Genomic DNA, 72,089 nt, shown 5'->3' on the forward strand with positions numbered 1-72,089 from the left:
TAATGGAAAATGTAAATTTTACTTTTTAAGTTTTTGGTTGAAATGTGTCTACCGTACTACAAAAAATCTAGGGGGGGGCTGAGGCCTGATTTGGGGGGGCTTCAGCTCCCCTGTAGCACCGTCCCTGGCCAGGTGGTAAATGGAAGTGCAGTGGGGAAAAATCAAGTAGGAGATCCAAACAATGAGAAACATGAATAAGCTGACAGGAGGTTGATTCTCCATGCCTCTGAAGCATTGGGTACAGGATATCAACTAATGTTCTGCCATGCTTCTTGTTTTGCACTTCATTGCCCCTGCAGCAATTGAACTCTGGATAATTTTGGGGGCTGCAAAGAATCAGAAGTGCATTCCCATTCTTTAGGAGCAAGAAATCTTCCTTCATTAGAATATATTTTTGTTCAAAAATATATATATTATGTAAGAGTAAAGGTTTTTTCTTGCATGGAATGTTATTAGCACTAATGCTGAGCTAATCGGTCACAAGCTGATGGAAATTCTAGGGTAAACTTTGACCGACATTTCCTACTTCTGAGATCAAATTTCTGGCCTAAAAATAGTACCAAATTGTTATTCTCTTCAATACCTTTCTTTTGATATATTACACTACTACCGTGCGTCCATTTCGATCTTCAGCCGAGAGATCGGGAGAAGCGTGGCGGGCGGCGCTGACGGAGATGCCGACATTTGCGGCCTGTAATGTCCGCTTATTTTTATGGATATATGCAGACATTTATATAAATATTGCAAAACGAGCACTAACCTGTGTTATAAGAGTTGTTCAAACTGATATCCACCAAGTGCCAAGTGTGTAGACTTTCGGGGAGAATACGTTGAATAGCCTGAAACTTTCGTGCCTGTAGCTAAAGTCCTTCTGGGTCGGACCGAGAACTTATCAGCCCCCCTCGTAACGTGAACCTTGCGGGTGGCATTACAATCCTCTCACTGACACAACACACATACACACTGCAATAACACAAACAAGAAACGGCAAGTAACCAATAATAACACTCTTGCGCACAGTACGAAATTAACACGCTCTTGGTTTACATCTGCTCGCCACTATATTCACAGCTCTGTCGCGAAGGAACAAAAAACTCGAGCTCGGAGATTTCGGATTGCAAGGAAGCTCAGGAACACCATTGACTTTTAACGTTTTCGTCTACAGCGTAATCTTGATACAGTGTTGCACATTCGAAACCTCCAAACGATCCCCATCGACACAACCACTTCCAAGGATATAAACTTAAGCAGGACGTTACTGGTCAAAACTATGATTAAAATGTTTTATTATTTGTGGCTCTCAACATCGTTTCTAAAGCGTATTTTTTTGGGTATATAAGGGCAGAACTTGGATGAATTACAGATGATAAATTATAACACAGGTTAGTGCTCGTTTTGCAATATTTATATAAATGTCTGCATATGTCCATAAAAATAAGCGGTCATTACAGGCCGCAAATGTCGGCATCTACGCCAGCGCCGCCCGCCACGCTTCTCCCGATCTCTCGGCTGAAGATCGAAATGGACGCACTGTATATTTGGATGACTTTGAGATTTGACCTTTTGGGGACAACAATACGACCTTGAAATGACCGAAACAAATTTGTAATCTGAAACTATTGATTTTTTCCACAAATGATGATAAATAGATGTACATAGTAATAAATTATTTCCATCACAACTTCATTTCTATTGCGGTTGTCTGTAGGAAAACGTCATATCATATCACTACATGTAAAACCTTGCAGCTTTATTTGCATTTGCGAGCTTAGAGCATTTTAATTATTTATTTCATAATGCACTATAGAATAGCATCTTTCGTGTTTTTTTTTTTTTTTTTTTTTTTTTTTTACTAAAAGTGCATTACAGATGTCTTTGATTTCCTCCAAGGCTTCCTTTTCATTTGGCACGCACCATCGTGATATTAGCTCTACAGTTCAGGTCAGGATTTGTACGAGAGTAGAGGGCCCGGGATAGCATCATCATGAGCCCTTCCCCTTTTCCTCCTTGACATTTGATATACGCGTATATTAAATATTCTCGTTTGACCAATTCAAGCCAGATGGTTATTGATTTATAATATTAACCACATTTAAAATATCTTGTTACGTTTCATTTCGTGACACTTTTTAAAGCCTCTTTGCAGTTGAAGGCCCGCGTTTAATTCAGGATTGAGAAAGGTCCAGGAACATAGAAATTCTAATGGGTTCTGTTGGGTTCCAGAACAGGGCCGAAACATTTTTCCTCGCACAATTTATATTCGGTGCAAGTTGCGTATTGTTTCATTTCAATATGGAACTTGGACCGTATTTAAACATCCAGAAAAATAGGTTCCTGGACCATAGGCGTAACTTGGCGGGGGTACTTGCCCCCCCTAATTTTCAGGTTTGTTAAAATTTACAAGTTAAGGATACTTTTGTTAGCATCCTAAGAACTGAGGAGCTAAGTAATATATAATAATATTTATGATTTCGCAAATATAACAGTTATTTAGCAAATAATCCTGAACACTATTTTTATGGGATGACATGGCTAGCCTCAAATTCATACCTGCTCCTCCTCCCCCCCCCCCCAAAGTTACGCCCATGTCCTGGACCGTATTTAAATTGATCTGGAGAAAATTAACCGAATTGAAATACTTTACAGATAAGAAGGTTCTTTACGGTCCAGAACCCATTTACGCTTGCTGATTTTCTCTCATGGATCGGAATTGAGTTTATTTTAACAACCCTGTTTAAGCCTGACCTCCACTATAAAAATGTCTGGCGATGCCAGTGCTGCCTCCGTCTAAAATTACGTCCACCTCACTAATTCGAAACTATCGACGCCTGTAGACTCACTTTTAAAAGCCATCTTGCATACATAAAGGTTAGAATATGCTTAATACGACAGCCAACATGGAAGCTCGTGAATTCGCGCTGTGAACTTTCTTTGTTGGTGACCTCGACTTTTCTTCCTGTTCCACAGACTTTTAGCAATGGCGCTTCCTGTTCCGATGTTACGAAGGGTGCCAAAACTCAGTCATGTTTTTCCGCGAAAGTTACGCGATTACGAAAGAACAAAGAAGTTTGACACTAGCAAGACCTTGCACATATTACAACATGCTAATCGATTGGTTAAAATTCGAAAGTTTCTTTTTTTTAATTCAGATTAAATTTAATTCATATTTATTTCCGAAGCAAAGGAAGCAGGAGCGTCCAGAATTTTTTTTTCAGGCTCTGCCCAAACTTCAACCGGCTGGCCACAATTAAATTTCCCCTATTCGAATACCTCTGGAGCCCTTTCTAAGGAATGGTTTGCGTTGAAACTTAATACAGGGGCTATGGAGAAAGAAAATCAAAGAAGAGAGGGAAAACGGGAAAAATAATGTAAAAAATGAAGTAATTGAGAAAGTAGAGGTAAAGGAGGTAAGCATGAACAAAGAGAGAATAAACCGGAGAATAGAAGATCGAAAGAAAATAATTACATAAAAAGAAATGGATAGAAAATTAGGCATTGTTTCTTTAATCCAGGGAGGTGGATCGTGAGGGCGGCAATGTCTCATGAAGGAGTATCATTTCGATTCTCGCCAGAGGTATACATAGCACATTGTTTGGATACCATTTTATACTTTAAGCTCGGTGCCAATTAGCATAAAGTGGACTTAAAAACAAGTTACTTGCTTTTAGATATATATAAAAAAAGGTTGATCATCTTTTGTGCTCCATTTACTGTCATCGTAATTGAAAGGTTAATTTGTTCCTAGTTTTACATTGACTGAAAGGCGACCGATCACCTTTTTAGATGTCAAATATAAGGCCGATTGCCATACATTTAATTGGTGACTAATTACGTTTGTTTGTCTTAAGGGGTGCAATCACCCCCTCGTGCTCCCTACTAATCCGCTTGCGTTCTCTAAATATCAATGCCAAAGAAAGTTCGAATGTACTAAATTGGCAAAATATTAATTTCGTTTTCTACACTAACCGAAATGGTGTCAATTAATTTTAATGTAAAAAAATAGAATAAGTGACTCTACAGTTATTGAAATGTATATTCATCCAGAATTCAAAATATTATATCTTTGTTATTTAAAAACTTATATCAAGAAATAATTCTAGTTTTGTTAAACATTTTATTGTATTCACAGTTTAAATTTTGTTCAACTTGTTCTTTTGTCAATGCATTGGCACTACTTATTGCCTTAAGAACGTAATACTGATGCCTTGGTGATTGAGTGCCTTGTGTACTGCACTCGCGATCTCGCCACGGATGGTTTCAATTTCGAATCCTGGTGCGGGTATTGTTACTTTCCGAGTGTCCCTTCACTAACTTCATCTAATCACCATTCATCCTCACCGCCGTGATTAGTCTAAATAGGCATACATGCGACTTACAATAACGAGAAGACAAATAAAAATGTGATACTTCACAAACAAGGCAAAACATTGAAAGTCATGTTTTCTTCCAATTTTGGTTTTCATGGATTTGGTAGCGAAGGAAATAGAAATCTACAGAACTAGATAAATGTTATTGTCGCTTGATACATTCTAACTGATAGTGTGAAGCAGTAGCATAACTAACACGTTCTGCTCCCCCCCCCCCTTGCAACTTTCAGTTGTGCGCCTCTACTCGTTCTTTTTTTATTGCTTTCCTTTCTAAAATATTAATTCACGCCTACGTTTATATTTCACATATACAAATATGAAAATATATACATGTAATTTGAATCAATGTAAAAACTTGCACGAAAGGTTAAGACAACAGATAAACTGTAGAAAAGTATACATTATAATTACATATGAAAATTTACCGTTACTACAAAAATTACGATATTGTTAATTGTCCATTACCAGTCCTCTGCGTTTTTTGATGGAAGTAAATTCTTTTGTTACTTTGGTCAAGTCCAGTTTTCGAGTCCGATCGCTTTTGATACTAAACAACGCCAGTCCACTCAATCTCACTCTTGTCATTCCTAAGTAATTTTTGATCAAGTTGAGCTCCGAAAACGACCTTTCAGTTGAAGACGTCGCAGGCATGGTCAAATACAGGATATATAAGCAGTGCATACTTCAGGAATACTAGCCAGAATTTTATTTTCTGTCAACAGGAATTCTGAAACTTCGCTGATGTTCGACATGTTTTTATTATTATTATTATTATTATTATTATTATTATTATTATTATTATTATTATTATTATTATTTCAGTTTTGACACTACATTCCGAAAACAAACAATGTGTGTAGCTACAGTGCATGATACATTTTCTTCATATTTCTCCCAGGAAATAGCAGATTCCACTAACTGTCTGTCTGTGTGTTCCGTTAGGGTGATGGTTGTGGGGCTTAAAAAGGTGAAGCTTTCTTTGATTTCATTTGATTTGTTTCATACACTGAAATCTATTGTTTACTTGATTTACTACAATCTCTAAAGCACGGTAGAAAAACGTCTTTCTTGCCTGTCGTCTACCCTTCGGTGACGTAATCGATGACTTGAACTATTCAGCTAATGAAGGTTTTCTTCTAATCTGGTAATTCAGTAATTTTCTAGTGATTAACATTTTCTGTTTGCAGTTGTAAGGACATAGAAATAAAATATGTTTGGTTGAAAATATATTTGAACGCCGAAAGGAAAACTTTTGTGAACTATAGGTCTTTTAGTGGGTAGTGTTGCCCACGAGACGAGACTTTGGCCTGTCTCGTCTCGTGGAAATGCTGTCTCGTCTCGAAAATATTCGTTTGTCTTATGACACATGGTCAATCTCGTCTCGTCTCGAATTTTTAAAAGCCTGTCCCGTCTCGTCCCGTGGGCAACACTATTAGTGGGGTCGGAAGACCAGAAAATATTTCACTTCCGGCAAAGAACGTGCCCTTTGGGGGGGGGGGGGGAGGATACTACATTAATTCCCGAACCTAAAACCCCCCAGACCCCAAGTTTTTAAGCCCTCGTTTGTCTGTAATGGCGACTTCAAAATGGCGGCCATGACCAAGATTCTATTCCTGTTCATTGCAGTTATTTATCATTCATGACATCTTAATTCCACCTAATTTGCGGTTTATAACTGTATTATGATAATAAGGAATTAAAAAGACCCACTTTATCAAATATTATTAGATATGGCGGCCAATATGGCCACGAAAAGTCTAAAAATAACCCTTTCAGCTATTTGATCATGTTTGGGATCAAACCTTATGACTTGGAAGTGCCAGAACTCAACGGTAGCATCCAAAATAGTGTCAAACTAAGCCATGAAATAATAATAGGTCAGTGTTTGACAATCTGTATATATACAGGGTGTTTCAAAAGTCTGACACCAAATGACAAACTGCGTTATTAGTGCAGATGGCGAAAAATGGATAGAGGGGAAAGTTGTTGGAAATATGAGATTTTAAATATAATGTGCTTGAATTTTCAATGTAGCATGCACCGTTGAGACTGTACTATACGCTGGTACGAGCCTCAATGAGAACTGACATTGCCTTGTTGCCACATGCTTCGTCCTTAAAGGGAGCATTTACGTTATCCCAACACCGTAATGTACTCGGTAAATTGAGAATGATGGCGCAAAATTAAAGGCAAAGTAAGAAGTGCATGTATATGCGTGTGTGTACAGAAACACATACGCACAAGCACACAACTACAAAACCTGTAATCGTGGCTAATATTTTCTGAAATAGAGGTTGTTAATTAGGGTATAGTGATATGAACAAAGGATAAAATTTCGAAACGAAAGGGATCTTAATTTTTTCCCTTCTAATCAGGGTAGATCACCACTAAAATATATTTGCGCTCAGACAACATCTTTTGTTGGCACATACCGGAAATGACAACAATAATGACGATTAAGAGGGTAAGGGTGGACGCAGACTTCGTCTTCGGTGCCCTAGGTTCGCCGTATCAAGTAAGTTGTGTGTCTCAATGAATAAGGAAAGACATCTGGTACCGTTCATCGAAAGGATTGAAACAGTGGACCAAAACCAGCAGAAAAAAATAATTAAAAAAATGTAATGATTCGTGTGTTACTGGTTGCTATCTTCCGTCATCACGCTGCTTCACCTCCAGACGCCTCTGGCACACAGCCAAAGGGCCAGTGGCATGCATACGGCGTCGATATCAATATCCAATCTTTAGTCCCATTTTGGCGATACTCTGGACAACTAGGGACCTTATAGTCCAGGGCCATTTGTAATCACATGGGTTTTTGAATGAAGGGAATATACGACTACCGATAAAACGTTGCTAGTGTGGTACACAATAACGTACTACCAGGTGTTTTGCCCGCAATTGTGGCGGAAGGCCTGTGTGACGTCATAAATCCAAGATGGCTACTGCTTCATGCACTAACTAAGAAAATCCATCATAACTCCTTTAATAGTGGTTTTGAAAATTTTTGTATAGATACATGTTTTGTTCAGAATTGAAAATGGAACAAAATTGATTCTTACAGTTTTTTTTCATATCTTGCACTGTTATGGAGATATATCCAGTGAAACTATTTCGTGCCCTTTTCTGCAAGGATTCTATGCATATTTTACACTTTACTTGACATTCTGACATATAAAGGGGGAAACTTACTGCTTGTGATATTTTGTTGGTGCCTACTATTGTGGCGTATTGCATGTGTGACATCATACATCCAAGATGGCTGCCTCTGCAGACATTAACAAACAAAAACGACCATATCTCTTTAACTCCTTTTTTGACCATTTGTAAGTTTGTTGGGTTTTTACACGAAGGGAAGAGGCATGCAATCATGTATTACTACAGGTGTTTTGCTGGATAATGTGTCAGAGACCATATATGACTTCCCAAATCCAAGATGGCCGCCTTGGAGGGTCTGCACATGAAATTTTCCAGAGGCATTTTCTGTTAATATATAACAAGTGAAAAATATTAATTATTATTATTATTATTATCATTACTATTATTATAAATATTACAGTAAAGGAGTAATAACATACTCTGTGAATTGCGGATTGTCTTTTGAAATTTAAGCAGCTCACCTGTCATGAAGATTGAGAGTGATTTAAATCATTTGGGAAATACCATGTCATCAATATAGTCACTTTATCCAAATTCCACGTCACTCTGATCTGAGTCTCTGTCCTGTAATTCATTGTTTTCACACTTTTCTTCATCTGCACTACAAAGACACAGTTCAGTACGTCGCAGGGACTGATCCCGGCATATGCATGAACATTTTCTCTTTCCGCAACCACATGTCAACTGTAATCTTCTCTCAAGTTCTAGGTAGTGTGAATATGACAAGAATAACCTTTTTGTCATCCTCATTTTCTTCTTTCTCCATTCAACAGCCTACTGGACTGGGTAGATTTAGATGTTTCTTTTCTGCTTTTATTTCACTCCAATACTTGGAAGTAACTCCTCCTGGTGAAAGGTGTGATGGTCACTTTGGCGGCAGCGTTCACACTATCTATTGATGGCATCCCAGTTTGTGTTTGTGTTTGGAAAGAAGGCAAAAAAAAGTGGTTGTTGAACGCATATGATGGCGCAGAAGATGATGTGCTTAAATCTCTTGCAAATGTTGGTTCTCCTGGATTCGATGAACAAAATGACAGAAAAGAATGAATTGATTTATTTTACTTCTCGTTTCTGCTACTTTTGGGTAATTTCAAAGATGAAAATGAATTATAAGATGAAATAGATCAAAGGACAATCACAAACACATATGGGCAGCATACAACTCAAGTCCCATGGGTCCAGACGCCAGAGCATTGATTGTTTGAGTTGGTGTTTTATTTAAGTCCACTTTATGCACAATAAGGCTAATTGGGACTGGAACTACAATTTAATGTGTGATCTGAACCGCTATATGTGCTTCCACAGGGTGACGAACTCGGGACCCCTCGATTATAAGGCGACGACGATACCACTGTACCATCGGGGAGGCCCTAGACGTCAGAGCAATGTTAGTCTGCGAAATGCAGTCCAGGGTTTACTTCGTGAAAGTGAGGTTGATATTTTTGTATCTCTTACATCCCGAATATATGACAGGATATTGCCTGACATCAAAATCAAATATTTCGGCAAGTTACGATGGTATCTGTTCGCAAAAAGAGACGTTTTAAGACTCGCATCTTGCTCCAACCAAAGTTCCCCTCACACTTTTTATCGGAAGGAGTTATTTCCAAATATTGGAGTCAAATAAAAGCAGAAAAGGATCATCCAAATCTACCCATCTCAATAGGCTGTTGATGGGAAAAGTGAAAATGAGGATGACAAGAAGATCATTCCTGTCATATTGACACTGCCTAGAGCTTCAGAGAATGTTGAATGAGGAAGTCACAGGCGACGTCATTACTCCTTTACCATAATATGGTAGTGTCCAAAAAGTCGAAAAATGGAAGGGGGAGATCTGCACGATCACCATAAATAATCATCGAGGAGTGTAACTCACCTTACGCGCATAGGCAACAGTACTGGTAGTGTCAAATAGGCCCGCGATTGAAAGGTAAACAAAACGCAACATATCAGAACAAGAGTGCCTCATTCTGTATCGAACGCTCATTGTGATCGGAGGACAATCTCTTGGTAAAGTGTTCAATATACAGTAAGAACGTGACACAAAGACGTCAGCGAAAAATCATCGGACGTCTGGAAGCAGGTCAAATACAGGCCGTGTCCGAAAGGTTCAAGACCGTACTTGAAGCGAGCATCCTCCGAGTATGGTCTTAGAGTGCGGTCTTCAAGTCGTGGACTGGAAGTGAAAGTCTTTCGAATTGCACTTCGACTGCAGCGCCAAATACGATCAGTAGATAGAACTTAGTACTCGTTGTTTTCCCCACGTTTTAAACACTTGTTTTTCATCATAGAAATCACATAGCATTTTCAAATGTTCGTACACATACATTTTTACACATTTTAAGAACTTTAACCAACAACTTGCTGGCCCATAACGTATATTTAACCTGTGTTGCTGGCTTTCTACCTCCGTGATTTTAAACAAATGAACAACGAGTGTGAAAATCACTTGACCTTGTCAGCTCCCGTCTGTACTGCAAGCTGTGCACTAGTGTACGATTGTGCTTGACACTTTCGAACTGTACTAGGTGACGTCACTTCCGCTAAGACCATACTCCAAGTCCGTACTTTGTACCTTTAGGACAGAGCCACAGACTGAAGTTACCGCAGCGTTTACTGTGCCAACAGTCATTTCCAGGCTTTGACAACGGTTCCAAGAGACAGCAGATGTTCATGGTAGGCCAGAACAAGGTTGCCGAGTAGCAACGCCATGACAGGGCCGATTTCAACCCTTAACTGCACGACGAAACCGGACGATGCCTGCAAGACAACTGTCCTCAAAGCTTGCAGCCACCTCAGGGGTTAGAGTTTCTCTCGCCAAACTGTGTACCGGAGACTCAGGACAGCTGGTCTCTATGTGTGTTTCCCTTGATCCAGTGCACAGAAGAGCCCGCTTACAGTGGAGCCAGCATAATCGAAATTGAACCCTGAACGAACGGAGGAACGTGATCTTTCACAGATCAGTGCGGATTCAGTTTCCAAAATGATTTCCGTCGCACATTCATCTGGAGAGAACCTCGATCATGATTTAATCCAAGGAATTTCGTGGAAAGGCATCAGTTTGGTCGAGATGGAATACTGGTATGGGAAGACATCATGCTCAATGGACGTATAGAGCTGCACGTCTCTGCTGGAGGTACTCTTACTGCATAGAGGCACAGAAACGAGGTACTCCAACAACATGTGCGACTTTTCAGAGGCGCAGTCGGCTCAGAGTTCAACTTCAGGGATGAAAAGATGATAATACATGTACATGTGCCATCGAACCAAATTGGTGGATGATTTTCTTGAAGGTGAATAAATCCACCTCATGGACTGTCCACCAAGGACCACAGACATAAATCATGTAGTGTGTTAAGGAGACGAGTTAGCTCGCGATCCTCCACCAAAGACATTTCCAGAGCTCCGCACTCATCTTCATGGGAAATGGAACCGCTGCCTCTAGAACTCTTGAACCACCGTGTAAATAGCGTGCTACGTAAGGTTGTGTAGCTATTAGGGGTAACTACACCCATACAAACATCTTTTTCGTCAAGGAAGTATCTTCAATTTCCTTATAATTTGCATGTGTCTTTGTACTAAAAAACAATTGTCAATTTCATGCATTCTACTCTATTGTATACTATATAAAGTTTTGATTAATTTTCACTATGGTTTTTGCAGTTCTGTTACTTTCTTAATAAAACATTTTCTTATATCCTAGTTATGCTTAACTTTTGGACACTACTGTAGTTATAAAAATCATAATAATATTTTTCACTTTTTAATTATTAACTGAAAATGCCTGTGGAAGAATCGGATAATCGAACTCTAAATTAGGATATGGACAGTATATCATGTGCAGAACCTCCAAGGCGACCATATTGGATTTCGGACGTCATGTATGGTTTCTGACACATTGTAATACACGATTGCATGCCTCCAAATGAAATCATCCTCCATATACATGTCTTCCCTTCGTGTAAAAACCCAACAAACTTACAGATATGGTCGTTTTTGTTTGTTAATGTCTGCAGAAGCAGCCATCTTGAATGTATGATGTCACGCATGCAATATGCCACAATAGTAGGCACCAACAAATTATCACAGGCAGTAAGTTTCCCCCTTTATATGTCAGAATGTCAAGTAAAGTGTAAAATATGCGTAGAATCCTTGCAGAAAAGGGCACGAAATAGTTTCACTGGATATATCTCCATAACAGTGCGAGATATGAATAAAAACTGTCAGAATCAATTTTGTTCCATTTTCAATTCTGAACAAAACATGTATCTATACAAAGTTTCCCAAAAACACTATTAAAGGAGTTATGATGGATTTTCTTAGTAAATGCATGAAGCGGTATGACGTCACACAGGCCTTCTGCCACAATTGCGGGCAAAACACCTGGTAGTACGTTATTGTGTACCACACTAGCAACGTATTACCGGTAGTCATATATTCCCTTCATTCAAAAACCCAAGGACTATAGAAATATTGACATATGCCCCTGGACTATTAACCTCTTGTGGTACAAACAGCATTTCTGTACATATATATATATACTTCGTCCAGAATTTGGATGGCACCAGATCAAGTCGATGACTTGCTGACAGTTGATTGCATTATCTGTTTGGTTATTGATAGCACTAAAGTGAATTTTGTTGATATACTTTTGTGTTATATTTTCTGCAGGTATCTCAGAATCATGACACCGGAAAATATATAGAAGAGCCGATGTCCAGACCTCCCTGGTGGCATTCTGGTAACGTTGTCACCTTGTAATTACGAAATCCCAGTTTTTGGTGCGCGGTGGAGGCACATAGTGGTTCGCATATAAGTTAAACTGCATGTCATAGTTGTGCATAAACCGGACTTTAAAATAAAATCAAATGTCGAAGTCCATTCTTGGGCTAATCATCACCATTAACAAGGCCTCATCTTCCGAGGGAAGCAGAGGGGGTGAGGTGTTACCTTCAGCACAGACAAGATGTAGTCGTCGGAGGGCGGGAACCGCCGTTTACTGACGTGACAGAGCTTGTTCTAGAAGATAACAAGAAATTGTGTGCGAGAATATCCATTTCCACGGTCAGCAATCGAACAATCCGCCAGCTTCCTAAGAAAATGCATGACAAACTGAGAGAAGTTTGGGAAGTTTCAGAAAACATTAGCCACGATTACAGGTTTTGTACTGTAGTTGTGTGCTTGTGCGTATGTGTGCGTGTGTGTCTGTGTTTCATTACACACACACATATGCACTTCTTGCTTTGCTTTTAATTTTGCGCCATCATTCTCAATTTACCGAGTACATTACGGTGTTTGGATAATAGTCCAGTCAACAAGGGATGATTTTGGAACAAATTTTATTATCTTCCTAAAAGGGTTCTTAACAAAATATTAATTTTGCACCCCTGTACCACCCCGGATTTGTCCGCCATCTTTGAAAAATGGCGCCAAAAATAAGTTTTTTTGCAAATATATCGCTTGGAAATCACTTTACCGCAAAAGAGGTTATGATAAAAAAATAATCTACATAAAATTCTCTACAAACAAGGTTATGTGTATTTTTGTTCTAAGAAGCATTGTTAGGGTGCTAGAGGAGCGAGTAATTTCAATTATTTTTCTCCACTCTATTTTGCAACAGCGAAAGACAAGGAAAATTTCTTACATGGTAACTTGAGGGCTTATTTCTTATTAAAATTCCTACATTTAGAGTCCTGTCGACCTCCGTGGCGGAGTGGTTTTCACAGCAGGCTGCAATGCCAGGGATCCTGGGTTCGAATTCCGGCTAGGACATGGATACTTGTGTATGTCCGTAATGTGAAAAACCTAGAATATTAATAAAAAGTTATATGTGTGAAAGTTGAGAAAATGGTGAATGTCGGGGAATAGTACCGCATAGGAGTATTCCTTGAGGGAAAAAAAGGGTCGTTAGGGCATTTGACCACCACGTGAGAGACCTGGGTTTGATCCCCAGCGGGAAAGAACGGAGATTTTTTCCACGTGTTCAAGTGGCTCCAGCACCCACACAGCGTATAAAGTGGGTACCTGGAGGAAACTGGGTGTAAAGGCGGCATGGTGCTGATCACATCACCCCCACCTTCGACCGTGCTCAATAAAGTGTGGGGCCCTAACTTCAGACCCCCCAACTCCAAACCTCTGCGTGAGACGGAACAAAATTGCATGGTGGGGGAAAAACTACTGTAGCTACTAGCCGTTTACAGGAGTTTGTAGTGCTTCTGCCGACCACTGGCTTTATCCCCTTCTCTACTATAATGCGCGCGGCCTTGCTCCAGATATTCCCCGGACAGAGTATAGAACAGTGTCAGGTTTTGAACAGGTAAATAAATCTTTGCAATGTTCACAGATCACTGAACACTTTAGCCCAATTTTCTACAGCTACAAGGCCCCTTGTGGAACCTTGAAGGCGTTCACAGAATATAATGCGAAGAAACTCTGGTGGTGTAGCTTCCTTATCTGTTGACACCATCTGTGAAACTTTCAGAGAGTGGTTCAAAGAGAATCATAAAGAAAAGGCTTTTTGGTTTTCCACATCCCTACCTCATCAGCTACAACGGGTATGGGACAGTTTGTACTCTGAATAGGGCTTGTGATTTTTAGTAAAATATTATTTTAAATAAAAACTCTGGATGAACTGGATACAATGCCCCTCTGATTTTCACTTCAGAAGTGACTCATGCAGTGATTATCTCTTTTATTTCATTCAAACTTGACATTTGCTAAATACTCAACATTGAAGAAATTCTAATATCATGAGCAGCCGAAGGATTGGTTTTCTTGTTTCCTGTTAATCCTGTAATTATTGACTTTATACCATCAAAACCAGGGAATGATGTTGTGAGAGAGAATCACTGACAAAAGAATTGGAAGTCTTTGCTTATCCCTTGATATAAGAGACTTTCGTACATCGACATGCAGCTCATCTATTTTATCTGTGAACTAGTAGGCATGCCAGAAATCCACTTGGTGAGCATTGAGTCAGTCACTTCTCTGCCGTCCTCCAAAACCATATCTGACCAGATCAGAGACCAGAACTTTTGTGATCGTGTTATTGTGGTTGAGTTATTGTTTTAAGTCTACTTTATTCACGAATAGGCTAATCGAGACTGGACCCACAGGTCAAAATAAACTCCAAACCACAAAATGTGACTCCACCGGGTATTGAACCGGTGACTCCTCGATTAGATTGGCGTTTTATTGTTAAATAGCCCTTTTGGACAAAGTCAACATGTTCCCTTGGAGATACCTTGACTTTCCAACCAAACATATTATCTCCCGCACACACTAAACTGGCATGGTGCATAGCACAGGGGAGCACTTTACCTTTTTTACCTTTTTACACACTAAACCATTTCCTATAAAGTACTGCATGCAATGATAAAAGCAATTGAACCATAAATGACATTCTTAAAGAAAGAACAAATGTAATAAGTCCAGTTTTATAGAAGAGATATACTGCAAAACATCTTGTAACAGGTACTTCCTTGAGTTCCGCCCTTGCAAAACGGGGCGGGAAAATAACCTAAACTTTCTCGATCATCTAGCACCAAAACGAAGCATTCTAGAAGAAAAATGCACAGAATTTTTTTTTTGTAGAGAATTTTATGTAGATTATTTTTCATCATAACCTCTTTTGCTGTAAAGTGCTTTCCAAGCGAGATATTTGCAAGAAACTGATTTTAGGCGCCATTTTTCAAAGATGGCGGCCAAATCCGGGGTGGTACAGGGGTGCAAAATTAATATGTTTTTAAGAACTCTTTTAGAAAAATAATAAAATTTGTTCCAGCTTTCCCTAATTTTCTTCCTTATTGACTGGCCTATAATGTAAATACTCCCTTTAAGGACGAAGCATGTGGCAACAAGGCAATGTCAGTTCTCATTGAGGCTCGTACCAGCGTACAGTACAGCATCAATGGTGCATGCTACGTTGAAAATTCAAGCACATTATATTTAAAATCTCATATTTCCAACAACATTCCCCTCTTTCCTTTTCTCGCCATCTGCACTAATAACGCAGTTTGTCATTTGGTGTCAGACTTTTGAAACACCCTGTATATATACAAATTATAAAAAAAATTGAACTAATATTATTTCGTGGACTTAGTCTGACATTCTGACACTCCTTTTGATGCCACCGTTGAGTTTTGGAACCTCCAAGACATAAGGTTTGATCTCAAATATGATCACATAGCTGAAAGAGTTATTTTTAGACTTTTCACGTACATATTGGCCGCCATATCTAATACTATTTGATAAAGTGGGTCTTTTTAATTTCTTAAATACAGTTAAAACCTGCAAATTAGTTGGAAATAGGATGTCATGAATGATAAATAACTGCAATGAACAGGAATAGAATCTTGGTCATGGTCGCCATCTTGAAGACGCCATTATAGACAAACGAGGGTTTAATAACTTGGGGTCTGAGACGTTTTAGGTTCGGGAATTAATGTAGTATCCGCCCCCAAAGGGCACGTTCTCCGCCGGAAGTGAAATATTCTGCCATTTTTCTTCCCTTCCCTTCGAACCGCACTATTTTTTCATTTATCATTCTTACTGCGCCCCCGAAGCCTAAGCCCCTCCCCCCTGCACCGCAGGGGTGCTATTTATGCCACTGATGTGAAGCTATTTTACCTTTGTTTTCACTGCTGTGTATTAATCTTATTCCTCATTTGTTTGGCATCAGTGTCCAGAAGACCCATGTTCTTCCTATGGACCGGACCCCTCTTTTGGATACCAGTAGTAGTATTCCTTGCTTTGAGAAGCATTGAATCCTAAGTATATTATTAATAAAAAGTCGCATAAAAATATAATTGTTTTTATTGCATTATAAAACATAGATATGTTTATTTCATGTATAAAATAAGGATAAATAAAACACTAAGAATAATCTTACATCATGACCTGCGATGCACACTAAATTTAAGGATTTTTTCTAGATCAAATGAGAGAGAGCAGATGAATGTTGAGCGCAGGATGTGAGTAGGAGGACTATCAAAATACAATGAGTAAGTAATATTAGTGTGTCCTAGTTTCTAAATAACATTAAGAATCATAATATATGTATTTTCTGCTTTCTTTCGTGCGAAAAACATAATTTTTCGAGAAAATTCCATAAAATAAAACAGTTTCTTTGGTGTGTGATGCTAGACTAAAAATGTTATTTTTTACATGTAGCAAATGCATAAATGTATTAAAACGTGTAACTTTGATATTATGAAGGAAGTAACTCATGAGAAAAACTTCTATAATCCATAATTGCTCTCTACAGGATTGTAATGCTTGTTTAAGTGTTTTCAATAATTCCCTCTTGCGAAATAAGCTCATAATACTGTTTGCACAAAATACATATAGTAAACATTAAAACAAAATTCATTACACACAAATGTATTCTCTAAGCAAGAGTGCACATTAGAAGAATGTATTAATGCCGCTCTAACTCGAAGTCATAATATGCACTATGAAAATGAAGGATTACTTATACATGACCAGAATAATTAATTAATGCAAGAGAAAACAAATCGGAACTTTTCTGGTACAATCAGATCCAAATTTGCATGATTTTGATATGAAGGCATCGATACACTCATGGAGGACATAGTTGCATGTTTCTTGCAGTCTTGCAACGTTGCAAGAAGTATCACATAGCCTGTGATACCGAATGTTAATGAAAGAACTGCCAATTGTCCAAAAGTTGGCTTGCTTTATCATCTACTCTCTTCGTCTAATATGTACCATGAAAACTCAAAAAATGATACAATGCTGTTTCATGCAAACTGAACATGCAGGCACTATACACACTCTCCCTCCAAATTATTTCACAAGCACATTTGCACTGGTTCAACACAAAATAGACATTATACAACAATTGAAGTGTGATTATGCTATATTAAATACCAGATAGTGCTGTTTGAAAAATCAAGGTAAATCATTTCAACCAAAAGTCTCAACCGAGATCTATTATTTCTTTCAGCACAAGAGATATGCAAAGGCAATCAAGATCATATACTGTCATGGGTTGGTTAATTCCACAGTCAATATAAAACTCAGCCTTATTTCAATTGTAGTTATATTAATCAGCATATTGCACAGTTATTTCCCTTGCTCATTCTGATTGTTTTTTAAAGGTTTTGTAACGCTCCCTTTGTTGGAAGAGTGATAAATTTCATTATTACCACTAAAAAATATTAAATTATGTACTACCACAAAACATAAGAAATTATTAAATTTCATTTGATGTGGTGGTACATTAATGCGCACATGACAGCTAAGTTGAATAGTTCGAACTGTTTTAGTTGAATGATTACTGTGATAAGCATGATCAATACAATAGAACTTGTTTGATGAAAATATTGATTTATATTGAATTTTTTGGGGAGTAAATATTCCTAAACTAAATACGTAGCAGATATAGGCATTAGTTGTTCGCTTGAACACTGACTGGCCATTAAATTTTAATAAAACATTCCGTATAATGCATTATTTATTTTTAGTCTGTCTAGTCGTAAAATGCATATTGTACATTCAATGTAACTTATGATCAATCTTTAAAGTAAGCTTTTTATTATTAACCGGCTGGTGGTAGAAGTTTTCTGGGAATATTGTTCTACTTTCACAAAAATTACAAATTGTAGGCCTACCTTAATTATTCCTTTTCTGTTTCTGAACATGAATTTTTTTAATATACACAGATAAGAACTCTAACAATAATGGTCAATGTCCAACTTGCATTCGTGGCCTTCTGTGAATTTATAAAAATGTAATTGATTTGCTTCTTCATAGTATGATATATCTACGTATTAATGAATCTCGTCATAAATATTCGTTTTCTGTTTAATTAAAGGTATAGTCAAGCAAGTGATCGGGGTGATACAGTAGTATGTGCATTGAATTTCTCTTAAAATTTGTGAGAAAGGAAATAATTCATGGACCACATTTTCATAGATTGTACTTCATAACCTGTAGATTTAATATTGTTTTTAGGATCTGCGTACCCAAAAGTTTCAAGACATAAACTTCCATTTTCTTGTCATATGGCTGAATTTTCCACCTATTTCTTTCTGTTTGTTATCTTTGCAGATTCAGATATCTATAAATGCATATTCTGCTTTTGCATACATGAAGGATTTGTAACATCAACTTCTGTTTGTATTTATTGATATAGAATCACACTGAAAGTCATTGAAGAACATACTATATTTAAGGACTTTCAACTGAATCTTTGTACTCAGGTTCAATTGTTTCAATTTGTTATCTTGTGGAAAATCATGTATAAAAAGTAAGCCTAGAATCACACGATTGTTGATACTGATCACGCTTATTGTCATGTTAAAAATTTCTCATCCTCCTGCGTCTAGCATGAGGACTTTGTGTAATAAACATGTCTCAGTTGCTGTTGTTGATTCTGGGAAGTCAGTCAACAACTAGGGATTTGGGAGAGGTCTTACTTCTGGTTGGTTTCTTGTGAAACTGAGATTCGGTGGATAGCGGGATGGTTCTCGCTGACTTTGTACATAGAACCTCTTCCCCCCCGTGTGTCGTCCATCATCCTTCACAGTTAGGCTCGTGCCAATCTCCACTGACCACGGGGCAGGCTGGTGAGGGTTGTAATGTCTGTAGGGATCATAGTAATTGGGCTCCGAAGCAACTGGTTCGCTAGCTATACTATTGATGTTGTTGCTTCGTGAGTCATCCTGTCGTAGCGAGTCACGTGCTCTTGATACGGGAGGGTAGTCGTAGCGGTCACGGCGATAGTACTTATCTCCGTTGGACGGGTAGTATTGGGGTGACCGGCCTTCTTGGTAAACTCTGTTGTCGGCGGTAGCAACCTGTCTGTACTTGTCGGAGGCTGCGGACCTGTACCGACCGTACTCGAACCCTGGTTGACTCTTGTACCGATCGTAGTAGGAGCGTTGGGGGTCTGCATCGATGATGGTGTAACTTGGAAGGAACTGCTTTCCCTGCACGGCTATGGGTGCCGAATTGACTCTGGAAGCATAGGCATCGTCTCTTGAGTACGTTGCTCCTGCCGGTGCGAGGTCATAGCTGGGGAATCTCCTGTACTCACTTCCAGCTCTATCCAGGGTGTCGTAGTAGATAATTCTTCTAGGAGCTGGGTTGCTGGAACTATACGGTCTGCCATACTCCACGTCGTAGCGGCGTTGCGTCGGGTAGCTGCTACTCTGTGGGTTTTTCGGGATGCTGTTCGTGACAAACTGCGTGTGTCTGGGTTCTAGGTCCCACTGTCTCCATCTATCCTGCTCTGCGGCTCGTTTCAGCCGACGGAACAGCAATGGCGTCTGCTCTTGAGGATAGACCGAAGGTGGAGGATCCCCAGCAGGTCTTTTGTCTAGCGGCAGAGCGAGGCACGCTGTGAGCAGCGGTAACAGAAGAAGTGGTAACCTCTGTAACATGGCGAATGACCTGAAAAGAACAAAAGGAAGTGGTCAAGATAAGACGTCCGAGGTCAGAAAGGAACACAGACAATACAAATATAGAGAATTATAGAAAGACTAATTTGGATATAACCTTCCATTCAGGGTCGGATCCTGGGTTTCATACTCGAGTAAAGGGACCTTTCGTATGTTGTATAAAATACGAGTATAGTCTTGGATTCATCACTAGTGAGCTTTGGAGTATTGTCAATCTCATATAGGGTTAGTAGACCAAAAAATGTTTCGATAATGTTAGAACAAGTTTTGTAGCAACTTGATAAAGAGATTCTCTCGAATCAGCCAGGATAGTTCCGGGTGTGCTTCAGGGATTGAAGTTCCGTAAAGATGAGACTGTCGTTCGCTCCCGGAAGCATATCCGAAACTGACCGGGCTGATATCCCGAAAGAATCTCTTATCATTCGCCGTCGGGAAAGCTTCATAGCATTTAAAATATCCCCCAACATCGCCTTTGAGGATAAGGGATGTTGTAGCATTTGTGATGCTAGTAGGGTTCTCAATAGGAGCATGCAGGATACCGAAACTTTAGTGCCTGGATCAGAGAAAAAAAACACCCTTGTCACCACTTCGGTAAATTATTTCCCAAAATTTCGAGGTTTCTGGCTTGCCACGAAATCAGGACTCGGAGAAATGGTTAATTGTCGAAGTAATCTACATCGCAAGTATTGGAAACTTCCGAGATGTCGTGGCAGAAATCCGACAATAATTACGCCAGGCGTCTAGAACTCTAGAATTTTCCTGGAAATCTCCAAAATTTCCCATCCAGAATATCATCGCGTCTTTCGTTCCGCACACTCCTAGTTCTTAAGTTATATACTATGAATTGGATACCAATAATAACTGACATTTGGACGTGAAGAAATGACTAATAAGTTTGTATGATTTTCGACTTTTTCCCAGGACATTTCTCATCCAGAGGAGAGATTTTCCAGAACTGATTGACTCCAGCGTGACCGATTCAATTGGCATTGTTGCACTGTTGGATTGTATTGCCTTAGCGTTTTATCCAAAAGGCCATGTCTCTTTCTTGTCCAGCATTCTTTGCTAAGTAGTCCGCCTGTTCTTGGTGCCATTTCACAATTGATTTGCAGTTAGCGTAGAACAGCATAACCGTAACTTTCCTCTCTGCATTAATGGATTGTAACGGTGGTCTATTGAGAAAAAAAGGCAGTAACTAACCCAAACAAAGGCTTGCGTCAAGTCTTAGTATTGGAATTAAAACCATGCAACCCTGACGATATTAGAAGGTGACTTATCTCTCCAATCTGCTTTGTTTACGCAGAGAAAGTAGAAAGTGAGACTGGTACCGAACGGTGTTAGTACTGCGAGTGAAGATGACTTTGAAGCGGGGAGAAATTGTGATGAATTAAAGGCGGTAACCATGCATACCAAAGATTTCCGGTCACACGTCGAGGGAGTGGAACGTGCGGCCTCAGCGGACCGTATGGATCTGCGTGCTCCTAAAAGGTCGTTACTTTTATTTAATGTCAGGTTTCAAGTTCAGCACCATTGCTGCAGTGCTTTCATTCGCTTCTGTTGTCGTCGGGTGCAGACATTGTTGGCTTTCTTCAGGATTGTTTCACGTCAGGGGGTGTGGTTCGGTTGCAAGCGGAGGTGACGAGGTGGAGGAGAGAATGCAGCCGTTCCACTTCGGTATTTAAAGTAACCTCATCTGTGAAAGTGAGAATTTATATTATACAAATGACAGGAGTGTTAAAAGGAAATTGTATGCTTGTAAACAGCAAAAACTGAAAAGAGCGTTGTGTGACTGTTGTGTCAACATCTCGAAAACTACCAGAACGGTGGAGTTAAAATTTAATGTAGATTACATTGGCATACATTACAATTACATCGTCTTCCGGAAGTAAAGTATTGCCACACACTAGCCCAGTGTGAAAATACCCCTCAAACACTATTTTCTGTGAACGATTTGTGGATTGCGTGCATGTAAACTACTGAACTATTATTTATACACTGTAAGAACGAAATAAACATAAACCAATTGCACGTGGATTGCGAGAAATCCTATTGGTTGTTCCAATACCACCTGTGCAGAAATCTTGCTCATGTGAATACAGTGCATGTGATAAAGCCATACCACTCAACGTAGCTGCTGTATTGAAGTTGTAGGACCTTATATTGTGAGCTATACAGCTGTGATCAATACATTCATTGGCGCAATAACATAGGAACTAACACATAGGAAAGAACCTCGGAAGTCACGTGGTTTTATTTGCATTAACTTCGTCTTTGCAGTTGATGAAGAATAGTTTAGTAGTTGATTCAATCCTGGGCCGGATTGGGACTGTCAGGAGGGCGGTGGCAATTTTCCTCAACAAGGCGTCCAATTGGGGAAAAAGGGGGCCGAATGTGTGTTTTCGGTAGGCCAGTCGGCCCTGATTTAATCACTAGCGTAGCCTGAGGCGCCAACTTAAGATAAATGTGGGGCGTAAGATTGGCATAAACAATATATGTAAATATCAGTGCCGTATCTGCAAATCCCCCCCCCCCCGCAAAATGTTACCAGAGGTAACCTACCTACCTTTGCACACACACACACAGTGTAATTCTTGATCTCATGTTAACAAAGTCACATATAAGGGCCTAGAGGGTGATTCAAAAGTCACTTATACACCCAATAAAAAGTAAAGGAGTTAGGCTGGGTACAATTGGGCATGATAGAAACAAGTTAGGGTCAGGGGGAACTACATTGGTGTGTTCCAAGTGGACGTCCGCCATATTGAATTCAAGGGCGTGTGTGTGTGTGTGTGTTTGTATATATATATATATATGACACTGTTTTCTCACACCTGGAAAATGATACATTTGTTACAATCATACAGTCGTAAGTCTCTCCTGATTAAAGATAGGTAGAAGAAATCTTCACCACTGCATTTTTTGTGAAATTCTAGCCTGATTTGATTCTAGTCTGACTGCCACGCGGGAAACCCGGTGTGAGTGATCTAAGGTCGGATTTTTCCGACTTTGTCCCAGCTTAAAGCGGCTCTAGGGCTCACCCAGCCTCAAATCAAATGGTATCGTAAGGAAGGGGGGGGTCAAATGCGCCGCGTAGTGCTGATCACATCAGCTCCAAGATGGCCGACATCGAAAATATGTGGGGACCACATACCCTAAATGTGCTTTCATGGCACGGTGGTATATGCACAGGGAACTTTAAATTCACCTTTACCTGCATATATATTGTATTAGTTTCTCTACCCCTGAGTAACTACGTTAATTTTTTACATACGCATATCTTCCGCACTGCTGGGGTTGGAGGCTTGTAGGTAGATCCGGCATTGATAAATGTTGAATTTTTGGGAGGGGACAGAAAGTGCCTTACCTCCCCCCCAATCGGCGCCTATGATCGTAGCTAATTTGTATCATTGGGTTCACCGCAAGTGTGATATAACGACTTTCAGGGTATCACTTACGTGGAGTGGCTGAACTAAACTACGGAAAAATCAGCCAGATTTGATTGATAGAATATTAACAGAAAACTAATTTTGGTATGGCTTGAAATAGACGATTTGTAGATTCTTGAAAATACAGTGCGAAGTGATTACAAGTTCAATTGAGCATGAAACGGAGGAAAAAAAGGTTTTGAGAACAGGACCCCCCCCCCCCCAAGATAAAAAATAAAACTGGTTTCATGAAATGTCACTTCGAAATACATTTATCAGTACCCATAGTACTTAGCAATAAAGTCGTGGAGCCTTAATCACGTTTTCAGATCATATTGTCGTCTTGAATCACATCATTTTCCCGCCAACCTCCGTGGCGGAGTGGTTAACAGCACGCTACGAAGCTAGGGGTTCCGAGTTCGAATCCCGGCCTAGGCATGGGTGTTCTCCGTGAGAGCCCAATTCATCAATTTCATCATATCCTCACTCATCCTAAATTAGCCAAAAGTGGCAGAAAAGCGAAGTAAAATAAACCAAATCAATCAATCGGTAATCGTATCATATTCCCACATAAAATTCGGAGTCACTGCAACTATTTACGAAAATAATTTGAAGAGAAAATAAAGTATGCAAAAGGAAATTCCCTGATTACATTACGATAGGGCAGTATCGCCGCACCGAATTCCAAGACAGAATTTTTTTCTAATCGTATATGTTGCAAACGAACAACAACAGTAATTTAATAGGGTACCACTACTTTCAAGCAGAAACGCTTGTTCTGCTACCGGGGCCAGCAATGAAATTGTATTCTCAAATTTCTTCTCAAATCTTCAAAGTAAAACAAAACCCGGCGATTTAGACTGACTTGAAAGAAAGATAAACTATTACTTTCTTTCATTTCCTCATTTACAGAAATGAAATAAGATGTAGAGGGGGGAATGGTCATTTTCCTGCTTCCGAACTAAATAAAAGTCATAGAGAGGTTGGGAAGAAACGTAAAGAGGGGGAAATTTCCTAGCCCCCGCTGCGGCATGATCTCTCTGGATGGGATTGGGATCGTCTGTCTATGGGATACAAACAATAAAAAAATAAGAAAGTCAGTTCGACAACTGAGGAAAAAATGTTTAAGATTTATTAAACTTACTTGTTTACGAACGTGTTTAAAGAAGGGTAGTCATATTACACAAAGGCAAACAAAACGGGACTGGACCTTCAGTCTGAAAATGGCTATCCGGAGAAATCAAACCTCCGTCACTTCATTACAATACGTAATGTGATTGGGTTTTTAATATATTTTTATCATTGTCGTTGCTGTTGGAATGAAGATTAAGGGTGTGGAATTGTTTCATGGAGATTCCTGAACTTTAACTCCATTTGTATAGCATTAATTGCTGACAGAAGTTCATTCCTTAATGTATCAAGGTAGCAGGTCAAGGTTACAGACCAGATTTTTCAGCATGAAACTCCATGAAATAAGCACACCTGCAGCTGAGATGGCGCATATGGTTACATAACATGTCGTGCCATCCGACCGGCACCAGTTGATCAGAGGGTGGAATCGGAATGACCATCGCCACAGGCGGCAGGCGGGTGGCATTGAAATCTCCCGGAAGCGACGCTGACCTCAACTTCCGCCTCTTCAAAACACAGGAAATTTGGAAACCTGGAAGCCATTTAACTGGTGGAAAATTTCTAAAGAACAGTGTCCATGCCAGGGAGGATTAAAATACGCTATGTCCTGTGATGTTAGCTGCACGTTTGAACAAACAGGACAATCTTTTTTTTTTTAAAAAAAAGGAATGAAATATGGCATGTGTTGTGGACAGATGCCAGAAGATATACTGTAGTATATTTGTTAAACTAGGGGTGGCTCCGAAACGAGATTAGTCACAGCCTCGTCTGAAGTTGAAAATGCCAGTCTCGAAGGGGTGATGACGATATTGTCTCGAGTCTCGAAATAATTGATACAAAAATGTGCAAAATACCTCTTAAAAAGAACAGCGCATGAAATAGCATGTATAATCTATCTATAATAGTAATCTTTGATATGTGTGAATAAATCGCATAATGAGGCAATTCCGAAGGTTCCAGGTTCGAGTCATACTCTAGGCACAGGTCCCTTGATTCTCATAGTCGCAATTAGTCAAGAGGGGCAGAAAAGCAACGTCATATATGAAATAAATGAAGGCAAATTTTTTATAAACCTACCTTGGTGGGAAACCTAATGGTAAGAGACCTGTAGGCGAAGATGAAGGAATAACGTTGAGATGGAGATAAAGGAAATCGGTATAAGGATGGAAAAGATTGGAATGATCTTGCCAGTGACATATGGAAGGCCTGTGTTGCTGCAGCCATAAACCTTCGGGTTTAAGAACGCTAGAGTTAGTTACATTGCCTTCAGGTTGCTAAAAGTCCCAAACTTAATTTTGTTCTTCTCATCATGAAACGCCAATACTTAGAGCACTTATGGAAGACGAAACAAGCTCCTAATCGTAGAATCATTGCTTAAAATCGCCACGATAGGTTTCAAAACAGAACTGGACCACTGGTTCCAGCAAAATCACAGTTTAACCAGATCACCAATTCCAACTACCTGACACAAAGGAAGGAAGCTCCATTTTACGGGCTGCGAACTCTCAGAAACAAACCAAAACAAACGAGAAGCAGGAAGTCGTCAGTCAAAAGAACTTATGACGGCCGGGGACGACATGTAACGGTCCGCCTTCAGAATCGAAGAATTCGGATTCGGCGCGCCGGAACACCTGTTTTGTATGATGGCCTTGGCCAACCATGACCCTTGTTTCAGGTTAGAAGAACAAGAACAGTTGCCAGGTGAAGGAACCACGTTCACATGCTCCGAGATGATTCAGTGGGTTGAGAATGCCCCACCCAGACAATCTAGGCTGTCGCGTGCCGCGGAAGAGTTCAGGATATACACGAGAACTCGATTCAGATAGGTGGAGGAAGGTTGTTCACTGTGTTCAAGTCAGAAGCAGCAAACCGTCCTACGTCTATGGACCTGCGTTTTTGGTTCTCGGGAAGAAAACAAAAGTAGAGCAATGAGGCCATATAACAATAAATTGTTACTGGTCACCTAGCTTTGAGTTTGCATGATTTCTCAAGATAAAGTGTCACGCTAGTATGGAAATGCTGGTTAGTCTTCGGTGCCTACTCTTTTCATGGACTAACTGAAAACTAAAGTATCTCGGTTACATTGGGGTTCTTCTACATACCCTGTATCTATTGAGGATGGGCGATCAAAATAGAATCCAAAATTATTCGAATGTGAATCCAAGATTTTTTACCCTATTCTAGATTCCAAGATTTATTAGCTGATTCTTTAAGCCTGGATTCTTAACCGATTCATACAAACCAACCTTCGTTACTCCATTCTCTAAAGTAGCATTCGTTGCGGGTACGAATTCCAGCCTGTGCATGGGTGTTCTTTGCGAGTGTTCATTCATCAATTTCATCATATCCTCACTCGTTCTCATCGTCGCGATTAGCAAAAAAGTGGAAGAAAAGCGACGCTAAATCAAAATCAAATCAAATTTAAACCAGCGTTTGTTACTCGATTCTCTAAACCTGGATTCGTTACCCGAATCTCTAAACCTTGATTCGATACCCAATTTACTAAACCAGGATTCGTTACCCGATTCTCTAACCTGGATTCGTTACCCAATTCACTAAACCTGGATTCATTACCTGATTCTCTAAACCTGGATTCGTTGCCCGATCTCTAAACCTGGATTCGTTGCCCGATCTCTAAATCTGGATTCGTTACTCGATTCTCTAAACCTTGATTTGTTACCCGATCTCTAAATCTGGATTCGGTACCCAATTCACTAAACCTGAATTCGTTACCCGATTCTCTAAATCTGGATTCCTTACGCGATTCTCTAAACCTGGATTCCTTACCCGATTCTCTAAATCTGAATTCGTTGCCCGATCTCTAAACCTGGATTCGTTACCTGATTCTCTAAACGTGGATTTGTTACTCGATTCTCCAAACCTGGATTCGTTGCCCGATCTCTAAATCTGGATTCGTTACCCGATTCTCTAAACCAGGATGCATTACTCGATTCTCTAAACCTTGATTTGTTACCCAATCTCTAAATCTGGATTCGTTACTCTATTCTCTAAACCTTGTTTTGTTACTCGATTCTCTAAACTTGGATTTGTTACTCGATTCTCTAAACCTGGATTCGTTCTTCCGTTCTCTAAACGTGTGTTCATTAACCGAATCCATTAAGATTCCATACCCGTTTCTTCACAGATTTGGTTCCGACCGTCCCTACAGCCTACAGCCTACCCAGTCTACATAAGGTTGTTCTTCCTCGTATGGTTTCCCTAATCAAATTGCTGACTAGTGGAACTATATGTATTCCTCTCCAAAATACATAGATCATGTAAATGAGTGACAGCTGCGTTTACTGTATATAATTGGTGTGTTCTCCTTGGGTACGTCTTGTATCTGTTTTAGATGGACAGGTATTGAGAGAGAGATACATCGAACTTGTTACGTGATACAGAGAGTTAAATATCAGAGACAGACCTTAAACAACAACCAAAATCTGGATGTTCAGCCTTCAGAAATTCCCTCAGCACGTACGGTGTCAGGAATCACAGTTTCAGGCAGTTTGAGTTCGACGACGGGTATGGAAAGCCTGATTGTTACCCACAGTCCTGAAGGTTGCCCTTCAAGACACTTCCTATACATATTGTCGTGAGATGTTTCAGTCAAGGATAGAAGATGAAGCGGATATCGGCAAACCACCATCAATTATAAATGTGTAATAATGACTTTCGCCAAACTTGAGGCAATTTCCTCTTGTACAAACTAAAAGGAACCCAACCTCGAAGCAAAAGAAAAGAAAAAAAGAGACTCGTAAAATAATACTTTCACGGATATAAATTCTACTTGTTCAGTTAGGTGTCATAAACATGTTTGTAGAACTTTATTTCATCCACCGGATGCTGTCTTCAACGAGTTTCAAGATGGACATAACAGTTTCTTGCTTCTATGGTGTTATAACTAGTTATGAAATATCCGTAAAGAGATTGTATTCACCACACAGCTTTCGCTACGATAATATTGCTGCTGTGGATTGACCACAGTTCAAGGCAGGTTATTACATCAAACTGGAGTAGCTTTTAGGTCGATGCAGACGAAGATATAAATTGACAAATACAAAGAGAAATACAGTGAACCCTGTATTTAATTAATCCAGTTGAAGTGAACATTCGGCCATAGTGAACCTAAATCGCTAGTCCCGATCCAAATACATTACAAATATAGTTTATAGTGAACCCTCAACTGCGATTGATTGATTGATTGATTTGCTTTATTTTACTTCGAATTTTGGGCCACTTTTGGCTAATTTGCGAAGATGGGGATGAGTAATGATATGATGAAATTGATGAACAGACATTCACAAACATCCATGCTCAGGCCAGGATTCGAACCCGAGACCCCTGGCGTCGTAGCGCAATGTGCTAACCACTCCGCCACGGCGGCCGGCCCCTTAACTTTGAAAATGAAAAATGTTCATAGCAATATAAGTAAGCGACAATACTTTAAAACAAACCTTCTTATATTAACTTGACAGAGGGCCTCCCGGATGGCGTAGTGGTAACGTCATCGCCGTGTAATAGAAGGGGGTCCCGAGTTCCATTCCCCGTGGAGGCACATAGTGGTTTGGATCCCACTTTAAACTTTAGGTCCAGTACCGATGTTTTTGTTTTAGTGGCACCGAAACATGGACGTCCGCAGGATTTTTTCTAGGAAGGGGTAAGAAATGTATTTTTTTCGGGGGGGGGGGCAAAGGACACATATTTTCCCTCAAAATAGTGATGCCCCCTCAAAAAACCATTGCTTCAGTCTGAAATTATCATGTTCCTTCAATCCCCTTATAATAATTAACATAAATTACTGTGACTAAAATGAAATTATGTGTGAAATATATACTTTTCAGGTGGTCAGGTGGACATTCCTTTTCCGTGGGGGCGTGGCCCCGTCCTTGCCCCACCTTTCGGACATCCATGATCGGAGAGCGACTGAAATGGAACGGGGGAAGACCGAGAGGGATGGGGTGTCACTACTACCCTCAATTAAGGTTAAGCGAAGGCATTTCGGTTTTAGTGAACTTTGGATATAGTGAACCAATTCTTAGGGGTTCATTATAAGCGGAGTTGACTGTAATGCAAAACCTACAAAAGACATAGCTTTCAACTTTAGGCCATATTTATATATATATATATATATATATATATATATATATATATATATATATATATATATCACGTGCACGTAACGGTAAATTTTAGCCATAAGAGGATTAATTTGTAATGCTGCAAAGGGAAGTTTTGTTGAATGAGATATTTAGAAAGAAATATCCTGTTGAAAAAGTTGGCAGTGATTAATGGTACGATATGGGTTGGCAGGTTGTAATGAAATATAAGAGAAGATTTTTCTCTTATTTCCTAGTAGAGTAAATAAACCAACAATATCCGCGGTCTCGTGTGGTTTTCCCCCTATGCTGTAAAAACTTTCTAGAGAAATGATTAATTTCCGCTGCCACCCAACCATCGTAAAACAATGAACCTAATAGTTTTCAAAGTTTTAGCTGCTATTGTGTAGTTATTTACATAGTTAGCAATTAATATAATTTTAATTGTGGTTTTTAAAAATAGATTTATGGTGAACGCAACTGTAATGTATAATCATTATCTATCTTTATGCAAGATAGCAATATTCAAATTTAAATTTGGAAGTTTTCTTATATGCCTCGATGCTGTACTACCATCACACGTATGAGCGTGTGTCTGTGTTTCATATTTCAAGCAGTTACTGACGCTATGTTTACTTCTCATTGTAGTAACAGCACAGAGAAGTGACGACAAATGTGCATGCCATGATCCGGCCTCATTTTTTTAAAAATTACAATGCAGACTGTTAAATTTTAATGTTTGAATATCGTAAACTTTACTGTAATTTCTAACAGTGAACTATGATAAACTTACGGTAAACGTAAGTCAGTAATCGGTTCGTAGTGTGAGTGTACTTAATCCTACTGAGACCAGTTTCGTCAATTCAGTTCCTTGAGTTTCTTTAGTGTCTCGTGGAAATCACGAGCAATGCATGATATTTCGCCGAGAAAGATTGTTTTAACACCTGAGCAGCTTTCTAAATGACAAGGACTATAGAAATAATTATATGAACCAATCATACTCCTGGTTTCTCGAAAATGTTTCTACATAACGACGAACTTAAAGAAACAAATTGAGCAACTATTGCGCTGTAACCACAAATCTATGGGAGAAATAAAAATATGAACCAACAATAGCCATGTTTTAGTCTAAATTCTGTCTCACATTTTTTTTTTTTGTATTTTTATGTAAATATTGCGTGGCCGCAACAAACTTAAATGAAGATTATAAAATATGAAAGAAAAATAATATCCGTGGTTCTGTTAAATTCTCGCATACAGTAACAAACGTATAGGAAGGAATTATATAATCGTTCACAGAAAACCACACCTCGTTTCAAGTTTTCTGAGCAAGATTATGCTAGAGAACAGAAGCATTTGCCCTTACACAACACTCGAGCGTTGTCGAAATTGACAATCTCAAAAACATAAGCTTCCTTGAGAGAGGAAGATAGAAAAAGTTAGGAAGAATTAGTGCTGTAGACGAACGTTTGATGTTGACGAGAGTGGAAAATTGTTTTGATGTTACGAAAGACGCGGCAGTCCTTAGAGAGAGAGAGAAGAAAAAACTGTTTATCCTGCAAAACTTGAAAATGGTCCATTCATAATGCAGGAAAAGAAAGTTTTTCACTTCACGGATGCTGTAATCTGAGAAGATGAAGATGATTCATTCACGCCTGTGCGTCTCGCAGAGAACGCAGACCATTGCGATGCGGTTCATGACTGAAGAATGATTGTTATGGGTAATTTCCCCGTTTCCTCCCCCAGGTTATGGAAACTGCGTTGGGAAATGGTCCAGCAAAAACTTTACTGCGGGGGAGGGGTTGGGAGCACATTGGGACGCGTACAAAAGCTCCATAATGATAGCCTTAGAACCAAAGAGATGCAAATATTGGAGCGAGAGTTCACATTATGTCCATTTCTTTGTCACGTTAAGCCAGGTGACCAGAAACTGGAGTAAATCTGGTACCAGTGCGTGTGTGTAAAATATCGTGTCAGGGTTTTAAGTAGAGTCCAGTACGTACGACAATCAAGTGACACTAATACCCCCTTTGCTCTAATTGGGTGTTGACGCTTGTGGCTTCTTTTGCGAGGATACACTGAAAAATACGCGTGGGTTTTGAGAAACCCTATTGGTTGTTCGTATGACAGGTGTGAAGGAACCTTGCGCGTAAGAATATAGTGCATGTGATAAAGCCGCGCCACTCAACGTAGCTGCTGCATTGAAGTTATGGGAATTCATGAACTGTACAGCTACGGCCAATATATTCATATATTCATGGGCAAAGTAAAACCAGAACTAACATATAGGAAAGGTTCTGCTTTTCAGAAGTGACGTGGTTTTGTTTACATTAACTTCGTTCTTGTACTGAATAGAGAATAGAATGAAAATTCAAAATTTCCACGTAACCTTTTAGTGGTACTGTATACAAACCTATTTGTAAATAAAATAACAATCGAAAGTATTTCCCTCTTCTACTTTCTTTTTTGTAGGTTATAAAACTATAAAAGATAGACATTTTAGGGAACTCTCAGATCTAAGAAGGGAGTGTCCCCCTCCGATTTCCATGAAACTTGGCAGGTATATAGAGGGCCCAAAAGGAAGAAATATGTGCTTTTTTTTCGGCTTAAAGACTGATTTAGGGGGGCAAAACCTTCCTCAAATGTCAAGATGAGGAGAAATTGAAGTGGGGATCTGAACCCGAAACAAATTAAATATGGCATAGGAAGAACACGCACATATAATTGGAACACACACAGCACAGAACTGTAGGATTGTCGGTACCAAACGCAAGTGCTATCGTGAAGGACGATGGCGGTTGAATTTCTGTGCTAATAGTACTGGCAGATACACAAGTGGGACACTTGAGATATGAAGTGCATATCACTGGCAAACACAGCTCTGTTCCTATGCCCACTTCAATTTGTCCTCCTCTTGACATTTGGGGGGGGGGAGGTGGTTGCCCCCTAAACCCGCTTTTTGCCGAAACAAAAAAACACGTATTTCTTCCTTTGGACCCCTCTATACACCTGCCAAGTTTCATGGAAATCGGAGGGGAACACTTAGATAACCTCCCTTGTAAGTGACAAGTGACACATGGGTTTCACACAGAAGAGAGAAGCGACACGACCACAAAATGCATTCACAGAATAGGTAATTTTCTCTCTAGTCTGTAGAGAAACATTCACCGCACGAAGCACACCGTTGAGAAAAGGGTTTACTTCGAGGGACACGCAAGCGACATTTGCACAATTGTGCCACTCCGGTACGAAATATGCAATCAGATTGCAGCTAACGAGAACAGTTTTTTGTAGTTTTGACTCATTAATGTGCCATTGACGCGAGTACAATTATTTAATATTACCAAATCTTTAGTTCCATTGTTAGTGGTTATTAAAAGTTGTACTGAAAGTTTAAAACTATTGAGTGTTATTTTCATGAAGTAGATTGGCAATTCCTTTAAATTGCCACCATGGGGTACAGTAATTACTAAACTGCTCGCCATTAAAAATGCAACACCCAGAAGGAGTAATCGGAATCGGACGAAATGTGCACAATGTGTAGAGGAGAGGTGCAGAAAGAAATGATTAGGTGTTCAAGGCCGTCATGCGTCATGTGCGCCTGCCACGCCATCTGGTAAGTGGTACCTGTAGCAGGTTAGATAGGTGCAGAAGAGCAGTGAAAGTGCATGGTAGTGAGTGTAGTGTGTTAAAATCGGTCAGCAATGCCACTTCGTCGAATACGGCAGCGATTCCAGCAGGTTTCCCAGTTCGATCGCGGCCGAATTGTTGCATACCGTGAATGCGGATTTTCCTACTGTGAGATCGGTGCCCGTGTAGGACGGAATGCATCCACAGTGATCCGTGTATGGAACCAGTGGGTCCAGGAAGACACTGTAGAACGACGTAGAGGTTCACAACGTCCGCGTCGGACGACGGAACGAGAGGACAGACGTCTGATACGCATGGCTCTTACAGACAGAACGGCCACGTCAACGAGGATTGCGCATGAAGTACGAGATGTTTTACAACGTCCAGTCTCCCCACGAACCGTGCTTCGTCGTTTGGCGAACCGGGGAATTTTTTCCCGGCGCCCACTGTTGCGGATTCCTCTGACGCTAGAGCATAGGCGTTTTCGTCTGAGATGGTGCCACGACCGTCGTGCATGGATGGCGGAGTGGAATGCTGTAGTGTTCTCTGATGAATCCCGCTTCTGTATACAACATCATGATGGACGTACACGCGTGTGGCGGCACCGTGGCACTAGGCTTCATGACGCCTGCATCATGCATCATCACACAGGGCCTTCATTGGGTATCATGGTATGGGGTGCCATCGCCATAGGTGTTCGTTCGCGTCTCGTACGCATTCAAGGGACATTGAACAGCCAACGGTACATCACACAGGTTCTCACCCCTGTTGCTGTCCCATTAATCCATGCACTGCATAATGCCACATTTCAACAGGATAACGCGCGCCCCCATGTTGCAAGGAATGTCCTCGCATTTATGGAAGCTAACCACGTGCCCCTGCTTCCTTGGCCAGCACGTTCGCCGGATACGTCGCCAATTGAACATGTCTGGTCCATGGTGGGTCGCCGGCTGGCCCAACTCAGGTTTCCGGCACGTAATGTTGAAGACCTCTGGCACCGTGTGGAAGCCGCTTGGGACGCCATACCGCAAGCAGACATCGATAGACTCATTCTGTCCATGCCTCGCCGTGTTGCAGCAGTTATTGCCGCCCGTGGAGGCTGTACACGCTACTAGCTCCTTGGGGTTATGCAACCATGTTCTACGTGTCACATGTCACACCACCGAGCTCTAACTGTAATCATTTTCTTATCTTATTATGAACTACATATTTGCCAAGTTTCGTGTTTCTATCTCATTTCCTTCTGGGTGTTGCAATTTTAATGGCGAGCAGTGTATAATAAAAACAACCCTTTATTTGTATTTATATTGGTTGTAATTATATTAAGAGTCCGTTAATACAAGGACAGAAGAAGATCATCAATGATTGCCAATGAATCAGTAAACAACACATGATACATTACTCACAAATTAGTAAGAACCACGGTTCTTCTGTCTACCTTATTATTTTCATTACAGAAAAAACTCTACATATGCTGACCAAGGTAGTCTATATTTTAGTAAAAAAACATAACAACGTTACGTTTCAACCCTCTATCAGGGAAACCAAACTAGTTTCAAGTCTGAAGAAAGACCCTGATAGAGGTTGATTGATTGATTCAGTTGCTGTTTTAAGTCCACTTTCTACACGGTACGCCTAATCGGGACTGGACCTACAGTTTGAGGTGGGATCCGAACCATTATGCGCTTCCACCGGAACCCTTATAGAAGGTTGAAACGTAACGTTTGTTAAGTGTTTTTTACTTAAATATAGTCTGCCTTGGTCAGTATATGTAGTGTTTTTTTCGTATTTAGAAAAAAAAAGTATTTTGGGTCTGGTCATGAGTTCAGATTTTGTAACTAGCTTATGGATTCGTATCCATAAACATTACAGACTTGTTACCAAAAACAATGAACATTAGTGTTTTTTCATATTGAGTAATGTTCTTTCGTCACAAATTCATTTCCAAACATTCCTCATCCTTCGAATAACCTTAGCATACATGCAGAAGATCACGGCTGCTGCTGCATTCTTATTCTTATTCCGAAATAACACGATTCCATCCAGGTTTCGCCACCGTGGACGACGTTTGTAAGGGGGACAAGGACGACCGTGGCCAGATGAATCTTCCAACCGGAAGTTGCATGCTTCGTTTCCGCTGACTGTTGCTCACCATCGTCCTCTTGAGACGTTGGACGAGGAAGAGTGCGTGACATTCTTATGAAAGCGTGCATAGGTCGTGCGTCGTGGTTGTTGATTGTCAGGGATTTGCTGGTTAGAGGTTTTAAGGTGGGAACCTGCTAATTAGTTGTTAAATGTTTTGTTAATGGTAGTTCGTGAGTGGCCTAACGGGTAGCGCTCTCGCATTTCTTTTTATGTCACCTTTTTTCCTCTGTGGGAAAGGTAATGCTATGCAGCTTGAGCATATCGAGACAAGACGAGGCGACACTTGTAAATGCCTATCTCTGTCTCATATCCAGTATCGTAATACATAATATAAACATCGTACAAAACGTGTCATCGCACAAAACGTTAACAGTGTTTAGACGCAATTAAGGCGTCTTAACGTTTTACTGTTGACGCATCGTTTCGACGCAAAAACTTAATTTCTTCGTGATTTTATGTAACCACGCGACACAGGTTTACAATTCAGACAAACGTATTAGCATTGTAGTTACTATAAATATGGCTTCTCTATAAGTAGTCACGTTCTTCATATCCTTTCTGGCTATATGTGAAGAAGTCGCAGTCAGGGATGCCCATCCCCCCCCAAGGCCAATGGTGCAATCCCCCCAAAATCATGTCATGCGCCCCCCCCCCCCCCAATTTATATTATTCGCGTACTCAAACCATATAGTAATCCCCACAAAGTAAAGCTCAGGACGACAATATAATACGGTTCCTCTTTCAAAGAGACTCCCCTCCCCGTTTTCTTGTGGTAAATATATTTTTTTTCTGTGACGTCAAGTTAGAAATGCTTTAAATTAAGCAGTATACCAACACTAAGCATTAAGATATGTTATTAATGAATATCGAGAATATCGCTTATGTCTTGTAATGCACCTATAGTATAAAAGTTCACATTCACCACAGCAAAGCACCGAAGAAACGCGCATCCTTGCAACACAATATTGCGAGCGAAGCGATCAAGAAATTTCAAGAATATTAATTTAATGGGGTGTCAGTACTTTCTTAGCATCCCGAGATAATTAATTAGTATTTTCCAGCTTCTCTTTTGGCACGTTCGGAGTCTAAACGTCGCTAAATACAGTCCTCAAATTTTAATGTTCGAACTCTCTGCACTACAGAAATTACTTGACAACCTAAGATTTAACACTTTATCAAAAACTTCCTATCTCCCCCATTAAATTAAATACTCAATCCTACCACCATAATTTCCAAGCCAATTTTAGACTTACTGTTGATATTGAAGAGTGCATATTGCCTCCTCCAAACAATTAATTCTCAGTCTCCACACAAGAATTTCGCAACAGTCTAAGACAATAGTAATACCCAAGAATTGGATACCCCCTCAATTTAATGCTCAATCCCCCTCTAACTAAATACCCGCCATAATCTAAGACCTAGAGTTAGATACTGTCCCCCCCCCCCAAACATTTAATTCAGAATCCTCCCAGAACCCATGTTTAAAATAAGGCCTAATATTTTGGAGGTGGATATTTCTCCCAACCCCTCCCTTCGATAACATCCTTAAACACTTTCTTTTCTTCATCTAATGGATTAAATATGGTGCATTTAAGGTGTAGAATTTTTATATATGTTTTGGAAAAATATATAAAAGTTAAATTTTATATTATTTGAAGGGGAAAATCCCCCCCAAAAATTTCGATGGCGCAATCTGCGCCATAATCCCCCCGCTCGTGGGCACTCCTGGTCGCAGTTAAGATAGTATAGTTTGGATAAATTTTTAAACATTACGGCAAAATCTCGGTCTGCTCTTGATTTTTCAGAGGTCCGTCTCGTTCTCGGCCTCGTCTCGACAAGTCTCTCATCTCGGACCACCTGTACTAATTACCCTTTCCACGCCCTTCCGCTGGGGCTATCCGATAGGAGATCCCAGATTCTACCACCCGGGTGTAGACACGCAGTGGTTGGAATCCCACCTTTAGCTGTAGGTCCAGTCCCTATTAGCCGACCTGAACAAATATGCGACTGAAAACAAACCTTTTCATTGCATTCAAAAGAACGCTATGAGTAGAAAAACATAGAAACGATCGAACACGACAGTAACAAAATTTTGCCTGTGAAGTCACTTTTAGTTGGGTGACTCGTGGTCAGCATATTGAGACCGACGACACCACCGCTGTTTTGTGACTTTTGATACTGGAATCCTCCACATGTTCCTTTCAAGTTGTTTTAGAATAACGTGCGAGTAGTAGATCGTCTGACTACCACGCAGAAGACACTGGTTCGATTCCCAGGGTGGGTGGGAATTTTTATGACAATATTCCTGAGCTCTGAGTTCATCCAGCCTCTGGTACCTGCGGGTAACCTTGATAGATAAGGCGGCCGGAGCTTGGTTCTGATCACGTCACCTTCGCAAACGTGCGAGATTGTGAACGTATGAATTACTCCCCACTTCATATATGCCTTCATGGCATCTTTCGGTATGCGGAGGGTAGCTTTACCTTATATTGTAAAATTATATTGACTCTTACGGAACTCCTGGCCACGATTGCACGCAACATGAACAGATTAGGAAATCGTCAATCATGACATTGTGACGTCATCATGTGCATAATGTCCTCATACCCACGTGCAATCAAACGTTGAAAAAACAGTTTCTGAGTTACCCCTTTTAAGAGCTCCCAGATGCATAATGATGATATGACGGGTTCAGAGCATAAGTGGCGTAACTCCATTCAAGACAATTTTGAGGAAAAGGCACATTTAGATAACTTAGTATTATGTTTAGTTATTGAAGCACAAACAGAGCGGTGCCTGACCAGGCCAGTAGCTAGAATTGATTTCTAGGGGGAGCTCACAGGTTATCCTATGGGGCTTTGTAAACCAAGTCCACTTTTAAAAAAATGAACAGTATTAAATAAACGGAAATGTGTGTGTTGGGGGAGGTTATTAAGTTTTATAAAATTCATAAATCTTGTATCATACATACTACATTCTTCTACATCTTTTAAAACATCTCTTGAAGTGTTCATTGACTGATACTGAAATCATCCCATACACACTCCATACTACTTTAGATGACACAGATATTTATGTCACACAAGAAATACACAATATTCAATCACAGTACCTACAGTACATTCCACCCCCTGACGAAGCAATGAAACTCCCCTTCCTTCCCAAAACTTGGGAGCTGTTGACCTTTGATGCAGATGCGAAGGGAATTTGCATGATGACATCAATGTCACAGATTTCCTTCTAAACAGGAGGTCGCATCAGGAACAATGAATGTACAGATAAAGAAGCTCCCCTATGAAAGAACAAAGTATAGATATTCTTCTAAATACTTGCAGCTACTTAGACTTCAGCTCATAAACAAGATGAGTGAATGTAATAGTAATAGGTGCTGTTCATGTTCTGTGGATTTATCCTTAAAGTTGTGAACTGTTTACATTTTAACTCTTCACTGCAAACAAATTACACAAAATAGTTTTGTCTAATGTCAAGGGGGGCTGATGGCAGTGCCAGGAAGGACTGGCGGTAGTTCCAGGGGGGCTCAGACTCCCCTGGCCCCTGTCCGGTGCCTCTATGAGCAAGAACTTGAAGCTTAGGAGATACTTGCTTCTAACACCGAAATGTTGATACTTCACACTTCTAAGCTATACATGTAACTCAATTTTCATGAAAAGTGGAGTTACGTCACTTGTGCTCTGAACCCCACATATATAATTTCGTTTTATGAAAAGTTAAAATTGTTCCGATAATTTGGGACATTCTGTATATTCATGTGCGTGCACGATGTGGTAGCATATTCCATGTACGTCGTAACTTTTTTTTCACTTGTTAATTACTTTATGGCAAACTGTTTCAACATGTCCTTCCCTGTTGGAGAGAAGCCTTCAAGGAAGGTCTCTGAATCCGATCACTTCCGCGAAAGCCATTGGGGTAGCCCAAGCATGGAGGCTTTATGCCATTTTATATCTACCGGTATGGTTCGTGTGAAGTAAAGTATGCGAAACTTTCTCAAAAAGAAGACCGAGATCTTCTTTTGTTCTTCGTAATGAGGCGATCCTCTGAAGGCGAGAAGGTTGAAGCTATTTGACATTGACGTGCAACTGTTATAAAGCTGTTGAGGCTCATCAGCCTTTTGGTGCTGTATTTGCATTTTGAGTGTGGCTGTGGTGTTTTCCACATGATGCCTGTTGCCTTTCGATATCTTATTTCCAAAAAAATGAAGATGTATTATTATTATTACTAATACTACTATTATTATTTGCTTCTCCAATATTATTTGCTATTTTCATCAATGATGTCACTATGTCACTATGTTTTAAATCAAGCACATGCATGTGCAGATGATACAAAAATAATTCCAGCACATGTCAACAAATAAGATGTTAAACTTCAGGCTGGCACTGATAGATTGACACACAGTTGTAAACTAATTAAGTCTAAATTAATTTGAATAAGTGTACATTTTAAGATGAACAAGGAAGATTCATTATATAGGATCAAATTACCACATTAATAAAAGTTAAGTCCGTGTGTGCGAAATAGAAAGACTTGGGTATTTTAATAGACTCCTTTCTTTCATGAAGATATTTCAGTAATTTGCAAAAGAGCAGAGATGTTAGGCTGTATATACTTTTCGTGGAAAGTGTTCCAGAAGAAGAATACCTTGATGTATCTGTATAAAACATATTGTTCGTCCAATTCTTCAATATAGTAATGAATCATGGTTTTTGACAGCTAAGAATCATCTTGAAAAGGTTGAATCAATTCAGAAACTTTTTTATCAGGTTGCTTTGTATGCCGTTTGAAGATGAACATCACTATTCTGAATGGTTAATGCAGTTAACCTTCGATGAAAGAAGATAATTCAAAGCAACTATTTTGTACAGAAGATATTGTTTCTCCAAATAGATAGCGAATATATTTTTGAGTAATATGTGTTATAAAATTCCCAAATATAAGATGAGAAATAACTCTGTTCTAACGTCTCTTAATAAGATTAATAGTTTAGTAACTGAACTGGTGGAAAATTACAACATGAAATATGATGAAGTATAAGATTGTAGTGTCTATTATATTGTATTATATAAACATATTAATTCTGGAATTTTTTCTCCCTTCTTTGGCAAGGTGTTGTACTAGGTTTTTTATGCCGTGCCATCACTTGAAATACATTATTGTTATTATATTGTTGTTGTTGTTATTATTCAGCTGTGGAACAGTTGATTTCATATCAGGGTAAGATACTTTACAAAGTTGGGCAACAGAAGTTACAATAATGTTTGGAAATGTGTCATACTACAGGTAGCCAAATAATTCAAGTAAATCTACTCAGCTCTCTGAGGACAAGGGCCTGCCAAGCGGATTTGTTTTTTGATGCTGGATCAACGCCGAAAGTTTAGTGCTCCCACAGGGAACCGAACCTGCGACCGCTGGCACCAAAGGCTGTGCAGGATGTAGACAAGTAAGATTTGATAAAATCTGAAGAAATGAACCAAAGCTGTAATTTTTGCTCGCAGGTATTCAGAGTGTAGTCAATGTAACAAGTTAAAGTATCCAAAAAGTCTAGTCGAGTTTTCGGTGCCATATTGGGAATTGGATGCTAATTTAGCTTTTTAGCTTATATTTCATTAACGGCCCAGGTATATCCTTACAGTCAACCTTTGTCGAGCAAAAAAAAAAATTCTAACAATTAAAACGTAAAATAATTGACACTATAAATACAAAAAGACAAAATGTTTCATTAAAAACCAAGAATACGAGAGTTCTTTTGTTTTAGAGTTTGCTTTTAAGTAGACTTGATGCACTAAGAAGGAAATCTGGATTACGCTTAGAGTCTAAAATGGAATCCGATCCACTATATTCCTCCACCGGGTATCGAACCCAGACCCTTGTGATTACAAGTCTACGACGTTACTACTACTACTACATCGGCATTGGAGAGGCCTGAAAGTGATTTTGTAATAAGAAAACGGAAAATAATGATGATATAAACGAAATAATAATAATAAAGTTACTAATCATGGAGAAAAGATAAGTGTGATTACCATGAGAAGAGCAATGCACGTGTATTACAGCAAGCGAAGTTGTGGGAGAAAGTTTACCCATCGGTGCGTTGAAAGGTACGTAACGTTTTCTGTCAACGTGTTAAGTTCACGAGCGGCTGGGAGCGACAGAAGAGTTAACACAAAGAGCGTAACAGTACCTGGGTTGACATCACTATCAACGCTGAAGCGTGTTTCCTTTCCGAGCGGCTGGTGCGAGAGTCATTGATCGTGCGTGGGACATCGGTCGTAACCATCGAGCAACGCCTGTTTAGTCATTGGAGGTCGAGTCGAGATGGGTTTTTGTTACAAAGCTGTTTGTTTAGGCGATGTTGCCGAGACGAGGTGAGACTTGGAGGTATCTCGTCTCCTGAATGGAGAAGCTGGTCCTGTTCCTTGGTCTCATCTCGAACTGTCAGTGCAAGTCATCTCCAATTCCTTAACTCGTCCTCAGTCTACTCAAGTGCAAGTCGTCTTGTGTTTCCAATGTCTTAGCTCGTCCTCAGTCTACTCAAGTGCAAGTCGTCTTGTGTTTCCAATGTCTTAGCTCGTCCTCAGTCTACTCAAGTGCAAGTCATCTTGTGTTTGCAATTCCTTAACTCGTCCTCAGTCTACTCAAGTGCAAGTCATCTTGTGTTTCCAATGCCTTAACTCGTCCTCAGTCTAATCAAGTTCAAGTCGTCTTGTGTTTCCAATGCCTTAACTCGTCCTCAGTCTAATCAAGTGCAAGTCGTCTTGTGTTTCCAATGCCTTAACTCGTCCTCAGTCTAATCAAGTGCAAGTCGTCTTGTGTTTCCAATGCCTTAACTCGTCCTCAGTCTACTCAAGTGCAAGTCGTCTTGTGTTTCCAATGTCTTAACTCGTCCTCAGTCAACTCAAGTGCAAGTCACCTTGTGTTTCCAATGCCTTAACTCGTCCTCAGTCTAATCAAGTGCAAGTCGTCTTGTGTTTCCAATGCCTTAACTCGTCCTCAGTCAACTCAAGTGCAAGTCGTCTTGTGTTTCCAATGCCTTAACTCGTTCTCAGTCTAATCTTGTGTTGCATATGCCTGTCTTATTCTCGGTTTTGACTCAAGTTGCACGCATCCTTAGACTAGACCCGTGTTGCAGGCGCCTATCTCGTTCCTGGTCTCAAGCTGGAAATTCCTGGGTCGTTTTCGGTCTCGTTTCATATTTCAAACGTCTTACTCGTCCTCAATCTACTCTTGTGAGTGGCGTGTACCAGGGGGCTGGTTGGGGAGTCATAACCGTCCTTTGGCAGAGTATTCCTAAAAACAGTAACGTCTAAGGCAGGAAAAAATGGCAAAATGAGGAATGACTATTAAAAAAGTATACATACCCCCCCCCGCCTTTTCGAAAATCCTTGGCACGCCACTGAACGTTTTTTTTTTTCGTTCTCGACCTCTCCTCAAGTTGCACTCATTCTAAGTCTAGTCTCCTAATGCAAAATCTGAGTCGTTCTCGGTTTCGTCTTGTCTTCCAAATTCCTGTCTCATTCTCGGCGTCGTCTCGAATTGGGATTACTTGTCTCGTTATAGACATCGTTTCGAGTTAAAAGAAAGTGTCGCTGTGAACCAGAAAGTCAGAACACTAACAATCAATAACCAAAATAGAATAGAATTAAAGTTCCATTTGTTTCCATTGCAGGTTTTCATGCAACTAAATATATGCTAAAACACCATATATCAATGCCTATAATTTCACGAAATTCCGACCGCTACTCTTTTTGCGAAGATGAGGCAATCTTCCAGTGGGAAGACCTTCGGTGGGTGGAGAATCGAGGACAATGTCAGCGGCTGGAGAACGGAAGCAGCCAAAGGTGTTTACGAATGGTGGGAAAAAAGACGAGACACATGTTGCAGCGTCACTTCCGGAAACGCCATGACGCACTCATTAGGCACAGCACTTCCTGGCGGTTACAGGCACCTTCTTCAGACCATTTAAACCCATGTTGTAGTTGGTGGCACGTCGGCTACATTGGGTTGGGCGAGCGTGGAAATTTCGCACGAAAATATAATGTGCGTGTAGAATGAGGTTTAATTGCGTGAGTTCATGGTCGAAAGACGTTTTTAAGTCATTAAGATTATCTTGGTTTTCATGCACGCTGACTTGTTAAATGAAAACACACGATAAGCTGGTGGGCTCGGAACTAGCTAAAAAGTATGTATATTTTTTTCCCCCAAAAATTTTAATAAAAATTGTAAAACACCTTTGGCTGCATTACTACCAGTTTTTTTTTTTCAAATTGTCAGTTGTATGTTCTTTTGGGTAACTGTAAGTTATAAATAAAATGTATATTGTACATGTAGCCAGATTAGCCTAACTGAATTATTATAAATATATACGAGGGGCATTCAAATCAAATCGAAACTTGATATTTCAGAATAAGATATTTGGACCTATGAAAAATCTTTAATTTCTCGATACGATCCTCCTCTACACTAACGCACGTATACCAGCGTTTCACTAGTGCTGGGATACCATCAGCGTAGATAGAATTCTCAGCATGTCGGAGCCAAGATCGAAATGCTTGTTTCGCCTCTTCGTCACTGATAAAATGCTATCCTCCCAGGGACTCTTATTAAGGGTCAAAACAAGAGAAAATTGCTTGTAGCGATGTTCGGACTGTAAGGGGGTGTGGCAGTATCTCCCAGCCGAGTTCCTGTAGTGTGGAAATCGTATGGCGGGCAGTATGAGGACGTGCACTGTCGTGCAGGAACATAACACCTTTAGTGATCAAACTAGTCCGTTTTATCTTGAGAGCGTATGTTGTTTTTTAGCTTTGATGATCAAGAATATTAATAGGTTGGGTCTCTATCTGGTCAAAGAAGGATCCAAGTTCGACTCTCAAGTGTTCTCTCATAAAATGTATTTGTCGTTTTCGATTTTTCGTCGCTTTTCTACCTCTTTAGGCTGATAGCGATGATCAGGTCGAATGATGATTCGACTAAGTTGCTAGCAACGCACACATAAATGAATACTTGTGACAGGCCACGACTCGAACAAGGAACCTTCATTAGCGGTGCTGTTGGGTCGATTACCCAACGCACTCAGCCACCGAGGAGGTTGTTTAATCCTACATCTAATCATTTATCATCCTCGTCGTCGCGATTACCATAAAGAGGCTCAACGGCCACGAGAAATAACAAAATTGGGAATAGATTGTTTGCCGTTCTCACTGTTTATATAGATACTTTATTGTGTTCTTGATGATTTTTCACAAGGACGCCACAAATTTTACCAGTTGAATCAGTGCACAAATATACACTCATGGGAAGTATTTACATCAACATAAATGCTGTACTGCAGAGGATGTTACAATGTACAGTCACCGCCAATGAAAATATAAAACAACTTAGATCCTGAAAGTCTCGCTTATCTACATGGCGTTAACTCTACAGCAATGGCCGAAACTGCTTGAGGATCGCTCCTCTCCGTAAAGTTAGGCAACAAGCACAACACCATGCAGGTGAGCTAGTATTTCACGATATATGCGTCTAATATTTATTGCACGTGACTGTACATGGAAAACACATAAAGGACAATAAGGGAAGGTTGTTAAGAAGATCTACAACTAGTGTTATGTACTGACAGGACAGTTCGGAATTAATCTACATGTTAAAGTAGGATGCCAACCTCCAATGCAATTCGAACCTGGTGAACTTACGACGAAGTTGATGAAAAATGTATTTATATCGGACTGCAAAAGCAAAACTTGTGATCAAAGAGGAAAAATTAACCTAGAATACCTATTGCGTTCTATTTTACTGTACGGTTTCACATTCAGAAACACATGTTCCTGCATAAATGTATCTTCCTGTGCACATGTTCAAGAAAATAAATCATATATTTATTTTTTCCTTTGTGATATACTGACTGACATAATCCACAGATGGCGAGATAAAGCTTTGTGGAATCATCGCTGGAAGAGCTTAGTTCAAATGACCAAGTTGAGGTCATTGAGTACTATGGAATATAAAAAAAGGTGTGGTTTTATAGGACACCGCCTAGGATTTCCTGCAGAGCAACACACACAGGCTGAAGGACATTTGAGGGACATGCTGTTACACGCACAATCAATCTACAAGTCACGAGCAAAGTATAATGAATCGTGTCACCGACCGATATAGTTCAGTGTTAGTTGTTTTTTTTTCCCACACGAGAAGATGGTCATGACTGATATTTTTCTCTGTGGCAAAACTCATTCCAAACGTCATTTAAAAAGGTAGTGGTTGCTGCTACAACTGTTTGTTGGGTAGGTTTGGTTCTCTTAGCACAGGTTAAAAGAAGAATTTTTGGACGTTAGAGAAAGAAAATAAAGAAAAATAGTTGTAGCAGCAATACCGACCATTTAAAAAAGTGGTGGAATTCTTGTATATTTTAACAAAAGATTCTTTAAAACTTGAATTTCAATTTCTAAGGTTATTTAAGTACATTTTCCAAAGCGTATTCCGCTATCAGACGGTAAAGTGAAGCTTGGTAGACGACTTCAATAATGTTCCATGTAATTTCTCTGTTTTCGTTGTTGAGAAAATGCATTGGAAAGGCAGCTATGCGCACATTCCAATTAGTCTCGCATATTGAAGGTGGTGGCCATACTACTTGCGTCCATTCTTAGAAATTTTGGTACAATTCAATTCTTACAAAATTATTGTAAAAAGTCATTCTTCTTCGCGAATATCTTTAATAGGGGCATCGATACTGAGAAATGATGAACAATTATGCTGTGAGATCGCATAGATTGGAGTGAACGTTAATTTTATCCCGTGGGTTCAGTTCATGCAAGGCCCCAAAATGTATTTTCTCCTCTTGCATTTTTGGTTATGGATAATAAACATTTTCGAGCAAGGCCTCATCTCCAGGAAAGTATCAACTCGGGTAACTTGTTGGGTGAGATGAGTCAAGGCAAATGGATAATAAACCTTTTCTTGCTCCCACAAAAATAGGCAATAGTTAGGCTGGAGAGTTCAATGAACAAACCGATCTCTAACTACGCACTGGTACCTCTTGCATTTTCGTACGTCTAATCAACATATTAAATTTATTTATTTATTACTCAGAGTTTCAGATATAGTCTTACTTGGCCATTTTACACTGAAACAACATAAAGTAGAAACAAAAGATGAAAACAATAACAAGATGGGATAGATTTACATGTTCTTGGTCAGTAATGTACAAAAATTACTTTCTGGTAGGAAAATATCTACATCCAGGGGAAGTTTGTTGTAGATTTTTGGCAGCCTGTAAAACAAGGAGCGTTGTAGAAGGGTGGTTGGGTGTAAAGGTAACACCAAAGTGTGTCGTATGATACGCAGGGTAACCACACGTCCCGTTTCAGAGGCGTGTCCCGGTCGTCCCGTCAATATTATTTAAAAGCAACATTTGTCCCTTTTTATAGAAATCTAGGAGTTATCTTGAAAACCAAGTCTAACGTCAACGTTGATGGAATTTGGTCTGCGTTTCAAGCACTTCATGACAATGAAAATATTCCATTATCGTGGAGAACTTTCGAGCAGACAGCAGTTTACTGTTTTAAGTTAGCTCGCGTCGCGGGTTGTATTTTTTGTGTGTGTTCCCTTATTTGCATAGCAGTGAATAAGCATGGCCATAAAGCACACACATGTAGTTTCAATACTGACCTGCAACAAGAATTTAAATTTCTGTGTTGACACAAACTCGAAAGACAAATCGTTCTGTGTCAGATTTCTGGGGAGTTTTCTAAATGGTTGGTGAAGAATATAGCTGTTCTGATGAATACTTCTGGCATTCCTCAACTTCATCGTAGGACTAGCATCAAAGGTTGATCAGAAGGGAGCAGAAACACTATATAAGTCACATCGAGATTATAATAATTAATATCTTTTGAAAACTGGAGATAATATTTCATTTATTGTTTATAATGTATCATTTATGTGATCCATACTTTAATAAAATTTATTAAATTATTAATTGTAAAATAATTGTTATTTATGCTAATAATGTTTATTATTAACGTATTATTATTTAATAATAATACGTTAATAATAACAATTATTTTATAATTAGGCCTAACCGACTTTGCAAGAAAAAGGGGGGAGGTAACCTCGCATTCTTTTGATGTCCCGTTTTGGAGTCAAAATATCATGGTCCCACTAACGATGAATCGATTGCTGCGTTTTTTGCACCTTCCTGCATCTTTCTCGGTGATGCACAAACATTTGTTTTCAGCTACAGACTTTGTGTATTTCTTTGTTTCAGATGATGCATTTGCTTTGCTGTGTGTAGGGTGACTGGACGCTCTGGTTTTCACTGTACCGAAAGAGATCTTCGGGATGCTTAATTGTCCCGGTTTTTAATCCAGAAGCGAAATCACTAATATTTTCTGACTAATGTGATTTTACTTCATTTCCCTCATAAATAAACCCACTGACAACGACAAGGTTTAACGAGAAACTCATGTAGGAAAATAAAATATATAGTGCTGCACCTAGAAATATTCTAAGCAGAAACCCCACATGGGGACATGTGAAGGCCGCACCCTTCCGAATCGCATACAATTGCATAGAATGAGGTTGCTCATGGCATCCGGCCGACTGACCACAGAGGCTCGGCGATATCTTCCTGAGATATTATATGACTACCGTTACGGAGCCTTTGCTTAGTCACAAGCGGAAAAATTAGCAGATGTAGATATGGATACCATGGCAAGATAGGCACACATAGCGGCCAGTGGGTTCATGTTTGTTCGCATAGAGATTAAAAGCAATATCGCTGGGTTTAATTGTGCAGCAACACCGCATGTTGACCTAATACCTTTATTTTGTTGGTGATTCTTTCTTATTGCCAATAACTAACTGTAGCTATATGGCAAGTTTTCATGGCGTTTTTTAACTTTCTTGCCCCCTTTTCCCTGAATTTTGGTACTGGTTTGTCTTTCCTTCAAGTGTTTCTTGGACTCTAAAATATTTTGTTGACCCATTTGATTTTTCCAGTAGCAGTTTCCTCTTTTACCGACTTTTGACTGCCTATTTCACTGTTCCAGTTTATTTCGTCTCCCTGTTTCCTATCATGGAGTACCTGTCTTTTCAATACATATTTCCTCTCATTTTGTAGCTTATAAGTCTATTAGACTCTCTTTTCTTCTCTATTGATGCACTCTCCTTAAGTTACTGTTTCTTCTATTTTGCTAACTGTTCAACTGTTTGGTGACTAATTTCTCAATCGCCTTTTCGTCTCCTCAAGCAACTATTTATTTACTTGCTTTTCCTTGCCGATGTTTTAGTAACTATTTTCTATCCTTAATGCCTTGTTAACGGGTTTCTTTCCATTTAAGTATTTTTTTGGTCCTAAACCTATTCAGTGTACTTTCGTCCATCCATGGCTTATAATCCAAATATTCACTTACATTGTAATAGCAATAATAACGTGAATTTTGAAGTTGAGATCCCTCGGTATTTTGGCTTGATGGCTAGGAATTGATGCTATAGAATCTATGCCGCATGGGCTTCTAAAGTAATGTGAATACTCAGGTAGCAGTTCGTTGTGGATTGGTTGAATTGCGCCGTGTGCAACAGCGGGGCCTGACAGCCGCAGGAGTCTTGCGCTGGACAAGGTCAAGAACGTAACGGTCTTCACGCTCGAACAAAAAGCAGCGCATCAGATAGCCGTTAATGACGCTCCTGCCCCAGGACCTCCTTCGGCTGATTTAACGATTACCGCGAACTGGCACACAGCGCGTTGATGGACCGAATTAGAAGCAATTATATGGCGATTGGTGGACCGTACTTCACTTAAACGTCCACGTGGTAACCTTTGTAGTCCCTTTGGCCAATGTATTAACGCTTCCGATGTCAGTTTATAGAAGTTGATCCTGGGACTTGTGAGGTTTCAACTCTGCAAACTTCGAATACCATATTCAGCCATGGATTTTTTCGACTCAGGACCACTAGATCGAAAATCACGCAGAATGATAAAGCAAGAAGTAGAAGGAAACGGGAGAAAGGTAGAAATAAATAGAAAGAGAAAGAAAAGTAAAAAAGGAAGGGAAGAGAAAGAAATAAACAAAGAATAGCAGAGAAAGAAAGTAAGAGAGGAAGTTAAAGAATGTAAGGAGAGAGGGGAAAAGAGAAAATAAAATTAAGAGGGAGAGAAAGGAGGTAAGAAAGAGAGGGTGAGATAGATAGAAAAGTAAAAAGAGAAAGGGAAGGGAAATAAACAGTAACAAATGCGAGGGAGAGGAAGAAATAGAGGAAGGGGTAAGAAAAAGGAAGAGAGAAAGAGAAAGTGAGGGAGAGAAAATAAGATTGAAGAGGGAACATAAGATGAAAGAATGGGAAAGAAAGAGAGGTAGCGAATCAGAGGAAGGAATAAATAAAGGCAGTTAACGAGAAGAAAAGTGAAATGGAGGGAAAAATAATACGAGAAAGATATACACACAGAGAGGAATGAAACATTAATACCTAAGACAGCGAAACAGAGTTCACTTGAAAATATTTTGTCCGCTCAAATTAAATTTTCTGCCCATATCGGAAATATGGATCACGATGTGTTACATTTACTGAGTTTTCTCCCCCGTTAACAGTAGCTCAACTTCAAAATATACACTGAACAAAAATTGTAGAGCATAACAGTTTCTACAAATAGGCCAATTGTCCAGTATTACTTTTAATAAGGCGAATAGTTTTTGATATCTCGGCCGCTCGTTGACTGAGCACGTTAAGTGGTTGACTTTCAAACTCGCGATCGAAATTCCTGGGTTCGAGTTCCGGCCTGGGCGCGGGTGTTGTGGTTGTTCTTTCATCAATTTAATTTAATCATTCCTCATCCTGATCGTCACGAATAGCCAAAAGTAAAAGAAATGCGACGCGAACTCGCTACCGACGGTCCCAGATTCAAGTCCTGGCGTCGGCATGTGTATTCTTTGTAAATTCCTTTTCATCTAATCAGCATTCATCATTGTAACCGCGATTAGCATAAAGAGACGCAAAATAAAATTTCAAAATACTTTACCTCGTCCTTACTCTGTAGAGCACTATCTACAAAATGAATGTTTTAGCCAGAAGTGATAAAGACTATTTTGTTTTCTTACACAAAGAGCAAGTTTGTGGTTGACATATCAAAGAACCATCGGCTTGGCAATTTGCATTTAGGCGAAATTTCCATACATTTTACATTAAAATTTACTGAAGTCGCATAAAATCTTGATCTGATAGATGATATCTGTCTCACTCCCAATTGTGGTCTCGGTACACATCTCTCGATGGCAGTTCTGGCTCTCATCAGAACCTCGCCAGAACACAATGGCCCTTTTTGGGACCCTCTTGGTATCACGCGACAGTAAGTCAGCAAACTGCAAGTAGAATCTGGTTTTCAGATAAAGATGTAAAATTTTCACACCGCCTTCTTCCATTATCATATTTTCATGTCGTCTTCTCCAATTTTATTTCCGCTGCCATTATACCCATCAATCACCTCTTCAAGCACCTGCATTTGTCCTGAAAATGACTGTTCATTTTGTTTTATTCGCGAGGCAAAATTAACAACGAAATGACCTTCCCGGCAGTTAATTCTGACTTGAGGAGCCTGCCGCCGACGGGGCATCATCATCTGACCCGTTTTTTCTTTCTTCCCGGAACAAGAAACAAGAGACTGAAGTTGCCGACCTAAATCGTATGCCGTGACGGATAATGATGTCCATTTGCAAGTCATGTTAACGAGTTCTTCGAATCAAGCTACATTGTAGAATGCAATTCAGTATTTTGTTCACAGTACGATGTTGTTTTCTATGAATTACATTTTCTGGAAAGTTGAATGTTTTGTAAAGCCAGATAATAAAATAAAAAAATAATTATATTCATTTGTTTTCTTTAAAGAGACAGTTCATCTCCCCTTCTAGCATTACACCATTGGAACTGTATTATTGCAGCCTAACGAAGCTCTGGTTCCTGGGACCTCAGTCAGGATAATCATCAGTGGTTTATCTTGTATTGTGTGTTGTGGCGGGTGGGGTGCGCTGTAAAAAGCTGACTGGAGAAACGACGGTGACTACCATATGGCCGTCTTCCAAGTATTAACTGCAATTTACAACCTACAACCTAATCTACATTTTCCCCACAAATGAAAATATTAAAGAGAAATAAAACGCAGACTTAATTCATGAAATGCGTGTTACTTTTCATAAACTTTTATCTTCTCGCATAATATCTATGAAACTAAGAGTTTAAATATACAAAACAGTAATTTTGCCTGTAGTATTATATGGATGTAAAACTTGGTCCATTACATTAAAAGAGGAATATAAATTAAGAGTATTCGAAAATAAAATCCTTAGAAAATTATTTGGGCCTAAAGGGGATGTGGAGACAGGTGAGTAGAGAAGTTTAGAACTACATATTTGTATTCATGTCCAGATATTATTAGAATGATTAAATCAAGAAGACTTAGGTAGGCAGGCCATGTGGCACGAATGGGAGAGGAAAGAGGAGTTTACAGGATTCTTGTTGGGAGGCCTGATGGTAAGAGACCAGTAGGAAGGCCAAGACGAAGATGGAGGGATAACGTTGAGATGGACCTAATGGAAATCGGTAAGGATGGAAAATAGTGAATTGATCTTGACCAGGATAGGGACAGATGGAAGGCTTGTGTTGCTGCAGTCATAAGCCTTCGGGTTTGAGAAGGCTAGAGAGTTAGTTTAACCTATCTATATTTATATACTACGAAATATTCAAACTTAAATTTGAATGGCGCAATTATATATGTAATACAGGCATTATACATAAATATACATGTTTCAGTGTGTGTTTATGTTTAATATTCCAAGCGATTATCGGCGTCATCTTTGCCTCTCATTCTAGCCACAGCAGAGAGAGGTGATTACATGAATTCGCGTGTGCTTACGAAGAAAATTGTTGCCTTCTCGTTTTTCTAAATTAACATGCAGATTGTTAAATTTTAACGGTAGAATAGTGTGAATTTTACGGTAATTTCTAACAGGGTGAAACTACCTTTTATTATGATCGCGGAAATAGTAGTTGACAAGTGTGTGTGTGTGTGTGGTAAGAAGTTCATCTCCATAAGATTGTAAACAAAATACAGTGGAACGTCTCTATAACAGACACCAATAACCTTTACTCAGGCCTGTTTAACCTGCTAGAGCACTCTCGTATACATGTGTGGACTGCAGAACGAGCAGCAATAATGTAGCTTTGCAACAGGGACGGAGATATGAAGGTGTAAGTAAAGCAGGACTTTTCGTTCATACAGCGTGCAGGCGTGAAGCTCGCTCGCACTGCACGGGGAGGCGCTCCACAATTGTAAGCGATATGCTCAAGCTTGCCTTAGTTGTATTTTAATTAAACTTAATCGTTTCAAAATCAAAACCGTGCTTTTACCCACGTGCTTTTTGTCTTGTATACTCATCGTGTATCATGCTAACCTGAATAAATTACGCGAAATGCTTTCGTGAACTGTCTGCTGCTATAAAAGGTTATAAAGAGTTTTTTGGAAGCATGAAATATTGCTGAAGGAAACAGGTTACTGACAGCGTGCCTCAGAAACTCCTATGTAGTGGCAAGAACATTTCAAGGAAGTAATGTGAATAAGTATTGTGTGTTGCCTACGCGCTAGGGGTAAGAAGCAGATTTTCTGAATAAGAGAGGACAGTGACTTGCAAAATCCGTTATCACTGCACGGAAACCCGTTGTTAATCAACACATTTTTATAGCATCCTAGTTTATCTGCACGAAATGCGAGTCCTTTTTTTTTATACTTCACGATTCTTCGTTAAGCTCAAACACTTTTCTCCTGCGGCAATAAAAGAAGCGCACACATTGAGAGCCCGATTATCATAATGTTGCGTATGTCATTATGGAAATATCTGCTTGTGTGGTTAACTTTCTCTAAATGCGAGCAACTTTGCAAGAAACGGCTCGTAACGTGGGGGATGACACCTAACGGACTTTGTGCTTCTTCAGCGTCATCCACTCAAGCAAAGCATGTTCCCATCACCTTCACCGTTACGAATTCGCCATTTTCATTACAAACTTGCTCCACGTCCGATTTCTTGCTCTGTTGTCGCTAAGAGTCAACTTCGTGCTCGGAATACCTTTCAGATGCTTAAGCATCAAGTTTTTGTGAGGTTGCTGCCACATTCGCGTTAGTTGAGCCGAAAATGGCGGAGAGTGACTTGAAGTTCATATTTGTTTTGGAGTGTAAGGGTTTTGACCAAGGTGGGTTGATTTAAATCAAGATTTCAATCAGGTGATTTAAAAAAAATCACTGATATAAATCACTTTAAATAAACAATTTATAGAATAATGTACATAAGGCTTTTGTAGATATCAGAAACACTTTTAGTGAAAGTACATTTATCTCGTAATCATTTAATGGTGATTATTAGGTTCTAAGATAGGAAAACAAAGGAAATTAAATATATGTACTGATCGTGTGAAGCTCATACGAAAGGAAATGTAAACACAGGAATTCTCTTGATTTAAAATTCGATAATTTTTATAGGCAAAAATAGAAAACATTTTTGTAGAAAAATATACAAAATGCTAATCATGTTAAACCATAAATAGTGTCATTATCATTAAACTGTAAATAAACATGGTAGCTGGTATTTTTTCAAACTATCATCAATAGAATCTCCAAAATTCAGCTACAAAGGGTATAAAAATATCTAAGAAAATATTTTAAGTTACAATTATGGAGTACATCCAAAATGTTTTATTCTCACTGGAAGAAAAGTTACTGAAATTATTATAGTTGCATTAGCACATTCAACAAACATTTCCACAATAGGTACAGTATCAGAAACAGAAAAAATTATGTTTACGTATTTTTTCTCATTTGCTTTAAGCAAACTGTTCAAATATTTTACAGGGCCGTTTATTAGATAGAGCCTTTCTGTAAAAAACATATATCTATATGTATGGTGCCAAAAACCATACAAGCAATTTAAGCGTGTTTTTTTAAAAGCAATCGATTTAAATAAAAAATTCGATTTAAATTTAAAAATCAACAAAACTGATTTTTGAAATAAAAATCATGATCCTTATCCATCCTGGTTTTGGCGGTGTTACAATTGTCAAAAATGTATATGTGTGTGTGTGTGTGTGTGTGTGTGTGTGTGTGCGGATGTGTGTATGTGCAAAAGTCTCTCTATATTTGTTTTAAGGTTGCGGTGGACCTTTGGTCGACGCCAGCCAAGCCGTTTTCGAAAAACCGTTATGGTATTCAAAATTTTCGAAAATTGCATCTGCTTAGAAAGTTAAATAAAAATAGGCGAAAGAGACAAGAAAGAATTCCCGACAAAAAAAAGTTGAATGGAATTTTAACCAGTCATGAATAGTGACAGAGAGGAAGGCATTTGACGGGATGTGCGTACATCCAAGGAGAAACCAACCGCTCCAGGATGGAAGATGAGCTGCATTCCTGCTCTCTTTCCACAAGGTTATCTGTCAAAATATGCAGTTCGTTGACAGAGGAGGGAGTGCCCGTAAGGCTCCAGACTTAATTGGAGAGTGTGGGGTTTCATTCCCAAGGTGACATTCTCGTGTCAGCTGAACCTCATATCAAGCGAGTACCTGACAAGCATCATCTGCATCTAAGGTCAAGATCGAGAATGGGCAGCGTCGAACCTCAACAATGCACCTTCATGTCAACACATCTACTCAAACTGTCCATGTGTTTATTCAAAAATTTGCACATGGAATCCTACAATGTACTGAAATCTAGGTTTCAGATCGTAATGTGTATTTGAGCATACAAGAGAATATTTAATATTTTATTGTGACAATTAATCATATCAATAGCTCGCTGTGTGTGTGTGTGTGTGTGTGTTTATAAATGTATGTGAAATTAAGGACCATAAATTATTTTTAATACAATAAATTCTATACTTGTTCATATTATTCACATGAACATTACAAGGCAAACAAACGCAAGTATATCGCACTACTGTGCATTTTCGTATATCGATAAATATGCTTTATGGTTTCTTTGTGTATAAGGCCCAAATAAGTGGAGATCTTTCTCTTCTCTGCTTATCATCTCACATTAATTCGTGTTTTTATTTTGTTGCCACATCGAAATCCCATTAGTTTAAGATTACAATACGTTCAATATAGTATATATTCTTCGTTGTATAGTATATATTAATTCCACGTGATAATTGTGCACATTCTGTGAATAACAGGAACATAAACAACCTTACTGACAGGGAGCAATAAGAACTGTGAAAACAGTTTTCATAAATGAAGTAAATGTCTGCCATATTTTCTGCCCAATGTCAAGAAATATAATTTACTAAAAATTAAATATTTGAGAGAACCTTTTCGGTAACAGTCAACGCGCATTACTTGTAATATTTACAAGAAAATGAATTGGCAAAGGTAGTTTTTAATAATCAATAAATTTATAGTCTGTAGAAAAAATTAAAAAGACAAGCGAGAGATAGGCAGTTGAAAGTTTTCTAAACAAATATCGAAAAGAAAAAGTCGTCTCCTATTATTTTGAACGAAACAAATAATAGCAAGAAAGGTGATTTACATAAATATAAAAACAAATGTTCGGCAAAAGAGAATATATGTTCCAAATGTACGACTTAAAAAAATTAAGATTCAATTTGTATACAATGCTGATAATACTGAACATGAAAAATATTGTAGGTGAAAAGAAATGTAGTTTTGTAAAAGATTAAGGAACTTGTCAAGTGAAAATTACATAGAAAAATATTGTTTTTCCAACTATTGAGAATGTGTTCTGAAAACGTTTCGAGGGGAACCCAATATATGCACATTTTTTTCCTTTTCTACAAATTACATTTAAGTTTGTATACAAATTTTAAGGGAGTTATGTCAGAATCTCTGCTTGTAATAATGAGGCAGAAATTGATTTGCCAAAGTTCAAGAAAATCCTAAATTTAATGCATTTTGTTGTTGTTGTTGAACATTGGTGTACATTACCTCAGACGTGATTTATTACCATATCAGGATGATATTAATATAAATACTTTATTACTGTTAACGTGTGTTCTTTCTCTGTGTGTGTGCCACTAATAAATTTGTGTGAGGAGAAGTGTTGAGGAGTCCTTACCTTGTAGCTATTGTGAGTCGGCGAACAGAAGCACTAACCACGAACACGTCTTGCCGGTGCGGAGCGACGAGAAGCACTGAGGTTCTGAAGCTCGGGGTCGCTCGCCTGATGCTTTGAGCACCGCTGACCACCATCGGGCCATGACGTCGCCCGCAAGTCACCATGGGAACCGTGGTTCCGGCCGAAGGCACGGGAAGGTTGGGTCAATGCTGGTGACTTTCTCTCAAGTGACTTTGTGACAAGATTTTCTTTTTCTTTATTTTCCCGTGTCTTATGTCCAAACGCTTTGCTCCCGCTTGACAAAGCTGCCACGAGGGAGGTGCTCGGTTCTGTTCAAGGGCAGGGCATATCTTGGCGCAACTGTTCTGTTCTACAGCCCAGATTTCTCCAGGATGCTACTGCGGGTTCGAATCCCGTTGGAGCGAGATCTCAGCAGTCCATATGTTACCTTTAATATATGAATCCATCCAGACCTGATTAGCCTTGATATAAAGAACGCTTACACTCATTGATTACTTGATTACGAACACTGCCTACACTCGCATCTTCGATGATGTAGTGGTAACGTCGTCGCCTTGTAATAAAGGGTCCTGGGTTCGATTCCACGTAAAGGTACATAGTGGTTCGGATCCCAATGTAAACTGTAGGCCCAGTCCCGATTAGCCTATCTGTGCATAAAGTAGACTTAAAGCAAAAACTCAAACTACCTACACTCGGCGCCACCCAACGAGGCGGCTGGCAGAATTTGCGCTGTTGCCATATCGCTTCAGGTGCAGTTGCATGGATATAGAGTTTCGTTCGGACGGGTCAACAGTGGATAAAATATATCCCAAGTAAACTCTGCTATGATTCCCCCTCCCCCTATCTGTCTTCCCATCTTCTTCTATTTCAGACCTTTCTTTGTTCATATCCTTCATTGTTTATATCCTTCATTATCTAGTCCCTTCTCCATATTTTTCTTCCTCTGTTTCTGCATATGCTTCTAGCACTCTTCGTCTCCTCATTTCTGCCCCACACTCACTCAGTCTCTCTCTCTCTCTCTCTCTCTCTCTCTCTCTGCCGGCCCCCGTGGCGGAGTGGTTAGTTACCACATTGCGCTGCGAAGCCAGGGGTCGTGGGTTCGAATCCCGGCATGGATTCTACTTGTTTCTTAAAATTCCTCATGTAGGTTATTTGGATCAATACCTTGCGGTAACACTGAAGGAAATGTGGTATGACCGAGATAGAGAATGCGTATGACCCTACCTTCACACATCGGTGCGTGGCATTGTGCAAGCAAGATCCTCAATTTCCGCTGCCATGCAATTATCGTAAAACAAGAACCCTCACCGTTTTAGAGTATTAGCGGCTATTACATAAATACCTATAGAGTAATGTAATTTTAATGATTGACGTTCTACTAGTTTAGTATTTACAGTGGACCCAACTGAAATTTATATATATGCATGAGTCCTCCCCGATGGCTTAGTGGTAATGTCGTCGCCTTGTAAACAAGGGGTCCCGGGTTCGATACCCGGTGGAGGCCTATAATGGTTCCGATCCCACGTTAAGCTGTAGGTCCAGTCCCGATTAGCCTTTCTGTGAATAAAGTGGACTTACAACAACAATTCAATCTTTATGCATGATACAAATTCTGAAATTTAAATTTGCAAGTTTTTATTGTAATGTATCTTAATTCTATACTGTAGATTTGTAGCATTATATTACATGTAACATAATCGTGAATGTGTATGTATGTGTTTAACATTCCAGACGGTTTCCGGCACCATGTTTAATTCTCATTCTAGACTCAGAGAAAAGTAATGACATTAATGTGCATGAACTCACGAAAAAACGGTTGCGTCCCGTTTTTATAAATTAACGGACATTGCTGTTAAATTTGAACGGTAGAATATTGTAACGGTAACTTCTAACGTAGTTATCTGTATCTAGATCGAATAGAGCCTTCTCAATTGAAGATTCATTAGACACATTTCTGATTTCTCATTTCCATCTGCACCACTGTCATTTCTTCAAGGGGAGAATTAACCGCAAGGAATTCTAGGAACCACGCTACGTTCACTTAACGATGAGTCGCTTCACAGTTTAACGACAAAAGTATAGTTTCCTGCCGTAAAGCGCCAAGAAAGCTGCAATTTCCTTGCTTCTACGCTAGTTGCGCAACTTTCTGCAAGGATAGGTAATGGACCCTCTTTTCACACCCTTCAGGGGTCGTCAGCTTTTCTTTGTTTAAACCGTGTTCATATGCTTCAATGTGTATATGATATAAGATTTTCAAAAAATATATTCTATTTACACCCAAAAGCAATTTTCTGTCACTCTAAAAAAATTAAAGCATTTGATTACTTCTACATTCAATGAATTTGATTACGATTGGAAAAATCATTGAACTTGTTTACTCCTGGGAAAAACAGAAAAATGTATCTATTCCTGACGTTTGAGCATGTTTTGCTCCTGGAAAAATCACATACTTTGTCTACTCTTGGAAAAGAAAGAAATATTTTCGCCTGGAAAAAAATCAAAAAATTTGTTTACCTGGAAAAGGCAAATCATTTTGGAATTCATGGATAATAGGAGAATGTGGTTACTTCTGCAAAAGCCAGGTAAATTAGTTTCTTCTGAAAAATAAAATAATTTTGTTACTTAGGGAAATATAGTTAATTTGACTACTAGCAGAAAAAGCTTGTAATTTGATTACTCCAGACGATTGAATGTATATTCGCAGTTCTGGAAAACTTGGATTTTTAACATCCGTCCCCACATTTGGACGGATGTTAACCACAGACGCCACAGAAAAATTTACCAAGCAGTGGATCAAAATGGAAAATCTAAATCAGATATATTGACGTCATATATACGTGTTAGGAAATAATTGTTTTAATGGAGAGAGAAAAGATGAGATATGAAAGAAACTGTACAGAATTAAGCAAATGAAGAGAAATAAGGAAGTGAGATAAAGAGGGGACAAAAATAAAGAATACAACTAGAGAGAAAACAAAGAGAAATACAGAAGTGCAGAAGAAATATGAAAAAGTAAATAAAGTTACTCCGTACTCATTGCATCTTGCCATGAAGGTACACGCAAGGGATGTGGAGATAGAGTCCCACATATTCACGGTATCGATCATTGTGGAGTGGACGTTGTCAGTACCAGGCTCCAGCCTGCTTTACCCCTGCACATGTCACTTGGACCCCATCTTGTGTTGAATTTATGAACCTGTGCTGAATTTGTGGTCCTTACAAAGACCGAACTGCTCCTTGTAAGGAAGGTGTTACCAGTGCCGTGGGTTCCTGGTGGTGGCCTATCCGAGCATCTGAGTGAAAATCCTGTTAACCTCAGGATTGGAATATGTTTTTAAGCTGATCCAGAATGTTCCGACATCTTGGGCGATAATGTCTTCCAGAAGTTAAGCTCCGGGTCCTCCTTGATTTGCTGGTGTATTAACCGTGTCTGGTGATTATTCTCGCAATTTGCAATATCCGTTACAGATTCGATTCGATTCGCTATCTTGTTTATTATGGCGGGGAGTTTCAGCCGTCCGGCTTTGCCTCCAAATGTTCTTTTGTGGTTTTTTTGGCAGCGTTTTGAACGTTGTCTAATGAGTTGTCTCACAGCTGTCGCGGGCGATGAGTAGATAGCTGATTGTGATTGGCTGTCGGAGATTTACACTATTTGATGGGTTGGAGGGAAGAGCCGCCGCTCTCCTTCGCTAGCGGTCACCCATCCAACTGCTTTTACATTAGGATACAAAAATACACGTTATCTAATCACGAAATACAGATTTTGCACATAATATTAGTATAAAATGAATTCAAACTTGGAATTGTCCATAACAGAGGACTACAGAACCAAGTTTTTTGTGACAGAAATTATTATAGGCTATGTGAGGATCTACAATTTTCTGAAGTTAAAGGTCTTGCAAACGTACGTTTATGATGGCGTAATTTGTATAGATCGTCTGTGTGTCTATTAAAATGATTAATTTCATTACATCTTAAAAATGTTAATTAATCAGGAAATTATCATGAAAAATTCTGACCACTCTGTTTAATTCGCCATGTATTTTTTCAATTGTGCAAAGCATTGCCATCTTTCGGGAAGTTTTGCGATTTCGTCTTTAGAACAACAGTTTGCGTCATTCCAGCACGAATCACCCACCTGGGCGGATGTTGCCTTTTTTGTGGGATTAGATTGTTTTTTGTTTTTTTTTAATACTTTTTGTACATTTATATATGCTGTTCATGTGTCATACAATGCCATAAATTCACCTTGGAAAGACCATGGTTAAATACATTTATTTTCTTTATGTATCAGTACCAAGGCCATCATGAATAGATTTCTGTTAAGCAGGATATCCTATTTGTTGGACGAATTTGCTGAGCGTGTGTCATGCGAATTCATTGCTCACTCTGTATGCACTTTTTGTCTGCAGATTTTTGTGCATGCAAGTCTCTGGTTTTGTCCATTGAAGACGAGTTTTTGGTCAAGTTTCACATTATATGCAAAAGATAAGAGGCACTGCAGAGATGGACGTCCAGAAGCGGATCACACCCTCTCACCTAGAAAATTAATAACAGCCTAAGATATATTTTAAGGGACTGGTAATTGTAAGATCATCGCAGGAACTTCAAACTGAGATAGCGTTTTTTGAGGAGAAAAATTTCTTGCTTGCATCCTCCCCCTCCCACCCACCCATCTAACAAAGCGCCATTAGAAGACGGAATTAGCTCTGAACTAATAAAGTATGCAGATCCAGAAATGAAAAAAGAAATATGTAAATTGGTGATGCAAATATGGGAGGAGGAACAAATGCCCGCCGAACGGAGAAGTGGCCTACTCCTCCCTATACGCAAAAAGGAGATAAAACAGGTTGTTCAAATTACAGGGGTATTATGCTATTAAAAGTAGGATATAAAATCCTTACTGGAATTATTAACGATAGACTTAAGAAATATTCAGAGAGCATAATTGGTGAATACCAATGCGGATTCAGAACAAACAGAGACACCACTGATCAATTATTTATTATGTAACAAATAATTGAGGAAAACTACGAACATGGAATAGATTTACACATACTATTTATTGATTATAAGCAAGCATTTGACAGTGTGAACAGAAGGAAGCTTCTACAGGCAATGAAACATGTTTCAATTCCAAGAAAGTTGATTAAGTTAGTAGCAATGACTTTGGATCAAACCACGGTAAAAGTCAAAATAGGACAACAAATAGGGGAAGAATTTCCGTATACAAAAGGAGTAAAACAAGGAAATGGGCTATCCATTACATTATTTATATTGGCTTTACAGACGGCAATAAATCAGGTGGATAAAAGAGGCAGAATCTTTTTCAAAAGTAGTCAGATTTGTGCTTATATGCTGACGACGTAGCAATAATCTCCAGAACTGAGAAAGAACTTCACAGAATATTTAATCATCTAGAACAAGCAACCAACAAATTAGGACTACAAGTAAATACACAAAAAACAAAGTACATGATTGTAACTTCAAACAATCACAGAAGAAACCAGATAAATATTGAAATAGGTAGTAAAAATATTTGACAGTGTGAGAACATTCAAATACCTTGGATTATTGATCGACAACCAGAATAACATAATCAAAGCTATCAGAGAGAAGATTGAAACTGGCAATAAGGCTTATTATGCCGACAAGCAGCTATTGAAAAGTAAGGTAATAAGTAGATCTAAACTGAATATATATAAAACATTGATTAGACCTATAGTAACCTGCGGTTCAGAAGTATGGACGCTCACCAAAGAAAACGAACTTAAGCTACGTATATTTGAAAGGAAGATAATTCGGAAAATATATGGTCCTGTTCAAGTAAACAATGAAGAAATTAGTAGCATACTTGAAGAGCAAGACATTGTTAGATTTATAAAAGCGGGAAGGCTAAGATGGCTTGGACATATTGTTAGAACGGAAGATCATCGTATACCAAAAATAATACAGGGAGGTTATTTCAGTCGTTCACCGCCAGAGTGACGGCCGGTCGGCGGACTCTTCATGCAACAGGTCCCGGCAAATTGCGTTCAGGAAGTCCGTAACAGAAACAGCTTGTTTTGTAATGTTTCCACTTTTCACAATTACAGTTACAATTACAATTGAAATAAGCACGTACCTTTTCGCAAGGATGCTGGAAAATGTGTCCTCCCAAATACAAATATTTCTGGCACCTTATTTCTGACAGAAAATCTTAGATTAGACATCGCTACTTTATCGTCAGTTGTCAGAAAGGGAAGACAGCATCCCGGCGCATAAAGCAAACCGAAAGCGTAAAATTATATTTAAAAGTAATAATAATGATGATCACTAACATCCTGTGTTATAAGAGATGTTGAAAATGACCTCCTTTAACAGCAATACAACACGTTTCTTAGGTTCAAGAGATCCTGTCTATCTTAATTCCCTGACCACTTTTCTGCAAGAATTCGTTTTCACGTAATTATCGTACATAAAAACTCTCTGTTCAAGACTATATTTGTTTAACGACATAACTAATGAATGAATAACAATTAACACACAATAAAGCACTAGCACACCAACTCAATAACACAGTATAAACAACACGCGTACTGATAAACGCAAACAGAAGTGAACATGAGCTTAGACTCACTACGTCTGGTAGCCGACAGTGTTGCTAACCATTTTCCGGCAATGTCCCTAAAGATGTAGTCAAAATCTCCCTACAACTGACAAAATGTCCATACGCCAAGTAAAGCGACTAAAAAAAAAACAACACCTCATGAGCATGCAAAACAGAAGATAAAATATACACATTTACTTACCAAATCTTTCTGCTCGGTGCTTCCACAATTAATGAAGGAGCGAATTTACATTTGCCTATCCTAACTTAACCTAACCGTACCTGGAAGCGGCCCCGGCGCCTACCCAGCGTCGAATAACATGGGTACCTGGGGGAAACCCTGGGGGGTAAAGGCGGTCAGGGGCGTGATGCTGATCACATCACCCCCACTCACGACCGGATCAAGAAAGTGTGGGGCGTTACCCTCACACCCCCTATACGCCTTCATGGCGTGGTGCTATGCACAGGGGAACACTTTACCTTTTTTGTACCTGAATGGTTCGTGGGGCTATCCGTCAATGGTTTGTTGGGCTACCCGTTTTTCGAGCCCAAATTTTAACTATGTTTGCCTTGCCTAACCTAACTTAACCTAACCTTACCGAGAATGCTCAGTGGGGCTATTCCTGAATGGTTTTGCGGTAATTGTGATTACGAACCGATAAAAAATATTTTTTTCGTAGCACTTTAACATCATCGAAGACGCCATTTTCGTATCCTGCAATTTTATGATTGATGTAATGTTGCCAAATTTACCTGTAATCAAATCAGTTCTTCTACATCGTGATTGTCGCTGTCACATGTAAGCATGTTCTTTGGGCAATATACTGAAATGAATAAGTTTATTAATTAGCCCTCCTGCACACTCCACCTAACAATCTGTATAACATTAACAACTTTTTTACTGTTCTCTTCCGCTATTCTTACACAATCCATGCTCTCCAAGTATGAAATCAACAGTGTGGCAACGCTGTAGACAGCGTAACTAATTGTAATTTGTTCATATCAACAAATATGGCTACCATACTTGTATACGGAGAATCATTGCGAGAATTGAAATGCTTATTTTACAACTTTTACACGTTAATTAACATTTTTTTCCCCTCACCCCAACATGTTAACTTGAGATAAATCATCACGAATAATTATTTCGTGAGTATAAGACGTAGCATAGAAATTACAGAAGGCTCCGGTATTGGAAATTCTTGCCTTAATGAATAATAGGGGTGTGCGGGACAGAATTTTTTGGGTCGGGACGGGATCGTAATTTTTTTAATTCCCGACATTCGGGACTGAAAAATTTGCAATTTCCCGACCAAGTCGGAAAATTTTCGGGACGGGAAATGTTCGAAATTTCCCGAAGCACTGGAAATCTCGAATTTTACAAGTCATTTTCACTTTAAGTGATTGTTTTTGCATTTCTAGAATAAAAACTTACAATTTTCGATAAGTTCCAGAAACTTACAAGGCAGAAAAAGTCGAGAATTAACGACTTTTTAAAGTAAAGGATCCCGCACACCCCTAATGAATAACGTTGAGTCGTTTACTGTTGATTATGTTATTTGAAGTCATACATGCTGCTGCTGTGCAGAGATAGATGTTGGTTGGTGATGCTGTATTTCCTGCAGTCTTTAACAATTCTGGTCCCATTTTATTTCCCTTTTTTGTTTTTGTATCACTTAACATTGAAAATATTCTTTCCGTTTCCGCTTTAGAATGTGGCAATGTTAGCACTATTTTCGCGAGAGTGGAAATGTTTTCAAAAAGGAACTTGCCTTGAAAGTTTTTGGTAACCGATAACATGTTCCAAAATTCTGATGGAGATTTGTTAGTTAGTTCTTTTTCCTCCTCTTCGCTAAAGTATCCAGATAAACTAATTCATAAAATGTCATTTACCAAGATTGAAAAAAGTACCTACGTTTTCCCTCATTTGGCAAAATCTGTCCCTACGTTCCTACGCGGGCGAAATTTAGTGAAAAGTCCCTATGCTTAGGGACATGTCCCTACGGTTGGCATCACTGCCGACACGTGCAGTATGAAACTCCCTCTCGTGGCTGACAGACAACTCACCCAACCCCCGATAAGCTGCCGGCGCTGTCGCGACAACTGAGGATAAAGTAGCGATGACTAATCTAAGATTAGATGTCAGAAATAAGGTGCCAGAAATATTTGTATTTGGGAGGATACCGTTTCCACAGCATCCTTGCGGCAAGGTACGTGCTTATTTCAATTGTAATTGTAACTGTAATTGTGAAAAGTGGAAACATTAGAAAACAAGCGGTTTCTGTTACGGACTTCCTGTAATGCAATTTGCCGGGATCTGTTGCATGAAGAGTCCGCCGACCGGCCGTCACTCTGGCGGTGAACGACTGAAATAACCTCCCTGTATTACACGAAACGATATACTCCTGTAAAAAGAGAGGTAGACCCAAACAGAGATGGCTCGACGATGTCACGAAGGACCTGGAAACGATGAAGATCCAAGGATGGAGGGGAAAAGCGAGGAATAGAGAAGCTTGGAGGCGATTAGTGGAGGAAGCCAAAGCCCACAAAGGGCTGTAGAGCTGGATGGTAAAGTAAGGTAATTGTAAGATCATCGCAGGAACTTCAAACTGTTGAGGAAGGAAGCACTTTTGAGGAGAAAAATGTCTTTCTTGCATCCTCCCCCCTCCCACCCACCCCCTAAAAAACCTGCGGATATCCATGGCTGTACATGCGCACATGTGATCTGAACAATATTAAAATATAGTCTAACCGGAAAATGAACCCAAGACCTTCTGTGAATCAAAAATTTTAAGTGCTACCACCTCTATCTCACTAGTTCAGAAACATGTCAGGATTCGCATCCGTCCTAGTGAGACCTATTCTTCGTGTCAAGGATCAACAACCTTCAACTCCCATCTCTCCTATTCCAGCACATGCATATAAGAGTTTGAGAAGTCTCAGAAACCATTAGTTTGCTTCCTCCCCCAACAAAGTATAACGTAAAATGAAACTCTTGATATGATAATTTAACTTTTCACAGCGCTTCCGTCTCTAAAACTAATTGCCGGCCCCATGGCAGAGTGGTTAGCACATCGCGCTACGCCAGGAGGCCCGGGTTCGAATCCTGGCCTGGGCATGGATGTTTGTGTGTTCATTCATCAATTTCATCATATCATCACTCATCCTCATCTTCGCAAATTAGCCAAAAGTGGCACAAGAAGCAAAGTAAAATAAAGCAATTCAATCAATCAATCTAAAACTAATTTGGCACTTTGATAGCCTGTGAGATCATTTATCCGTTTTGGTGAACTGGGTGACAAAAAAATTAACCAGAAATACGTCAATGTTATACCAATTACAGGTACGTTATTTTTTAAAAATATATCTGCTAATAAAGAGATAAATATCAATAAATATGAGAAAAGTAAAGAGAACATACTATGGAAATGCCAAACTTTTACGATCATAATTACTAAATAAGAGCATTAAAATTCCATATCAATCACGTATAAGGCATGTAGTGATTCATTTGAAATATGGACTCTTAGCGAAAGAGAGATGAGAATCAGCTCAGCATAAAAAGAATGCAGTCTAGAGAATAAGAATGGAAAAACAAGTGAATGGAAGTGCTATCGTGCTACATATTAAAGCCCAAAGAATAAAGTGACTGGGAGATGTACAAAGAATGCCCTCTACACGTAACCAAAGATAAAATATATTGGATCTCATTTCGAACGAGACCAAGAGAAAGATCAAAGTCAGGGAGAATAGACAACTTTTATGAAGACCTCAGGCAACTGAATACAAGAAATTGGAAATGACTTGTGTACAACAAGAAAACGTGGAATGATTTTGTTGAGAAGGCCTGCTCATGAGGGTTGTAATGACACTGGCAAGGAAATAATATTTTACCTGTTAATTAATGCTTAGTTATTATTTTTATTGCTATTACATTGATTGTCATGATTAAAACACGATGGGGGCCTATGAGGCCCGGTATGCTATCATATTTCATATTTTTGTGTAACATTAAAACTTTCTTTAATCTTCAACTGGATATTCGTTTACACTTTGCCGCCAATTTTACATTTTCTATTTTTTTTGTGTATGTTCAGTTTTCTAACCCCCCCCCTCCCTTTTTGCCATCGAGCTTTTAAGGTGCATATTAGAGAACTTGGTTAGATATTTAATATCCGAATTGTTAACACTCTCTGAGAAACTGGCTTGAAAATTAACAGAACAGAATTTGCCCTAGAAATGAAAAACCAGCCTTATAGAGTATATATAACAATTAAGTGTTAATGGCGATGCCCTTAATAACGCCTTGGATTCGGAATGCAAATCTCATGAACTCCAAAGCTAAATGTAATTACAACGTAATAATACACCATGTTTTCCGAAGCAGGTCGTGTAGCAGAAAAACGTAATTCTTCAAATGGGTGACAGGCGTGCTTATCTAAATGCGCATCTGTTGCTTTCTTCGTAGCGAGGCCCCCATGCAGTGTCGGCACAACAATGAACGGAGGATTTGTGTTAATTTGACGCAGGCGTGCGTTCAACGGAGTGTTTCGGGGCGACAATGCCTAATCTGGGTCGTGTCATTTCGTCCACGAGGAGACCCAACACCCACGGCTGTGCATGGGAAGGAAACGCTGTGCAATTTCAAACAGTTAGAGCATATAATATAATAAGATTTCTGGTTGACTTGTGTTTGTATTTTCGTATCTAATCAGAATATATTACTAAACATGGGCGTATCCAGTAGGCCGGGGAGGGTGGGCAGTTGCCACCCCGCCTGGAAAAACATTGGTACTATAAAATTTTATTTTATTCATTTTACGTGGAAAGTAAAATAAATGTTATTCCCTTCCCAAATTTTCCAAATAAAGAATTAGCCTCCTTGGGAAGAAATGTTTGTTTGTCTACCCTGAAAAGACGTCTGGGTACGCTCATGTTGCAAACCCTAATCTTTGGTGGTAGCTTAGTGGTTATTAAAGGCGTATTGCTTTGCAATCAATTGATCTCGAACCTGGATGTGAGAATTGGTCTCGTCTCGAAACTCAAGACTCAGACCACCAATCAAACAAAACCAAGCCGTTCTAGTTTTGTCGAGCCAAACTGAGAACTATTGATTGATTGATTTGCTTTATTTTTGCCTCGCTTTTCTGCCACTTTTGCCTAATCGTGAAGATGAGAGTGAATGGTGATAAGATGAAATTGATAAATGGATAATCACAAACACCCATGGACAGGACGCAACACAAACCCCACAGGAGACTACACTGGATGTGAGTCCAGACACCAGAGTTTCGTCTGTCAGAACGCAGTCCAGGGTGTACTACGTAGAAGGGAGGTTGTTAGGTGGCATTTGGATGCTTCCAAGAGACAGGCTCTCGCCAGAAAATATCGTACGGGTGGACGAATTGTGTTCAGATGTGCCCTGCTTAGCTCATCATTGCTAATGATAATAGGACTCTCTCTTTTTTCTTTCCCCTCTTTCTAATTTTTCCCACCTTTCTGTCTCTCTCTCTTGCTCTCTGTCTTGTCGTATTTCGACCTTTCTTTCTCTTTCTTTTTCTTTTCCTTCTCTTTCTTTCTCTTTCTTCCTTTGTATCTCTTTCTTCCTTTATTTCCTTCATTTTGCATTCTCTGTCTCTCCCTTTCCACCTTTCCTTCTCTCTCCCTCTTTCTTTCTCTGTTTCTATTTCCCTTTTTCTCTTTCCTACTTACTGATGCTCTCTTTTTATCTTTCACCTTTCTAGCTACCTTTCTGTGGGTAACTGTATCTGTCTGCCTCTTCCTCTATTACTGTTCTGTCTATAGCATTATCCCTTTATTCTTCTCTCTCTCTCTCTCTCTCTCTCTCTCTCTCTCTCTCTCTCTCTCTCTCTCTCTCTCTCCCCCTCTCCATTTGCCTCTGTGTGTAATTCTGGAAATTTCTCGTACAGGCTATTTGGGTGGGCAATAGTGTGGACAATAGATTATTTCACGAGATCCCGTTCGTATGAATACAATGAAATAGCCTTCCAACAAAGATTCATTTCTGCTACATCTGGGATGAGTCCAGTAGCTTTCACTGCTATGCGGGGCTCCTGAGATTAGTTTTATCTATATAGGAAGCTGCAATAAGCGAAAGTTATTGCTTATCTTTATATCCGCGGCTGCGCAATATGACGTCGCACTCAGGAAGCATAAAGATGTATAGCCTTTTGTCAGTAAAGGTTATGGTTTGCAATGTTTATTGCATAAATAATAGCGTATATGTGTTAGTAGGCGAAAGATGCGTGTAAGTGTGACGAGGAGTTGTTCAGAAGTAGAATACACGTTGTTGTTGATGATGATCAGTTGGGAAAGGATTTTAAGGATTTCAAGAATATAGCTGTTTTCTTACCGATCGTTTGAGATAAGTATTTTAGGACATGGAATGAAGTAAAATGAACACACTTTGTTGCACCTTTTCGTGACATTAGCACATTTATCCCATTTTTACCCCCTCTTTGATGCTATAGCACCCTTTCCCTTCCTTTTCTTTCATTCTTTGTTAAAAAATTGGTCGAAAAATATTTTTTATTCGAAAACATAGAAATGTTAAGCGTAATCCAGTATAACAAGTTGGTTGAAACCCAGTAAATGCCACGTTTGCTTCCTAAATACTGGTTACTTCATCTTATTACTAATTATGTTATTTGATGCAATGTTGAATAACGAATGTTAATAATGTAACTGGGTTAGACCTGAATATCAGCACTTTTTTTTTTTGCACCTTTTTGAAAACATTTGCAGAACCTTTTATGCCCTTTCCCGACCATAATTTTGCACCTTAAAATCAGTTCCCTAACGATCAGTGGCTGTTTACCAGTGGCGGCGATTAGGGGGGCGAGGGTGGGCAGTTTCCCCCCACTTTTCGCCACTTTTGCCCCTGCACTATGCTAAACCTTATCTACAAAGGGAACTATACTTTCTTTGCTCCCCCAAGTTTTGCATCTTGTCCCCCTGGTTTTGGAACGCAATCGCCGCCACTGGTATATCCTTCACTAGCCGAGTCGGTGGCCGAACGCATTAAGTGGTCGGCTTTCGGTCTCACCACCGAAGTTCACGGGTTCGAGTCTTGGGGCAGTAACCAAACCTCAACAAATGGCAGAGATTGTGAATGTGTGGGGCGCTACCTCTACACCCTCCTACGTACATACACCTTCACGGCATTCTACAAAGTGCAAGAGGAAGCTTCACTTTTGTAAATATACTGTATTATTTATACTCTACTATCGGTGCTAAACATACCGGGTGGTAAGAATTAAAGGTGCCCTACCCAGAGCCCTCTGTAGCCAGTTCGAAGCATCAGATTGCGGTGATACTTAGTATAGAGGCCATGGAGATCATGTGGATGCTAATGCTGATGAAAAAAAGTTCAACTTTTCACCACCAGGTGGAACTATGGCGCTGACATATAAACAACCAGATATCGGACATGCAAAACTTTATTTTAGTGTATGTCAGTACAGAAAGTGTTCAATATGCACACCGATAACGTGAATGGCCCTTAGGAAGCGTATGAACATATCGTGATCAATGATTCAACAACAGTATGTTGTTCATTGTGCACCAGATATGAGCGCCACACTTCCACCTGGTGGTGAAAATTTGAACTATTTGTTTCGTCGGCATTCACTTCCACATGGTCTCCACAGCTTCTCTACGAAGTTTCCAGCAAACCGATGCTTGGTACGCGCTCCAGAAGGCTCTTAGTAGGAAAACGTTACATTGTACAAATAATTTACCCATCCCCCCTTCAATCTCTAGCATTAGTGCAATAGGGCAGTCATCACTAGTACTTAAGAGAGGATGTGCAGGTACTTGTTGGACAAATAGGTCATGAGTATGTGACATAACACGTTACGCAATTTTTCTTGTAAATTTAGAGTTGTGCCAAAAACATCCGAAGTTGTTGATTGCCAAATAATTATATGTTGTGGGAAGTAGGTCGTTTTTCAATACGTAGAAGGCTAATGTGTGTAATAAAAGGATCTTCACTTCATGATATTTCATTTTGACATCTTCTGGGTGGATCATTGACCAGAAGACATGAGAAGAGTTATTTTGAAATTCAACTTTTTTGGGAACTGACCACATTTATTTTCGCTTTTGAGTGTTTGATGAAGGCGCAAGGTAAGGTATCATTAGAATTGGCAAAAGATATAGAACGCATCCCCAATGCGTGGTTTGTCCCTGTAGTTAACTCCAAAAGAAGTTGGAGGCGGATGACTGTTGACTCACTTCGTGCGAGAGAAAGTGACTTGCGAAATGAGTGCGTTTAGGACACGCACTATCTCAAAGGACTCAGAATCAACAAACAACCTTTTGTTTTACGTTGTGAACAACATGCATATATGATCCCCAGGAGAAATTCGGAGCACTTCGGATTTGTAGTAAAATCAGAGGTGAGGTCATCGTAGGTTCGATCCCAACCACCGTTCCAAATGTTCCCCCGAAGACGAGAGAAGACGTTCTCTCTCGAAACGCGTAGTGTTAGAATAAGTATATTATTTTTTATTTTCATTTTGATTTTTGTAATTTCTTGTCGCTTTTCAACCACTTTTGACTAATCGCGACGATGAAGATGAGTGATGATAGGATGAAATTGATGAAGGGACCCTCACGAAGAACACCCATGCCCAAGTCGGGATTCGAACCCTGGATCCCTCGCATCGTAGCGCACCGTGCTAGAATAAGTATAGTATCATTCCATGCTAATTGAAATTACATTTACACGTACGTCATATGAAAAAAATTTAGCATAATTAAAATTATAATAGTCTGATGTTCCCTCAGAATATGTATACTCAGAGGCGGCAACTTAAAATAAATTTTTTGGGTCAAGGTTGGCATAAATAATATTTTATATATGTAAATATATATAATATCTGTAACTCTATGTGAATTTGGGGGGCACAGAAGGTGCCTTGCCCCCTCCCCCCATGGTAGGATATCGCGGTTATGCAGTAAACAC

The 72,089-nt window shown here is 39.4% G+C and overlaps 1 protein-coding gene across 1 annotated transcript; it reads right to left on the reverse strand.

Annotated features, from left to right (window-relative positions):
- Positions 1–16,321: 16,321 nt before the first annotated feature.
- Positions 16,322–56,579, reverse strand: LOC145985017 (uncharacterized). The gene is made up of 2 exons (XM_083118515.1): positions 56,491–56,579; positions 16,322–19,940 (listed from the first exon to the last, which is right to left on the reverse strand). The coding sequence occupies exon 2, from the start codon at positions 19,928–19,930 to the stop codon at positions 18,941–18,943; it is 990 nt and encodes a 329-aa protein (XP_082974641.1). The 5' UTR covers positions 19,931–19,940; positions 56,491–56,579; the 3' UTR covers positions 16,322–18,940.
- Between the last annotated feature and the right edge of the window lie 15,510 nt (positions 56,580–72,089).

The sequence above is a fragment of the Lepisma saccharinum genome, chromosome 3, assembly GCF_977018435.1.
Source record: "Lepisma saccharinum chromosome 3, izLepSacc3.1, whole genome shotgun sequence".
NCBI lineage: Eukaryota > Metazoa > Arthropoda > Insecta > Zygentoma > Lepismatidae > Lepisma > Lepisma saccharinum.

Coding starts and splice junctions, on each gene's coding strand:
- LOC145985017 (XM_083118515.1), bottom strand. CDS start 19,930: ATGTTACAGAGGTTACCACTTCTTCTGTTACCGCTGCTCACAGCGTGC.